Here is a 72,089-nt window from a genome sequence, read left to right as displayed (position 1 = left end):
TTCTTAGGAGTGGACAGGGGGTCGACCCCAAGTTTATGGACTATGAACTCGAGATCTACCCCCGGCACTTCGTACGGGCTCCAAGCAAACACATCCACATTCTATATTAGGACCAGCGACATTTCTACTCTTTCCCGATCATCCATGCTTTCTCCAATATGGAAGTACTTGTCTGCGTCCGGCAATACCTTCACCTTGACCATCTTCTCGGCACATGCGTCATCCTTCTCCTGTGAATTCTGTAATTGCTATAAGGGGATTCCCGACGAAGGGCAACTACGCTCGGCCTACTCCTTCTGGTCGGGCTACTCCTTCTTGCAATTGACTACGACGACCAAGCATTGCCTGGCTGCCCACTGGCTCCCTCTCACCACAATGATACCATGGTTGGTAGGAAACTTCACCTTCAGGTGCAGAATGGACGGGACAGCCCCCATCGCGTGGATCCACGGCCTTCCTAGTATAGCAGTGTATAGAGAGAACGAGGCAAACACTATAAACTTCACCACCACCTCCTTGCCTTCCATATTGACGGGCAGGGATATCTGCCCCTCGGGAACCACCACTTTACCATCGAACCCAACTAACAGTGGGAATCTGAGCCTTGGTCTACATACTCCCGTGATCACGAACGATCTTGGCGGGCTTGGGATTCCCGCGAACATGAACATTCCCTTCGTCGACGAGATTCCCATGAATGGGATCGTTCGTGGCAACGGTCGGATCTAGATTAATTAGACCCTATCCCTTGATGATTATCCACGGAATTAGACCTTCTCTCCCGGTTATCCCGGTCCCTTCTACGTTGCATATTCTCCGCATTCCAGTTCCAAATCTCTCACCAACCTACGCAACCGTTCAAGCTTTTTGTCTCTATTATCGTGCTATCTGTGCCTTGACGCTACTGATGCAGTTCGCTGCGTTTGGAAAGATCTCTCACCGAGATTGGACCTCTCTTCATCCCATTCACGATTCCTATCTTCGAGTCGTATATGCCTCCGTTCTCGCCAAGAAGACCCCGTAGAAGATCCCGTCGACCTGCTTTCCGTACCACTTACGGAATGTCTCCTAGCCATCCCCTCGTGCGAGTCTCGTCGGAACCATGGCTTCGTAAGAGTTTCCTACAGACGGTGCCAATTATGCGCACCGAAAGCGAGACCACTGGGCTGGGCTGGGACTCACTTTGGCTGACAACTTATTTGTGTGGTGGGCTTGGGCTTCCTACACTGGGTTGTTCTCAACACTGAGACCCAATAAGGTCACTTTCCTCTCTTATCCTGCCTGAAACGCTCTCCCCTCTTTACTGTCTGTTTCTCACCTTCTCTCTCTCTCTCTCTTTCTTTCTCTTTCTACTTGACTTCTTTTCCTCAACCTTCAACAACCTCCCCTCGTCCCTGCATTCCTCCTATTTATAGCTCAAACTTTGTGGAGTGGCTGTGATTATTTTCAGGTTTAGTGACCCAAGCGGTCCAATGCTATCACTCATAAGTGGGTGGTTAGGTGGTAGTGGGAGGCGGTGCAAGTGGCCTGAGAACTTGTTTTTCCCATTCTGCGGGTATCCTCGGCGGAGGTGCTGTTTGAGGAGCCACCGAACATGCAACGGACAGGGCGCCTGTTGGTTGTTCATATATGCTCGGAGAACGGAAGCCTATTGGTTGTTCATATATGCTTGGAGGACGGGATAGACGATTCGCCGAGAAACTCTGAAGTGCTATATTATGGGCCCGCGGGCCATTCACCCATATTGGGTCCCCAGGCCCAGATGGGTTCTTGCGTAGAGTGCCGTACAGTCATGTCATCAATCAATTGTCTAAATTCAAGTTTTAGTAGTTTAAAATAATGCATAAAAAGATTAGTTTATAGATCAAGTGGTAAATTACATTCGATTGGCATGAAACTTGGCATGCATATGTAATCCAATGGTTGGATTTTCAAAATATGAAATCAATAATAAGTTATTGGATGATGTAACATTTTTTAGAGTTACGTCAGATATAACTTGAACCTAACCCTATATTTCTTAATTCAATGTAAATTTTGATAAATCTACTGTCTGATTACATTTTCTTCATAGATTTTTCATGCTTATAAAGTTTTAAGGTGATCAAAAATTAATATGCATGTCATCAATTAATTATCTAAATTCAAATTTTTGTAGTTTAAAATAACGCAAAAAAGTTGAGTTAAAAGTTCAAATGGTAAATTGTATCCAATTGTCATGCATTTTAAGAACATATACAACTTGAAATCCAATGGTTGGATTTGCAAAATATAAATTGAATAATAAGTTATTGGGATAGTGTCAGTAAAGTTCAGAAGATTCTGATATCTTGTGGTCCTTTTTTACCTGATAGACCCACTCTCTATCCTCCTTTACTTTTATTTTACTTTTCCAATTCCAAACTTCAATTATGTTTAAAATCAAAAGGAATTTTCAATAACTTCTCCGCATTTTTGTATTGTTTGGACAGTAAACAATGATATTTAACTTTTACATATTTACTTTTTCAAATACATTTTGTAATAAATTCTTTATCTTGTCTTTATCTCATTTAGATATTATTTCTTCTTTCATTATTTATTCTTTTTTTAACAACTATATTTTTCAATGAGAAGTGTTAAGCCCATAACATTTTTCGCAATACTTTCACAACAAAATTTATGTGGAAAGTTATTACTAGTTCTAATTTAAACCTACCATTGAAATTATCTTTTTACTCACCAATATTAACTAATAATAATATGTTACTTAAAATTTATTATAAAAATATTGTGATAGTATTTCTCAATTAAGATTCTTTATTTTTTATATTATTTTTTCTTTCTTTCATGTTCATGTTCATCCATACGTTTTTTTTTCTTCTTCTTGTTTTTCTCCTCCACACACGTGTCCAGTGTCCTATATCTATCCCCCCTTCTTTTATTTTCTTTTTCTCTCTTATTCAAACTGTCAAATACTATATATGCTAAATCTTAGCATAAAAAATTCAAAAAGCATACTTCATCAAAACTCTTAAATCCTATTAATTTTGCAATCTAACTACAATGTTCACTGCTAACTTAGTCAAATGTTGCGGCTGAACACAAAAAAAAAAAAAAAAAAAAAAAAAAAAAAAAAAAGGCAAAACGCAAACTTGAGGAAACGTGGACACGTAAACGCACAATCCAAACGCCCTCTATCTCTAGTAGCCCATTGGAGCGAGATTCTAAAACAAACAAAAAAAAAAAAAAAAAATTGTTTAATAAAACATGTTTCCCTTCTCTCTCACATTTTCGCACCTATCTCCTCTTTTTTCCCTCATTTTTTTTTTTTCTGGTTCTCTCTTTCTCCCACGCCTATGCCTCTGCCTCCTCTCCTTTGTTTTTTTTTTTCTTCATTCTCCCTCAACCTAAGCCACTCTTCCCTTCCCTCAACCCATGCCGCCAAACCCATCTCTATTCTCTGTTCTTTGTTCTCTCTTCATGGGTCTGCGTGGATCGAAGGAGTCGTGGGTCGGAGTGTGGGTTTTTGGTTTGGAGCGTGAATCGAAGGGTGGATCGAAGCCTGGGTCTGATTGTTCGTGGGTCGAAGCGTGGATCAAAGGAGTTGTAGTCCAATTTGGTTGATTTGGTTTGTGGGTTTTGCTATAGTATCCTGAAAGGAAAGCCAACTGATAAAGGCGAAAATGCACTTTTCGTCCCTATATTTTGGGTCAATTCTCATTTTGGTCCCAAAATTGATTTCTTTGCAAATTTCATCCCTAAAAAAAGAAAATCGTTTTTAAAATGGTCCCTGCCGTCAACCCACTCATGGAAACCTACTACGTGGCAAATGGAATGCTCTTCTTGCTGACGTGGCACTGACGTGACCATTAAAATATTATTAAAAAAATTATTTGGCATTTTTTAAATGCCACGTTAGTGCTACATCAGTTTTCTCAATTTTAATTTTAATATTATTAAAAATAAAAACCAGATTTCTCCATTTTAATTTTATTTAAAAAAAATGAAAAAAAACAAAAAAAAATTTACTTTTTCAAGCCGTAAAGATTGAAGCTTAAGCTCCATCTTGTTCTCATCTCTCACTCTCTCATCTCTCAAGAGCTAAACAGCATGACCACTCAAAAATCAAAATCAAGATCAAGAGAACCCATAACCCTTTAAATTGAAGACCCACAAAACCCATCTCACAATCAAACCGTATCTGGTTTGATCATGGGATTTCTTGGAATTTTTGATGATGTTGGTGTTGGTTTTGAGGATGGAGTTTGTGGGGGTTGAGTTTCATAGATTGATGCGGGTAAGGATCGTGATGGAGATGATGTTGATGTTGGTGATGATTTGGTGGGTTTGATTGAAGAATGTGAGCAGTGAGGGCTTGGAGAAGTGGGTCTGGTGAAGAAGAGTGCCGTCGCTCGGTGGTTTTGGTGAACTCGGATCGGTGGGCGTTGTGAACACGNAAAAAAAAAAAAAAAAAAAAATTGTTTAATAAAACATGTTTCCCTTCTCTCTCACATTTTCGCACCTATCTCCTCTTTTTTCCCTCAATTTTTTTTTTCTGGTTCTCTCTTTCTCCCACGCCTATGCCTCTGCCTCCTCTCCTTTGTTTTTTTTTTTCTTCATTCTCCCTCAACCTAAGCCACTCTTCCCTTCCCTCAACCCATGCCGCCAAACCCATCTCTATTCTCTGTTCTTTGTTCTCTCTTCATGGGTCTGCGTGGATCGAAGGAGTCGTGGGTCGGAGTGTGGGTTTTTGGTTTGGAGCGTGAATCGAAGGGTGGATCGAAGCCTGGGTCTGATTGTTCGTGGGTCGAAGCGTGGATCAAAGGAGTTGTAGTCCAATTTGGTTGATTTGGTTTGTGGGTTTTGCTATAGTATCCTGAAAGGAAAGCCAACTGATAAAGGCGAAAATGCACTTTTCGTCCCTATATTTTGGGTCAATTCTCATTTTGGTCCCAAAATTGATTTCTTTGCAAATTTCATCCCTAAAAAAAGAAATCGTTTTTAAAATGGTCCATGCCGTCAACCCACTCATGGAAACCTACTACGTGGCAAATGGAATGCTCTTCTTGCTGACGTGGCACTGACGTGACCATTAAAATATTATTAAAAAAATTATTTGGCATTTTTTAAATGCCACGTCAGTGCTACATCAGTTTTCTCAATTTTAATTTTAATATTATTAAAAATAAAAACCAGATTTCTCCATTTTAATTTTATTTAAAAAAAATGAAAAAAAACAAAAAAAAATTTACTTTTTCAAGCCGTAAAGATTGAAGCTTAAGCTCCATCTTGTTCTCATCTCTCACTCTCTCATCTCTCAAGAGCTAAACAGCATGACCACTCAAAAATCAAAATCAAGATCAAGAGAACCCATAACCCTTTAAATTGAAGACCCACAAAACCCATCTCACAATCAAACCGTATCTGGTTTGATCATGGGATTTCTTGGAATTTTTGATGATGTTGGTGTTGGTTTTGAGGATGGAGTTTGTGGGGGTTGAGTTTCATAGATTGATGCGGGTAAGGATCGTGATGGAGATGATGTTGATGTTGGTGATGATTTGGTGGGTTTGATTGAAGAATGTGAGCAGTGAGGGCTTGGAGAAGTGGGTCTGGTGAAGAAGAGTGCCGTCGCTCGGTGGTTTTGGTGAACTCGGATCGGTGGGCGTTGTGAACACGGTTCGGTGGTTGGGTCTGCTGATTCGAATCAGTTTGGGTTGTGATCTGGCCTGATCTTAGCCATGCCCAAAACCCTTACCTCCACCCCTGCCGTTCACCAACACCGCCACCCTACGCAGTGGCTCTCAAACCCATATGATTGGGTTGACGAGGGAGATGGTGGGTTTCTATTCTTTTTTTCCTGGGATTGAATATTCTGGGTTGTTGTTGGGATTGAATATTCAGGATTCATGATCAAGATGAATTTGGAATAGGAATTTGATAATTTGAATGTGAAATTTACGAGTTTATGGGTTTGTTGCATTTATTTTTTGTTTTCCTGGCAGTGATGGAGATTGGATTTGGTTGCTGGAGATTGGATTTGTTTGCTGGGTTTGTTTCTTGGATTTGGGAAGAACAAACTGTTATGTTCTTACGAAAAATTAATGAAAAGTTTAAAAAAAAAAAAATGATTAAGTTAGATTTTAGCTGTTTTGAAAATTTTTAATTTATTTTTTGTTTAAATTTTCTGACATGGCTTTTAAAAAAAAAAATTAAAATGCTGATGTGGCATTTAAAAAATGCCAAATAATCTTTTTTAATAATATTTTAATGGCCACGTCAGCGCCACGTCAGCAAAAACGGCATTCCGTCTTCCATGCCCAAAACCCTTACCTCCACCCCTGCCGTTCACCAACACCGCCACCCTACGCAGTGGCTCTCAAACCCATATGATTGGGTTGACGAGGGAGATGGTGGGTTTCTATTCTTTTTTTCCTGGGATTGAATATTCTGGGTTGTTGTTGGGATTGAATATTCAGGATTCATGATCAAGATGAATTTGGAATAGGAATTTGATAATTTGAATGTGAAATTTACGAGTTTATGGGTTTGTTGCATTTATTTTTTGTTTTCCTGGCAGTGATGGAGATTGGATTTGGTTGCTGGAGATTGGATTTGTTTGCTGGGTTTGTTTCTTGGATTTGGGAAGAACAAACTGTTATGTTCTTACGAAAAATTAATGAAAAGTTTAAAAAAAAAAAAATGATTAAGTTAGATTTTAGCTGTTTTGAAAATTTTTAATTTATTTTTTGTTTAAATTTTCTGACATGGCTTTTAAAAAAAAAAATAAAATGCTGATGTGGCATTTAAAAAATGCCAAATAATCTTTTTTAATAATATTTTAATGGCCACGTCAGCGCCACGTCAGCAAAAACGGCATTCCGTCTGCCACGTAGTAGGTTTCCTTGAGTGGGTTGACGGCAGGGACCATTTTAAAAACAATTTTCTTTCTTTAGGGATAAAATTTGCAAAGAAATCAATTTTGGAACCAAAATACGAATTAACCCAAAATGTAGGGACGAAAAGTGCATTTTCGCCACTGATAAAAGAGTGTTGGTGTTGAATTACATTACCCTCTTGAGTCTTGATCATTCTATGTTCTGTTAAGGTCTTCGAACTGAATATTTTATTGCTGTGGGGGCTGACTAGTGTAATGTGTCTTTTATATGTTTATACCCCAAATCATTTGCTCATTGGAATTAATGGGCCATGGGTACCAGTTCTAGTTTTTTCCTTAACTAGTATGTACATTCAAATATAATGATTGGGTGTGTGTGTGTATATATATATATTCTCAATTTTTTATATATCTTTTTTAATTTTTCATATTGTTTTGGCTCACGTTTGACATGTTAAGATATACTCTATAGGAGTCTTAGCAAACAGTCGTAGGTTTGCACTTCATGTGTTTGATGAAATGCTTATACAAATGTACTTCAATTTTGTATGTACTAACAAGATCTCTGTCTGACTCTTGACTTATTTGTAGGAGTTCAGGTAATCTTATTAGAGTCACCGTGTTATTTTGTTTTGTCCTATATATAAAGATGCAAAGGCTCTGCATGTTAATGTTTCTATATTATGCCAAAGAAAGAGCTGGGCTAAGATAAAAATTCAACATGATTGAACTCATGCAAGGAATTCTTATTATTTGTTTTCACAAAGAATTTCATAAGCCTACAGATAATACATGCCCAACATTCACTTTGAGTTTTGGATTTTTTATATATCATGTGTTCATGCGGATTAATAAATTTACTGTTCAGTGCTGACTTATTTGCTTATCTTTCAGGACTTATTGTTTCAGTGATGTAGCAGATGTGAGAGGTATGATTGACTAGATATTAAAACATCATGATTGTGAGATGGCCAAGACTTTTGGATTTTAGAGGTAAACATTAACATTTTCTTGAACATGGCTTTAACTCAAGGTAGTTATTTCGTGTCTTTTGAAACTGTTAAATTTTACAATTGGATTGTAAAATATTTTTTTTCATATTTCAACTCTTATTGGAGATTTGCGTTATGGGGATGCCTTAAGACTGCTGTATATGGTAGAGGAAGCATCCAAAGGGTAGGCACTTTGAATATTTCTTTATTGTCTCCATTGGCTATTAATACTAGGTTACTACACAGTTCTTTATAGTTTATATATTGTATGTTTAGAAGCATCCAAAGGATAGACACTTGGAATATTTCTTTATTGTCTCCATTGGCTATTAATATTGGGTGACATGCACAATTTTTTTCATCTGTAGAATTCAGACAGTTTGCCTTCCATGTATTGGTAACAAAATATAGCTTAATATAACTTCTGAAAACACATAAGTAATTTTAAAGCTTAAAGGAAGTCTCAATGACCTGCAAGATGAAGTTGTGTCTTATAGGATGGTAGTGTTGTCATATTTGGTTCATCACAAGTATTCTATACAAGCAAAAGTAAGTTTGCAATAATATTGGTTAATAAGGTGGGTCAGAGGGTCTGAATTATAATATATGAAATCAAGTCAAACAAAGAAACTAAATTAACTTGCATTGTGTACATAACTAATAAAAAATTCGTCTCTTCCCAAAAAAAAATAAAAAATAAAAAAACTAATAAAAAATTCAAACAGAACAACAAATCATGCGTAGTCTTAAAACACAGAACAAATGATAAGAGTTTTTCTAGACTCAAACATGCATAGTCCTAAAAATTCATTGAAGTGAGATATTATGACGGAGAGAGGAGAGAGAGAGATAGAGTTATTGTATTTATAAATAGAGATTGGTGAAAAAAGGGGGATTGAGACTTGGGAGGGGATCAATGAGGATATTCCAAGACCAGAGGCTGCTTTGTGGCTTTGGCTTTTGCTGGGTAGTGCTGCTACTTTCTTTCTTTCTTTCTTTCTTGTTTTTTTTTTTTTATTTTGGTTTTCTTTATTTGTTTTTTTCAGCAATTGAATTTGTTTGAATGAAAAGGTTCAAAAGAGAGAAAGTGGCTGTTAGAAACTTTCGCTAATAAGAGTACTTTGGTTTTGTGCTTAGTGGAAAATATGAAAAGATATATAGGTGCAAGTGCAACTGGGATCATTCTCAAAAATTAGATTACTATCACTTAATTTTTTTTGCTATTGATGAGCTATGGGCCTATAAGAAATAAAACAGACAAAATTCCTTGTGGGATATAGGTGCAAGTGCAACTAGGTTCATTCTCAAAAAGAGAGGCAAATAGATTATAGAGTCATAGAGTCCCACAAGCCCTACACTTTCGGGACTGGCTTCCATTGTAGTAACTTTAAGTCTTTAACACAAAATGAAAAAATGACTACTTGCAATTCAAATGGGTGTGATGATTGGGGGGCCTGACCATGTGTAGGGGTAGTGGTAGTCATGCTCATAATTGAGTAGTTACACACAGTCCACATAACCTAAATTTAAATTCTTCAATTAATTTAATTTATGGTTAATCACCCATGACACACACACACACACACACACACACACACACACACACACGCATGTAGCCTTATTACTTGATATGTGCATGCACATCTTATTACAATCTATGATTCATTTTTCTAAAAATTTATTTGTAGTGTACTAGTGCCCTAAAGCAAAAAGAGAAGGGCAAGTGGATTAAGACGAAAGCTTGTGCAACTGACTTTAGTATATAGTAAGTACTCTACATTGAATATTTGTAAACTTGTTTAATGAAATTAATGATGCTTGATATTTTGGTGGGTTGTTGAATTGAAGCAAGCGATATGAATAAACTTGTAATGAATAGACATTGTATTTTATTTTCTATGTCAATCTATAGTTGCAAAAAATGGCTAAAAAGGACAAAGACACTCATAATAAAATAACAAAATATGAGATGGAAAGAGCACATAAAATCAAGCAAAACCAAGAGAGAATAAATGCTTTGGGATTGAAGCAACTGTCAACTTCTTGGCCTAAATGTGCACGTGTGGAAAGAAAGAGAGTAAGTGTTCCTATTTTGTTATTATTGCTATAGGCTTTATTGCTTTAAGTACTTCTTGTTTTTTTTTGGTGCAAAACAGTAGTCGCATTTTTGGGAACATGCAAACCATATTGGCTTTTTTATTTGGGGGTTGAGTCTTATTGTAAGTATGTGGGTTGCCATTTAGGAAAAATTATGTGTGTAGTACTAATAATTGTTTTTGTTTTCTGGGTACAAAACAGTTAATAAAGTTATTGTTGTTGTTTATGATATATTATTATATGATTAGATTTGATATGGTAATATGCATATATATTTATTGAAGCATTGATACAAATACAAATTCACTTTAATTGTTTCATTTTAACTCATGTTTAATGCTTTTTTTTTTTTTAACGGATGGTACTAGCAGAGATGAAGAGGACAACTCAAACAATAACAACAAGGCCGAAAATAGCTTGGAGGGTAACTCAGAGGAAGACTAATATAGATCTTGTCATAATTCTAGTTGTTTTAGTTTAAAACAATGTTTAATTTCAGGATTTTTTTTTTTGGGTATATTCTATATTTTAAAGTTTGAACTTATATGAATTTTTATCTTCCGATAGATCATTTTTTGGTAATTATTGTACTATTGTATCAACTTTTAGTAATTATTATACTATTGTAATATGATAGTTTAAAAAAAAATGATATAAAAAAATTAAAATAAAATAATAAAATAATAAAATATTTCAAAAATTATATAAAATATTATCACTAATGACATAAAAGTTTGGTCATAAATAACTTTATAGTGACGACAAAAGTCCCTTGCAATTTATAGAATAGCAACGCCTCTTAACCCCTTGCAAAAACATTTTAAATGACAGTTTAATGTCATCACTATTATTCTTAACTAATTGCAAAGGGTTAAAATCCCTCACAAATAAATTTTAGCGATGTCATTATTTGTCTCATCGTTAATTTGAAATTTGCAAATAATTAATTGCGAGAGTATAAAGTTCTTCACAAATAGTTGTTTAACGACGACTATTTTCCCTTGCTAAAAATAAGTTGCAAGTGGTTAAAATCTCTCACAAATAAATTTTAGTGACGTCATTATTTGTCTTTAAAAAAGTATGTTGTCAATTTTAAATTCGTAAATAACTAATTACGAGGGCATAAAGGTCCTCACAAATAGTTGTTAACGACGACTACTTTCCCTCACTAAAAATAAGTGGTCAACTTTTCTTGTTGTTTGGTAATATATTTGTGAAGGCGGATTTGTTTCGTAACAACAGTAAATTGCCCTCGTAAATTATCTATTTGCGAAGGCATAGTCGCAAAATCTCTTTCAACAACAAAAGCAAATACGACGGCCTTCGAGGGCCATATACCCTCGCTAATAACCTTTTGCGATGATATTTGAATTTTTGTGAGGGCATTTTAGCCTCGCTAGTAGACTCTTTTCTTGTAGTGATAATTGGAGCATGATCTGAAGAAGGGGCGACTAAATGCTGAACACCAGCTTTCGAGAAAAGGCATTGCCACTCTTGGTTGCACACAGTTTTGTCCAGCCTTTCTTTAATATTGGCAAGACCTTCACGTTTATTAGACCACGTGAATCGAGAGCCGATAAAACCAAGATCAATTGCCTCGGTACCATGAACAAAATTGCTAAAACTTCTAGTTGAAGCTTCACCAAGGTATCTACTTCCTCTTTTATCCCCATTACTATCGACACAATTAAAATCCCTCATTACCAACCAGGGGCCTACAAAGGCACTGACCAAATCCTCCAAACACTTCCAAAATCTTGCCCTACCATTTACATGAGGAGGGCCATAAATCAAAAGAAAGAGCCAAGGTAAGGAAGGAGGATCAGAATAGACCAGAGATGCAATAACATTTTTGTCAGAGTACACAATCTCTAAATCCACACTAGCTTTCCAAAAAATGGCTAGACCTCCAGATTTCCCAACAGGATCCACACAAAACTTATCTACAAAACCAATACTTGATCAAATTCTTTCAATCCTACGCGACTTAGTTTTGGATTTAGCAATAAAAACTACATCAGGATTTTCTTTCCTAATGAGAGCCTTGAGGGCTCTAACTGTCGAGGCCCTACCAGCACCCCTGCAGTTCCACACCAGGGTCCTTATACCCAATCCAAGCGCAACAACAAATATAAAACCCAATCTCAAATAAAAAGGACTATCAATTCCAAACAATTGCTTTGCCAAACCAAAAGCCAAATAAAACCAAACCTCGAAGAATCCAGCAATTATGGTAGCGAGACCCACCATCCAGAAAATCACATGCTATGAGGAGGAAATAGAGACCCACAAGACAGCGATACCCCCAAATCTGCCAAGATCTTCGCACACTAGCAAAACTAACCAAACGCAGAGAGTAGGATGCGATTTGGGCCTTTTCTAATTCAGTTCGATCCTTGAATCACGATCTCAGCGAACCCACCAACAATCGGAAATTTTAGCCTCGCACAAGAGGCAAACCAGCCCATAAGGCTTTTGGCATTTGGAGATTTGTCAATTAAGTTACAAAACTTTTGGCATTTTAATAATTAATTAGTGCTAAACAATGCAAGCTAAATTTAAAAGTGAGTAAGTTAAAATGTTAAACAACAAAAAATAGTTTGTTAAATTAAATTTTGTCTATAAATATAGCTAAGCCAATGTTGATGTTTATTAACATTATGACATTTTATATGGAAATCAAATTTTTTAGCACATATATTATATAGCTCAAGTAAAGAAAGAGCAAATTACTCTAACTATTAATTAAGGCTAGGGTTGTCCAACCCACCCGTGGACCCGACCCACCTGCCTAAAACCGAGCCAACCCAAAAACTGCCAAATTTGAATCCTATGACAGTCAATAGCGGTTTCCAACCTCTAAAACCTGATTCCGGTGGGTTGGTTGGCGAGTCGTTGCATCAAAACTCAATTTTATCAGAGTCAACAGATCTCCACCATCGAAAGGCTACTGTTCTCCACCATATGACGAATTCCTTTACTAGATCTTGCTAGAATGTGAATGAATTATGTGACTAAGAATTATGAGATCCATCGAAATCTTGTGTAGATCTAGCAAGATCTCACAAAATCCAAAGGATTTCAACTAGATCCAACCAGATTTCGCCCAAATCCACCAAATTTTAAGCAAGATCTCAAACTTGACTCCCATCGAGATTGACCACCATCTAATGCAAATCCAATCTGACCCAACTCCTTCACCGATCAACAACAAGTCTGGAAAATCTCCACCTAATTTGGTTGGGTCAATTGCTAGTTGGGCACAAACCCGACCAGGACCAACTCATGAACACCTCTAACTAGGGTTATGAAGGATACCTGCCCAACCCACCTCCGACTGGCTCGACCTACGCTATCACCTTAGGTGAGCAGTTTGGGTTGACGAGTTGTGTCAACCTGCCACAACTCGTCTTGACCAGTTCATATATATATATATATATATAAGCTCATGGTCAGAAATAGGACTTGTCTCAGCCTAATAATCAAAAAACTCTAAACAGTGAAACCATCAACTCACCTACCACCCACTCCATTTATTCACTTCAGCAGTATTCTCTCAATCTCACTTTGTCAACCTTTCTCAAGTCTTTTCTTTTTATTCCTTCAATTTTCACCTTCCATCAATTGCACATACCATTCTAGGCAACCATAAAAGGTAGTTCCTTTTATGTCTTGTCTTGTTTAATGTTTGCGTTTATTTTTTTATGGAGCATGCTGTTTGTCTTTTTGATTTAGTTCCCATATCAATGTACATGTGCTATATATTGGGTCTACATCTACAAAAAATTTTGTATGCACGAGTTATGTATTTGAATATAGTTTATTATTATATGGTAGTCTGAGTGTTGCTAATAAAAAATTATAGTATGTGATTTTTTTTTTTTTAATAAAAGAACAATGTTATTGTTGACCCGCCCATCTTGTCAAGTTGAAACTGCCAAGATTTTCAACTGATTCACTAGATTTAAACTTTGGTGAGTTGACGGCGGATTAAAATTTTCTCAACTCGCTAATGGCAGATTAGATAAAAATATTATTCTTTACCCGCTCAATCTGACCCATGCACATCCCTCCTTTAACTAACACTCAATAATTCAAAATTTCACTTCAAAATTTAAATATATATATATATATAAAAAAAAAAAACACTTATAAGGGAGAGTGAATGCGATTCTAACACAAAAACATATTGCAAACTCCACTCACAAGTTTTCTATTTAATACTCTAAAACTTGAATTAAAATGAAATTATTAAGGAATTAAAAAAAAAAGAAAAAAAAAAGAAGGGAAAAACAAAAAGCTTAGTCATTTCATTTATGCCGCAATTTATGTGGTAAAATGTAAGTGGTTGTTATTATTTTCACTTGAATTTATTGGTTTTTCTCTATCACTCACAGCCTGTGACGTTAAAATTGTAGCAAACCATCATTCAAAAATTAAAAAATCATAGTTATCTTATGTAATAAATTGTAATTAATTATTTGTTACTTTCATTTAGATCCATCACTTGAGTCCAAATCTTCTGTCCCACTTTTCTTGCTCCACTCTATACTCCACCAATAAATACTTGCCACGTGATATTATTAATTAATAACTGTAGGATTAATAAGTCAATAATGATAATATTTAATTAATTAGGTGAACATGTGGTAAGTATTTATTGGTGGAGTATAGAGTGGAGCAGAAAAAGTGGGACAGAAGATTTGGACTCCACTTTTTATCCATCATTCATAATATGCCACCGCCTGAACAATTTCAACAAAAATTGCGACAAAAATTGCGGTACTTTTTTGTGTTCCTACAATTTTTGCATAAAAATTGTAGTCCTAGATTTTCTCTAATACAAAGAAAGTAGTTTGTAATTTTTTTTTTTTTTTTTTAATATATTTCAGCTCCGGAGCCGAGTTTGATTGTTTCCTTTGTTTTTTCCTGGGATGGGTCAGAAACGGAGGATTATTAAGGTCAAACATGTTTTTAAAAAACAAAAAAACAAAATTATGACATGGCGAAATCTGATTGGTTGAGTAGGCGTGGAAAGTCTTAGAATTTCCCACAAGGACATAAACCACGTGTACTCTCCAAACTACAAAACCCCTCGAAATCAGCTTCGTATGTTTTTATGTATTAAAACTCAAAAAAAGTTTCTCCGTAAACAAATCCTAGAGAGAGTCTTCTTTCATTCCCAAACCATTTTCTAAGATCTTCGAATAACACCGGCGAGTTCTCAATCACCGAGTCGACTCAGGCGAGTTCACCCCCCCTTTTCTCTCTACTTTCAATTTTTTGATGTTCAATTTCCGAGATCTCCAATTATTTGATTCATAATTCTGGATCTATTGCATGCAATTTTCAATTTCACGATCTGGGTCTTAGGGTTTTGTTTTTATTCATGAATTTCTTCTCAGATCTGATACGTCTGGTTAGATTTTGGAGATTTAGGGTTTCTGAATTAGCTTCATTTGAATGTTTTTATGCTCAATTTTGTTGTTTTTTTGGTTTTTGGGTTATATTCTAGTGTTTAAATGTGTGTGTGTTTTTTTTTTTCTTGATGAATTCATTTGTAATTCAAATTGTGCTTGATTTGAATATTTGTTTTTTCTGCTTTGGATTTGTTTGGTTCTGTGGGAAGATCGTGAAAATTTGCTTGATTGGAGAAAAGAAATTAGTTTTGGGAGCAAATTGGTATTGTATACATCATATGCTGTCTAATTGTGTGTTCCCGTGATGGGGTTTCGTTGTGAGCGAGGTTAAAGTAGGTCTTATAGACGAGGTGGTATTTAGTGTTTTTGTAGAATCACATTCACACCCATAACATGTTATGAGTGTGATGCTCTGCATGCATTTGAAATATTAGGTTTTTTTTTCCTGAGCTAGAGTTGGGTGTAAAGTGCAGATCAAGGCGGTGTTGAAACTCGTTAAGGAATATAATCACGAGTTTGTACGTCCCTATAAGGTGTATTGCCTCTAGTCACATAGGAATGTATGAGGTTTTACTTAAGTTGATTGCCAGAATTATGTGAGTATTGAGTGTTAGTGGTAGTAGGTTGAGGAGTTTAAGGTTTGGGGGTCAGATTGTTTTAAACTATTTGAAGCGGATGCACGCTGTGGATCTTGTTTTCTTTTGTGCAGTATAGGGTTATTTTTAAAAATATAATAGGAACCATCTTCTGGGCTGATCTGAATTCAATAATAAATTATTACTTTGGAGACACTGTTACTTTTGATACAATATAGAATGAATTGTTACTGAGTCCCCTTTGCTCCGTTTACAGAGTGGAACCATCATGTCCAGTGATGTTTCTTCTTGTTGATATTATTTTCTTAGTTTCTCACGTGGATTTTTTTGGGGAAGATTTGCTTTTATTGGACTTTGAAAAAAAAATGGAAATGATACAATGCCTTCTCGTATGAATCTTTCCTGCCTGCTTAGTTTGAGTTGAGTTTTTGAATATTTATTTCTGCTTGTTTGAAATGTTGAGCATTCCACAGTTGAATGTATGCATCAAATTTTAGAAAGTAATACTAGTATCTCCAAGAATTAATAGTAAATGTGTAAAGAATGGTGATAAACCTCTAAAATGAAGTTATCAAGATTGATTGTGTGGTATTACATGTTTTAAAGTTGCCAAAACTCTTGGCAATGAGCACTAGCTCAAATGGCAGTTCATTCTCTCGGGTGGAGGGTGAGATCGTGTGTAACTTACCTTTTTAAAAAAAGTTGCCAAATATGAGCAGCAATGCCATAATACAAGCTCTAGCTCAAATGACACTTTCTTCCCTTGTAAAAGCAAGGTGAAGTTTGAGGTCATGGGTTAAAGACTCATTAGGTGATTGTGTAACCTTACCAATTGAATAATAATAATAATAATGCTTTGGAAATCTTTTATATTACATAATTTGCAGTTCTATTTGTGAGATATTGAAATTTTTCTCTAAATTTTTTTTGAATGGCTATTGCAGAAATGGCTTTGGGTGGAACAGCTCCCCCAAGGGGAAGTGCAGCAGCTACTGCAAGCATGCGTAGGAGGAGGACGACAAGTGGTGGTGCCTCTGGAGGGCCAGCCGGGACTATGCTCCAGTTTTACACGGATGATGCCCCAGGACTCAAGATCTCACCCAATGTTGTTCTTGTCATGAGCATTGGCTTCATAGCCTTTGTTGCCATTCTTCATGTGATGGGTAAGCTGTACTTCGTGCGTAGAGAGGCTTAGAAGAGTACTTACAAGAGGATACTGTCCAAAGTGGTGAATTTTTGGTTTTGAATGAATTTATTTTGGGTTTCAAAAGAATAAGCAAATTTTTAAATTATGAAAGATAGACTTTAATTTGTAGACTCTTAATGGTTTAAACAGCTGTAGTTTATCTTTGTTTCTGTTAATTAGAGAGAGGTTGCAGCAGGTTGTTACGTTTCTCTGCACTTTTTCTTGTTTTAGCACTTATTACTTTAAGATTCTCTTGTCTTTAAGAATGAGAATATAGTCATTGGAATTTGAAAAGCATTGCTGCCGTTGGAATGTGTGTGTGTGCGCGCAGAGTTTAGGGCCATAGTTGGGGAGATGAGCATTATGACTTATGAGTCTATTTCTTACTGGACAATTGCATGATCTTAGATAAAAGCTGAAGCACATCTTCCAGTTGTGTTTGAATATTTGATCTTTAATGGCCGGCGTTAAGTTACCTGGAAAACTACTCTGGCTACCAGCAAGCATGATCTCATTTCTGCCTTTTATGTGTGTCTTTCATGTAGGCATACTACTTGAACCTCATGGAAATGTCCCTTCTACTGACCATGTATATCAATTGAAGCACTGAGTCATTTTATGTGAAGCCTTTGACCTAACTCTCAAAAGTAATCCCAATACCCATTAGAATATGATCAAATGTGATTTCATGTATAATACTACTGCTGTTATGATATTTGAAGAATATGCTCCCTACTTTAAGTAGTCGTGAATGGTTGATTGCTAGATTTCCTTCTTTTGTTAACCTCATTATTATCCCATCAAAAATAAATAAATAATAAAAACCTCACTATTATGTCAAATGGGCTTTAAGGGAGAGCTACCTTGTGGGGTGATTGTTCTGCAATCTCTCTTTACTAGAAGACTTCGAAGATAAAATTTTCTGAATTAAAAACATAACAGATGAGCGGAATTAGATACAATACCAACGTTTTTCTTTTACAATTTGTGTTTTTTTCTTTTTTCTTTTTCGGTTTTTTGTTTCCCATGTGTTTGAGATTCCATTAAAAAGAAGGAAAAAAAAAATCTAAACGCAACAGAAAGAATTGAGAAACTTTCTTTTTTGTTTCAGAAAAGAAAGAAAAGAAACGAAACGAAATGGTCTTTTAAGGGTAAACTACATATGTTAATTTGGTCTTTATTTTTTTAATTGTGTCAATTTAGTCCCTAACATTTAAGTGTCATGTCATTTTGATCCTTGATCCTTGCCGTTATCCATCGCATAAAAAAGTTTGATATATCTAACAGAATAATATAAAATTTATTTACTAGCCTCATCAACTACCAATTGTACAACCACTTCATATAAAAGGTAAATAAAATAAATAAATAAAAACTAAAATACCTAACACTCTCTCGTTAGAATCTCTACCTCACCCTCATTATCACTCTCACACTCCCTAACTCTCTCGGCGAAAACTGAAGTTGCAGACTACAAGGTCGAGCCGCAAGAGTCAGTGGTGAGGTCTTTCTCTCCTATCTATGGCTGAAGGTTTGGTTCCCCATACAGTGGAAATTAGATATGGGTTTTGTAGCAGAGAACAGCGTAAATTTTACTGCGATTTGGTGAAACCCTAAGATTGAAAATTAGATCTGGGCCTTGTAGAAGAGAAGAACGCAGATTTCACTGCAATCCTGTGACCACCGCAATGTCAAAGAAATAGAAGGGTCTGTCTACAGATTTTTAACACAAACAAATAAAATAAAATAAAGAGAGTGAAAAGTTCAATCCAAAATAGTCTACTATCACCGTAACATCAAATTTTGATTATTGTTTTTTATGTACGGCACCGAAATTTGTAAAACAATCCAAAATCTTAATTTTTGGCTCTGGGGGAAACATTAATTATTTTCACTGTGTTGAATATGCTAGAGATTAATGGGAATGGCGAGTTTGGGTTGTGAATTTTGATGGCTTCATCACAGTCAGCAATGCTACCAGGTTGTCAAAAAAATTTTTATAGGACGTGGCTGTACAATTGGTAGATGATGTGACAGATAATTTTTTTTTATTATTCTATTTGACATGTCATGCTTTTTCATCCAAAAGATAACGCAAAAAACAAAATAACACGACAGTAAAAAGTTAGGAACTAAATTGACACAATTAAATGTTAGGGACCAAACGGCAAAAAACAAAATAACACGACACTAAAAAGTTAGGAACTAAATTGACACAATTAAATGTTAGGGACCAAACGGCAAAAAACAAAATAACACGACACTAAAAAGTTAGGAACTAAATTGACACAATTAAATGTTAGGGACCAAATTGACATATTGTGTAAAAAATAGGGACTTTTTATATAGTTTACCCTTTCTTTTTAATGTATTGGAATTAATGTATTGGAAATTTATGAAGGAATGAATGACAAAGAGAGCTATCTCAAAAAGAAAAAGAAAAAACACACGAGAAATAATTTATTGACAATTAAGCTTTGTATTTTTAACTTTTTTTGAAAAAATGAATTGTAAAAATGAATTTTCGTTTTTATCTGAATTCCTATATGGAAATGAAAAACATCTCCCAACACTAGGAATGGTAATCTATAGCGAAATTTAATTCCTCAAAATCTTTTCGTCCAAACAAGTTAAACAGGAGGTTGGTTCGTATGGCTTTGATTAATCCATCATCAATTCGCGAGTTGATTTCATTGGGGAAAAAAAAAATATATATATATAATTCAAAAGGGAATCCGAAAATCGTGTGTGCCTTTGAGATAGGAAATATTGACCCGTAACGCCCAAGTAACAAAGGCAAAGTACAAGGGGTTTCTTGGAAAGGACCAATAGCTCCAAATCTACCACAGCTGAGCGGCTACCAATGCTTACGATGACTCAGTCAACAAAAATCCAAATTGGAAGGCCCAATTTACAGCCCAAGACTGCAAAAGGGTCCAACACATCATAATTGATCCCAAGAAGGTAAGATTTGGTATAAAGGAGAGAGAAGACCCGAAATGTGGCTGTCTACTAAACCTTTTGGGGTGATATATTTGCAAGGAAAAAACCCTCACACCAAAACGGTTAAGGGCAAGTTAGCCACAATGTGCATGTTAATTGTTAAGTACATGTACACACATATTTGAACTAATTGCCACAAACAAGTTCGCCTCCATAAGCATTCATTATCCTTAACCACTCATTTTTTATTTACAAAGTCAACCTATGAATTTGGCCATAACCTATCTTCCATATTCTATCATATTCACATTTAAAATAAAGAAACACTTTTCTTCCATTAACTACCAAAATACAAATCATTATCTAAGGGCTTTTGAATTCAACATGGATGAAGAGGCACTAAGAGTGTGTTTGTTTGGGTGTGAAATGAAGCGGATAGAAAACTTTGAAGAGAAAATGGGAAGAAAATATTTTTTGGAATGTGTTTGGTTGGGTGGAGAGAATAAAAATAAATTGTGAGGCCTGGGTATTTTCTCTCCAGGCCAACCAAAAAGTTCTCTCCCCAAAATGGGGAAAAAATTGAAGAGAGAAAATGAGGCTGTTTAATGGATGAAAATGTCCATGTGTACTTGCACATGGGCAATTCATCTAGTTCATTTCTTCTTCTTCTTCTTTTTTGTGCTTTCCTGGGCACATTGCCTCTTCCTTATTCTTTTTTTTTTTCTTGGACATTGCTTCTTCTTTTTTTCTTTTTTTTTTTTTTATTTCCTAGGCTATGGGTGTGATAGTTGTTTTGTTTTTTTTTTTTTTTTAACTAGACATGATTTTTTTTTTTGTGACATGATTTTTATTTTTTAACAAATTAGGTGATTACCTTTTTTTTTTTCGCTTTTTTGTATTAATTGGCCATCATTTTTTAAAAATGGTATATGAGTAAATTTATACAAAATCAATTTTTTCATCCCTCCACTTTTTCACTCTCAACCAAACAAAATGAGAGAAATCAAAATATTTTATATTCTCTCACCATTTTCTATCCTTCCACTTTTCCACCCTTCCAACCACTTCCAAACCACAAACCCTAAAGGAAAAACAACCTCTAAGTTTTCTTACAAAAAGGAGATCTAATTAGCTTAGTGGCATCATCTCAATTCTCAACCATAACCAATAAGTTGGACAGTTGTATCCTTATATATTTAACAACATTCTATTGCCAAAAACCCAAGAAAAAACTTAAAATTCATGATCCTCGCGACATGCACAGTCGGTTCTCTATCTCTCCCACTAATCTCCCTTTTCCATGGGTTCTCCCTTGAAGTACAATGCTCATTTTGCTTATTATCATGTGTTTAACTATTTGGACTTTGGGCTTTAAAGTTTGTGCACAGGCTAGTAGCGGTAGAATAGGACCAAAGGCCCATTAGTGCTAAGCTCGGTTGTCCACCTCTTTTTACTGCCCAAACTAGTGGTTATCTACATTGTTGTGAGTATAAAAAGTTTCCAGGATACTCTCACCCTCAAGGGAAAAAAAAGATATCTACAAAAAGTTTCAATTACAATTAGTAACTTAAAAATAGTTGATACATCCTTACAAATTTTCTTTCATTAGTATGTAACTTGAAAATAATTCCAATATTCAAAATTTTGCCATTTGCACATGTTAAGTGAGAGTTGAAATATCAAGAGGGATTTTATAATATCTATAAGTAATCGGAATGTTTAAAAGAAACAAACATCTCTGAGCATACATCGTCAACACCCAATAGCATTAAGCAACAAAATTAACAACTAATATTAGAAAACTTGGGTCTAAATATTAATTTTTTACTTATTAATAGCCACTCACCAAGTTTTATTTTTTCGTAAAATTGTGTATAGAATTTCAAGTTTCAAACTTTCGATCATAAAAGTTCTACAAAATGAAAAAAAAAATTGTAACAATAAATAGATTCACTTTTGCTCTGATAATAATTCTACGCGATTACTCTTCTTTTTTTTCTTTTTCTTTTTTCTTTTTTAACTCTGTTAGAAAATAATACTAAAACAACATAACGAGTACTAAAAAATTAAAACAAAAAATTCTTCTACTTTCTCTTCCGAGCTAAAGAGAACAATTACTGTGACATAAAAGTAAAAATCTACTCTCTTAAATTTGTACGTTTGAGTGTATTCTAATGTCCGACATACCTGGCAGATGTTCCATTAAAGAGCGCATCAAAGCTCAGCTGCCGACCATTCAAGAAGAATCAGCACACGGTTGTTACTCTCAGTCTCACGAAATTGAAGATTGGCTATCAGAAACATTATTGAGTCCAACAGCAACAAGAACTGAACGAATAGCAGCGACAACCCCACAACATTNGAGTTACGTTATTTTATAATGAAAAAAAAAAAAATATATATATATATATATAATGAATTGTTGTTCAAGGTGTTTCGGAGTTACATTATTTTATAATGAAAAAATATATATATTATTAATAAAAAAATCTATATAAACTATTAAAGGTTTTAAAGAAGTTATAGGGACTAAGTTTGAGCATTTCTACTGTTGAAAAAGTGAACCCACACAAATTATAAGTACATATTTCAACAATATGTAATCTTTAAGCCCAAATAATGATAATAATAATAATAATAATAAGTTCAATCATTTATAAAATATAATAAGAGTAATAATATGAAAAAAGAAAATTGATGTTAATATTAGTTTTTTTTTTTTTTATTAAAAAGGTAAAATACTTTTATTAAAAGAATAACTAAATACATGTAAAGGAGGGTCTGGGGCTCTCATAGACTTAACAGCTAGCCTAGCTCAACGAATAGCAGCGACAACCCCACAACATTCATTCAAGATTCCCAAGAAAACGATGCTGGGAAAAACCAGAACACAGAAAAAGTCCTACCACCCACTCGGCGTGAGGAGCAGCACCACCATCAACTCCATGGCCATCTCTGACTCTGTGTACAACCACCATAATCAATCACATTTGGTTCGATATTCCTCAGACAGACCCTTAACGCAGTGTGATTCCTCTGAAGGCTGTCCTTTGTGTGTTTGGAGCGTGGGGTCTCTCATGGCTGTTTTGCCAGATTCTCCATCACCCATTTGCAGTGGTTACTCCAGCCCACGAGACTCAAGAAACCAGGTATTCTTGCAAGAAAAAAGAAAAAAAAAAAAAAAAAGAGTAAGAGTCAAGTGACTGTTTGACCTTGTGGGAAAGTTTCATTTTCTTTGATTGATTTCTCTGTTTCTTGTTTTGTATATGTATGGATTCTTTAAAAAATTGATCAAATATGCCTACAGTATTGCTTTGATGAACCGTTTTCAATCTTGCTACATTGATTTCTTGACATTTTCTTATTTAAAATTTCTCTCTTTTTTTTTTTTTTTTTAATGAATTATTGATTAGAAAATGCATGCCTTGCCTCGTGCTTTTGAGCTCTTTCATATATCCAGTGCTCTCTCTCTCTCTCTCTCACACACACACACAGACATTTTTTTTGGATTAAGCTTGATGATGAGAATCTGTTTTAATTCTCAGAGCTCTGACGTTGTGTCCTTTGATAGCAAGAGAGTTACTACTAGTACTGAAATAGATAAATGGATGGATAATAGCCGAACTCATCTTCAACGCCCCAACTTGGTGAAAGGTTATACTCTCTCTCTCTCTCTCTCTCTCTCTCTCTCTCTCTCTCTCTCTCTCTGTTTTGTCTTTAACTTGTTCTTCTTCCGTGCATCAAAATATTGTAAACTCCTTCATTTTCTTGTTTGATGCAAAAAAAAAAAAAAAAAAAATAGCAGTTGAAAGTGTTGTTAATATAAGAAACTTTTTTTACAGCCGGTGATCATGAACTTTCCAACCAGACTTTACCTCCAGTGGAAGAGGAGAGTGAAGTTCCTGAAGAGCTGAGCAATGTAGCATGTGGTAATAGCATACATGGAGCCTCTGAGGCTGATAACCTGAACAATATTGAACAGAAAAGTTTGCTGACTCGCCTGAAACCTTACCATGCATTTTTAGATGATGTCAAGAGGCACAAGATTGATGCTGAGATAGAGGCATGGAAGAAAGCTAAATACCTCAAACTCATGAGCAAGTAAGAAAACACATCCTCTCTTATTCAAATATTTAACAGAGACTTTAATTAAGCATGTTTTGGCAGGCTGGAAAGGAAGGAAGAAGATATAAATGATTGGGAATTCGAGAAGACCAAGAAGGCCAAGGAAGAGATGAAGCAATTTGAGGTGTGGAAAAATATTTGTTTAATGTACTTTCTTGATAAGCACTTTAAATTTTGACATGATTTGAGTGCTATTACATAAAAATAAATAAATAGTGAAAGCCTAAGCCCGAATATGGCTAATGGGATTTATTATTTGTTTTAAGGGTTGTGTACAACACCTCACTCACATGTGAGTACACCTCTCAAATGTGGAACTCAACTTTATGTAAGAGGGGCATCGTATGTAACTATACACAAAGAGATCGCCTCATAAGGGCATCCGCATCAGGCATTGTAAATGCCATATGTAGAGGCTATTTAGCATTTTTCCCTCAAAAACCCCCCACATCAGGAATGCTATAAACCAAGTATTGTAAAATTTTTTACAATACTGCTACAGTGCAATTCTACCTTTAAAATTGCACTGTAGCAGTATTCTAAACAAAAAAATAGTATTTTATTCTCTCAGACACTTCTCTCTCTCTCTCTCTCTCTCTCTCTCTCTCTCTCTCTCATTTTTCTATACATTCTCGGCGTGGTCACGTTCTGTTCTCTCCTCTCCTCAAACCCGCAACCCTCGTGTGGTGGTGGTAGCGACAGAGGTAGGCGTGGTCTACGTCGGCGATTGATGGTGGCGGCGTGGCGACATGGCGCGGTGGAGATCGGTGTGGCGGCGCGGTTGAGGTGGAGATTGGCAAGGTGGGTTTGGGTGGGTTCCAATGGGGTTTTTTTTTGTGGTTGTCTGGGTTTGTGGAGATCGGCGTGTCTGGGTTTGTGGAGTTTGTGGAGATCGGCACGTCTGGGTTTGTGGAGATCGGGTGGGTCGTGACTGGGTTGGTTTGGATTCGGATTGGTTAGTTTAGGTTGGTTTGGTGGAAGTGTGGTGATTAATGATGGTGGAGCCGTGGAGATGGGGGTTGCCGTGGGTGGTGAATGTGTAGGTTTACTGGTATGGGTTTGGGTTTGCTGTCATGGGTGTGGGTTTGGGTTTGCCGTGGTGATTGATGATGGTGTGGGTCTGGGTTTGCCGTCATGGGGCTTTTTTTTTTTTTTTTTGTGGTGGTGTTGATGGTCGAAAAGGGTGGTGTTGAANCAAAAAAAAAAAAAAAAAACTAGGTACATTGTATAGTGTTCAGGATTCTTAGAATTGTATTTAATGAAGAGATTTTGTTATTAACTTTTATTTCACTGGCAAAATGTCAAGCTTTTGGATACATGGAAGAACTTGTCTGTTTAACTCTCAAGGGAAGGTAAGATAATGAAACTAAACAATATCCACTGCCTAGCAAAATAACCAACAAAGGTAAATGATTGTTGTCTTTGAAGCAAAAGTTGGAAGGATGGTATTCACACTATAATGATGTGACAAAACTAGAGCCAAATTAATCAATGTGAATGGAGTGTTTGATGTTATTTGATGCGGCTAATGCTACTAGAATCACCGTTGGATCTAAAGTTTTAAGTGTAATTGTCATACAATTTCTAGATGTATTGAATGTGAACTAACATAGCTTCTAAGCTTGAGCAATAGTATACTTTTGGAGGCTTGGATCTTGTCAGAAAATTTTGAAACTGCTGTCATCTTCTCAATCGTAGATCGTCTTGCCTTTGCCGTCTTCTTGTTTGCCACTTCCTTGGCTCTGCTTATTTTCTTTTCTGTCTTCTTCAATGCTGGGCACGTTTTCTCTCCAGTTTGCTCTGCCAGAAAAGAATAACTAAGATGAGATTTTTAATAAAAAAGATTGTGACTTTTCCTCTGCTCTGCACTCTGCAGATCCAGAATCCAAATGGTGCCGTGGTTTACTGGTTTTGTACTCTGCAGATCCAGAATGCAAATAGTGCCGTGGTTTACTGGTTTTGTCGAAGGAGGCTTATGGTCCTATCTAATAAGACGTGGCTGTGGGTGGACGAGTCTTTTTGACTCTTATGTCTTATCTTCGGCTGAGGCCGTGGGCCTTAGAGTTTTGTCTTTTACACTTTTTTTTTTTTTTTAAAGGTAATTGGATCGGTTTTTGTCTTTTGCATCTTTTGTTTCTGTTTTTGTTTTTTTAGGTATAGGATCGGTTTTAGCTGGGCTTTCAATTTTGGCTGGGTTGTAGGTGGAGTTGTACTTCCGTCTGAGCTTTTAATCATGCGTTTTTATATTTGTGCAGGTTGAGAATTTGAGATTGATAGATTCTTGTTATTGTTTAGTAAAGAGCTACAATAGTAATTTTATATATACATCAGGTTATATTACTTTATATTTGAAAGTTAATTTGTTATTTCAGTCATTATAAATATATTATTGATTGTGTTTATTTTATTTTAAATATTGTTTTATTAGAAATTTCTTAAAAAGAAGAGAGAAACATTAATTGAGTCTCAAAAAGGATGAATGATAAATTAGATAAAATATCACAATGAATAAAAAATTCACCAAAAGAGTTAGAAGATAATGAAAAGGAGATGTTAGAAGGACTTGAATACAAATTTTAATTAGTCAATTTACATCTCAAAATGTAAGAAAAATAGATTTTAAATAAATATATTATAATATAAAATATTAAATAAATTTATTTAATTAATACATAAATTAAAAAATGCCCAATTTTAATTCTCGCCTAAAGCCAAAAATCTCTAGGGCCGCTTTGGTTACTTAAATGTTTTGTCTTTTGTTAGAGCATGCAGCATCCCAAAATTCTAATTCTATTCTATTTTACCATCTTTTTTTTTTTTTTTTTTGATAAACTATACAATGTACCTAGTTGTTTTAACTGGTTATATTTACATAACAATTCTCTGACAAGCCCCTATGTACACGAGGCCTCTCCTATTTTTCAATAAAAAATTATTACATATCAAAAAAATTGACAAGCATGCTGGGGAGAATCAATGGGCAGCATCAGATACCCAGCTAGAAACCATACTCTCATCCACAGATTTTGGACCCCCACAGGATCTTGAGACTGATTCAAATAGTTTTTCAATCTCTGGGGCACATCTTATGAAAGCTCGGTTCCAAAAGTTGTATCTTTGATTCTGAAAAAATAAAAATAAAAATTGACCAACTCAGAATAAAATTTGATATTCAAGATGGAATGCATACAGAGAAACTAAAAAAAAAAAGATCATAACCTTAATTAATTCGATGAAATTAATCAGAAGGCCCCATGGATGAGGTCGATTAACAATCAGGCGTTCTAACAATACTCTTGTAATTTGCTCCTGGATTATTTCCTGCCCAGGGAAAAGGAAATCAGCAATCAAGTTAAGCAGCAGAATAATCCATGTAATCATTATAAAAATCATATATCATCATATACTAAAACCAGTTGAAGGATAAACCTAGTAATTTACAGACTATTTCTTTTAAATCTGAAAAACCCAGGATCTAACAATAGAATAACCTCACCATGATAACCTATAAATAAAATGTTAATGACAGGCATTTAATACAAATTTCATCAAGTAGTTATAACCCCACCATGATAGACTATAAACAAAATGTTATGGTCAAACTTTGTACAAATGTTGTCAGTTAGTACAGCAGGAGTAACAATACTATCTGAGACTCGATTACAATTTAAAAAAGAAAAAAGAAAAAAGAAAAAAAGTTGTTCCTATTGCCCCTCAACCAAGCTGTACGTAGACTGCCAACTTCAACATCAATTAAAATGTACCAATTAACATTGACAAAAAAACATTTTGTACCTGGTTTGATTCGGCAAACAAGTAAAGAAGGATGAAAGAGAAGTAATGTGTATGGGTGTTTGGATAGCGCAATTGGTTAGCAACTGCATTGAGAAAGAGGTAGCGCCCTTCAGTATCTAAGTCCCCTATTAGAGTCTGGAAGATGTCCAAGGCAGCACCAACCAAGAACAAAGCCAAGGGGACAGTTTTTGGCTGCAGCTGCTGGATGGCCTGTAAAAAATAACACGAAGATAAGCATCATACAAAAACTTTTTTAAAACAGAGCACAGAGAAAGAGAATCTCACAGCATCCTATTTTAATTTCAAATTGATCTCAAGCCCAAACATATGCCAAAAATATAGTTTCATTTACATAAGAAAATATGGTTTGAGTTTTTTTCAAGAAGTTTCAAAAACAAATGCAAGTGACATAAAGAAAAGATAATGGTGATTAATGAATTGATAACTGACCTATCAACATTAACAGGTTAAGAATGGAAAAAGTAAAAATCACTTTATGCATGTAAAGAAACTGGGGAAGTCAATCTACCAACAAAAATGGTGGTCCTCAAGATTTTGAGAAATAGACAAATATAAGTAAGAAAAAAATGAATACCTGCATTCCAACATAGAGCACAAGGGAGTTGATTAAGGGTACATTGTAACGGGTACCAGCAGAGGCAGCCTCACTTGGTGGAAGGAGGAGCTTCTGCTTGAGTTCAGTCAGAAAGGACCCAGGTTGCCTAGTCTGTAGAACATTCGAAAAACAAAACAAAGATAAAATATATACATATATATATATATATATATTAAAAACTAAAAAAAAAACTAAAACTAAAACAAAAAGGATCACAAGAATGAAACACTAAAGAATTAACTCCAAATTAGTAATTAAAGTAAGCCATGCCTGCTTCAAGTGAAACATTGTTTCTCCATGACTCTTTTTTTCCTGGTATTGTAAGGCCAAAACAAAAAATAGCAGAGAGCCAAATACCTTGAGATACTCATCTACATCAGCCTTCATCTGCTTTGCTTTAAGAGCTGCATCAACCTCAGATAGAATGCGCGGGGATTGACTGCTTTCTGGAAGTAAATCAATCTGCAAATGGAAGAAAACCAATTCCCTTTAGGATTAGTCTCTTAATCAGACAGTTTACAATACAAGATCTATTGAGATACCTTCAAATTGGGAGTTGATGGATCAGGCAGCCTCATATTACGAGGAAATGCACTAAGGATAATGTTTCGCATTTGTATGCAGCTTGGAGGTATCACATCACAGAAGGTAAAATGGTAATCACACAGGAACTCAGGGAAATCATGAAGCAGCACTAACAGTACCCTAAGTGTGCCTTTATACAGAAAATGAACCTGTGCATATTGAAGAAAACAGAAACAAAAGATAATTATCATATGTAGGTCACAGTTGCATGAACACCGAAACCGAGATAAAGAGGCAAACCGGCATTCCAAGTTCAGCACTCCTCAAAAAGGGCTCCATGAATTGGAACAAATCTACCAGCAAGCGCTGGATAAAGGGCCAACCCTTCTGACCATTTGCAGTGAGCATTTTTGGCATGAAACTCCGGTGACTCACCAACTCAAGCCAAGCAAAGCTGGAGAACCACTTCAACCAAATTAGTGATGCGATTGTAAAATTGAAGCAATATTAGATTTATTTACACATCAAGTTTTCCCAAATCCAATACATGCATGCCAAAACCATGATTAATAGAAACCACATAAAGCATAATGAACCCTCAAATAAATCTATTCCAGCACAAATCATCCGGTTCCTAGACTAAATCTTAAGACATTTTCCAATTCAATGGATCTCTCAACTCTCAAGCCATCCTGGTGAAAACTGCCCAGCATTTTTTTTCCAACTAGAAAGCTTATTAGAGCAAAGAGGAAATCAACTGAACATAACTTGTCTGATTGACAAGCTTGAATAATAATATCATATGCAAGATTTTTCTTTTTAAATTATTCTATTCAAGATGTTTTAATCTACTAACTCTTACAATTAAACAGTTCTTTCTCACAGATTAGCAAAGAAATTATTAGTGAGCTCTCAAGAAACAACCAAGAAGTCAGCATAACAACTAAAAGAAAACACCATTCACAACCATCCAAATTGATATTTATTACAGTATCAAAGCTCACATGCTCATAATGTTTACTTTAAAAATCCTACCATTGACTGTTATTTTGTTAAAAATGTTAACCTGAATGAGGGAACTTTGAGGGGCTGCAAAGCATGAAATGCATTTGCAAATGTTGCCAAAACCTGCAACATACAGCACCAACATTAGTGTGAATCATAGAGAACAATGCAAAAGCGAATGATAACTATCCACACCTGAAAGTTTGCACCATCAGCAATAGGTTCCAGGGATCCCAGGTCCAGCAGCCAGTTAATGAACAGTCTAAAATATGGTCTCGGATTAAAAGAAGCTTTCTTTTCCTCCGCATCTTTCTGGATGAATCTTACTGTCACCGCCAGAATCTGTCAAATACCATTTATACCATACAGACCATCATTTTAGTATTTAAATTTTTGTACCGCCAGAAATTTTACTATTTAAATTTTTGTATGGATTTTGGACTAACCTTAGACAAAAGAAAGACTTTATTTGATCCCTGCTCCATAAGTAATCATATTAATAAAATATTATTCATCAAATTATAAAATATTAAAAATCAATCAAAACATTAGATTCCAAAAATAAAAATACCATATGGTATATTTAGAATTCATAAACACCTACCTTCAGGATTGAAAAGACAAGTTTTGCGTAGATATCAACTGCAAGGAAGGACAGGTTCTGCACTTGAGACGATTGCAATGTTCCTGAATTTATCACCTCAGAGGACAGACAATGTGCGACAGAAAGCTCCTGATATGAGAAAAGGCATTAAGTATGAATATCTGAATATCAGGTTAAAAGATAGCTTTAAGGAGAAAAACTTACCGTCAGGAGGCGGAAAAAGCGATCTGTCATATCATCCCCTTCAGCAGTCCATTCTGATGCAACTGTAAGATGTAATTGGTAAAGGCTGCATCATTTGCACCAGGTAGTTCACATATCCGGTACCAATCCGCAAACAGCATAGAGACCTACAGCATAATAACACCAGTATAAATGCTATGATAAAAGCAAAAACGCATATAATACAGTATGTTTCTCCTTTTATTTTTTACATTTTTCTATTCAGTGTCACCTACATTTTAAACTCCAAAATACAATTATGAGTATCAATATCCAATCAAAATAAATCAAACCTAACAGGCAACAGAAGAATATCATATGCCTACCCTTTTTTTGTTTTGGTGTTGGGGGGGGGGTTGTGGTTACTTCCTGTTTTATGAAGCATGAACACAAGACACCGACAAAGCACAGTATACCACTATGCAAATTAGATGAGACACAGAATCTAAACAAAGACAGCATACAGCATATAAGGAAGAGGTAATTGTTATTATGGAGTGGAAGAATACTTGGAAAACTCCTGCCCCTTTGCTTGGTGTGTGGCTCTAGACTAGAGAGGATTTTGACAGGATAATCTAACGAAGAGGGGATTGTGGGATTGTTATTAGGGAGTGCAGCTTTATTTGTAAAACACAGTAGATATGACATCAATCATTTACTCCTACATTCTGAGATGGCTTGGGATTTGTGAGATATGATATTATGTTTATTTGGAGTTTCTTGAGTGATGCTGTTTTCAGTTCAATATCTTTAAATGAGTTGGGCAGGGCAGTATGGGAGGAGAGGTAGTGGAGGAATTTGGGTTGTGGTTCTGTTGTGTCTTATGTGGTATGCATCAAGAGAATGGAATGCAATGAGTTTTGGGGGCTGAAGATTAGTTTGTTGAAGTTGAAAATTGAAATACTTTTGTGGTGCATTTGGATAGCAGGATTTCAACATGTATATTTGGATTTGGGTGATTAAAATCCAACTACTTAGTTTGGATAATTTAAATATGTCAAGGATTTGGATTTGGCCAAATCCACCAACTATTTTAAACCTTGATATCCTTGGATTTAAAATAACATCTAACCCCATGAAAGTTAAAATCAAATCCATTGGTTTAAAATCCAAATCTAAATCCAAATTCAAATATCCAAACACAACCTTGAAGTCTTTATATGAGGACTTTGCCCCCATTGCCTTTTTTTCAAATGAGGGGCTCCAAAAATTTTATGGACTCCATGAATTTTAGCTAATGTCATTGTGTTTTTTTCTTTCTTTGTATTCCTTTTTTATATTTTTGTGCTTCCGTTGTATACATTCTGTACTTGGGTAGTACCCTTGGTTTTTTACAATTGAAAGTACTTACTTATCAAAAGAAGAAAGTATTGTGTCAAGGTAATGTCCAATGCACCCAATATATTCTTCTTAATTTTCATTCAAATCAGCAATTCTGGTCAAATGCATGTAATCTACACAATCTTCTACCAGATCTTTAAAACCTAGGAATTGAACATCAAGGTACCTGCTCACGAAAACCAGCCGGATCTGGTTCAACAGACTCTGCATTATTATAGTCTTCTCTGCTTGCTGTAGAGTACCCAGGAGCCTATTTCAGTAGAAAGAAAATACTTTAGGATCAGGAAATAAACAAAACTATAACTAAAAGTAACTGTTGGACTGTGACATCTGCAATGACCTTTTTGTCTTTTAATTGTCTCGCCTTATCCTCCTTTCCGACATTTACACTAGATAGAGCAGCCACACTACCAGCAGGATTCTTCACGATCTCAACCAGCTGTTGTAATGACTCTGGAGATCCAGGCTTTTGAGCAACCTGCAAATTAGAATTGGTAAGAAACTGTGCGACACGTCATGATGAAAGACTGTGTTACACAAAATGAATGAAGATAAACCTTTGCCAAAGCATCAACAAGATTGTGAAGTTCAGAAATAACTTTAGATTCTTCAACGACTAAAGTTTGTAAAAGGGAAATCGCAAACTCGGTTGCAGTTTCTGCATATTCATGCAATTGGTCAGTCAACTATAGTACCCAGTACAGATTATGTAAAATGAAGTTCCTTATACATACTATTCCTGCCCCCATCAATAAGTTTTGCCATGTGAACGTTGTACTCTGCAAGATTTAACAATTCACTGCGANTAACCAGATAAGAAAAAAATAAAACATGAAACTACTAGCCCAGAGTATAATGGTAACCACGCAACAATCTAAAGTAGGTCACCAGCTCCTTTTTTGACCAGAACATGGGCATAAGTTGCACAAAGGATGCTCAGATAATTAAGTACAATACAAGAAAAAAGGGGGGGGGGGTGGGACACCAAAGACAAAAGAACAAAAAGTACAAACAACAAAGGTTATTTGCAACCTTCTGTGCCACAATCTGGTATTTATCCAATGCATCCCTAGTGGTGAGTGAAGGTTCTGATGTGCCAGTTCCAAGGCGTTCCGTGGTAACCTGTGAAGGTAATGACTGTGAAGAAGCTCCAGACTCCTTGCAAAAAATTTCAAGCACATATCAGTAACAAAGGCTGATACCTCAACATAGAAACTCATCAAGAAAATAAAAACTTCTTACTTTTGCAACATCAGAGGAATCGACTGAATGTAAGTCAGAGGCTGAGGTAGTTGGAGGAAATGAAGCAGTTGCAGAATCATTTTCAGAACTAATGTGGCTAGCACCATCAGCAACTCCAATGTGAAGTGAGGAAGCACTATATAATTTCAGAAAGAATTCCAAGCATATTAGCAAACAAAAATAAATAAAAACAATAAATTTTTATTTTTATTAAAAAAAAAAATCCAGTGAACATGATATAGATAAAACACCTAAGATGCAGAGCTGAATTAGATTCTGTCGACTCATCCTGTGGCCGAGAGACTGCTTCAAATCCTGGCTACCAGGGCCAGATGAGTAGCCAGGATTTAATTGTCCAGATGCTGAGCCATATGCACCAGGCAAACCTGTACCGCCAGCAGTAGCAGGACCGGATGGCATAGCATGTGAACTCTGGGTAGATTGGTTTTGCCAGGGAAGCCGAACAAAGTCCTAAACAGTGCAAGGGAATGCCCCAAAAAAAAAAAAAAAAAAAAAAAAACTGTAAGGACTATGTCTCTAAGCATCATATGAAACCTCATGCAAAAAGTCAAGTGCCTACCTCATAAACCCGTTGTTGAGAAAGGGATAGGTGACCAGGTTTAGGCCGGAGGGCCTCTGGTACAACACCCATAGAACCTTGTGTATACATGTTTGCATCAAAAAATGTGGGACCAACACCCTCTCTATGCTTCCTTCTCAAAGCAAGTTGTTGACCTATTTCCCCATCAATGGTTTGTATCGCCTACAATAATCAAAGCACCACAGAAAAACCATAAATTGAAATTTTACATTGTTTAAAAAATAGAATAATCAAAGTACAATCAGTTCATCATCCGTTGTCCAATCCAACGGAAAGCAAAGCCCTAAAAAATTAATGCTGAATTAATTTTGAAGACAGTAAGCACTGAAATTGCATTATGCAGCTCAAAAATAAGTAAAGCCACATTGCTTCCAACTATGGCACAATCTTGAGTTTTATTAATTGGGAAGCCACATGCCAACATCCAATGAAGATGGTTCTGACCCTCTTTGAAGATCAAAGAATGTTTTTTAATCATGTCTAATCTAAAATTTCCTAGGAATTTCTAAGACCTTTAAATAACTCTTTAAAAAAATAAAAACCAAGCCTTGAGTGTAATCTTGGATCTTAACAATTTAACATAGGTCACTAGGTTTATTTTGGACCTCCTAATCCTAGTATAAAAAGAACAGAAGCATCTTTCAGGATGTGCTTCATTATATTTAAAGAAATCACACCTGTGATTATGAGATATTAAGCATCTGAGAAGGTTAACTCATTGCCCCAAATGTCCTTATCAGCACCCCCTTTTTATAGGAAAAAATAATTTTATTAAAGAAAGCCTAATAAAGGTGGTAAATGGACATAAAGAAGCCTAAAAAATTATGTACAGAAAGGCAATGAATATATAAACATCACAATGGAATTTCAATTCATAAAGCCCCATGCACAATACCAATCAGATAAGGAGCTAGTGAAAGTCACTAACAATTGAATCCCTATTCTTTCCTCATCTTAAAATAAACACCAATTGCATTCCCTTCATATAGTCTACATCAAACATAATAGAACAAAGTTCCAAATATCCATCTTATGAATCACCATCCAAACAAAAGGTCAACAACCTTTTCTAATAATACCTATGAATCCCAAAGATCTAAAAACAAAGCTCCACAAATCTAATGCAGCTGTGCAATGTAGCAAAAAAAAGTCTTCCCACTACATTGGCACATGAAACACCAGCCTACTAACGTATAGCCCTCTTAATGAAGTTCTTACATGTGAGTGCCTTCCCCCCTGCCACTGCCAAAAAAGAGACCCTCTATGGGGGCCTTAACACCCGAACTTCCTTTCCAAAGGAAGAGCACAGTACTTGAGCCCCTTAGAGAGGCATAGAAAGAGCAAACATTGAATTCCCCATTCCTTTTCAACCTCCACCTCATTCGATCAAACCCTCTCTAAGAGGGATATCAAAATCAAAAAGATGGAGAAATGAAGCCACCAACCTGAACTCCCAATCATCAAAGTCGCAGAGGAATCTTACATCGCTCCTCCTCTCCCCTGAAATCTATCTCACTAACAAAGACTCCATTGAAACTTCTCTATCTATGGAACAATCATACATGACAGGAAAAGCCACCCTCCTCAAAGGCTGATCTCCACACCAATGGTCATACCAGAACCGGATCCAATGACCAATGCCTGTGTCAACTTGAGTGTACTCCTTTTTTTTATTATTAAGTAACTTGAGTGTACTCTTAACAACCTATCCCATCCCATCACATCCTATTTTATGCTCTTCCACACCACATCTACGAGGGCCTTGAAAAGGTTTCATACTCCATAAGCGTGTTTCCTCCACCCTAAATGAAATTCCCAGTTAAGTTTAGAAGTGTGCTTGACTGACATGGGTGTATGTTGGTTGACAAACCTTTTCAATAAGATCTTGCGTAAACAAAATGTCAAGTGAGTTGAGGAGATATACTCTAATACTTATTTACAAAAACAAGGGAGATATTCAAAACTTTACAAGTTAACATGGAATGTATCTTACGAGTCACACTATCAAACTTTGGGAGGGAACAATTGAATATAGGTTAAGACATGAAACAACAATATTAAAGAATCAAATTGATTTTATGCCAAAGAGGTCTATCAAGGAAGTTATTTTCTTACATAGACGCCTAATGGAAAAATATAGACAAATTTGGAAAAATTTGTAACTACTGTAAGAGGTTATGTGGAGGGACATAGAAAAGAAATGAGTTCCTCTAAAATCTATTAAGTTTATTATGGATATGTATGACAAAATTGTAACTACTGTAAGAACAAGTAGAGGCGTGACAATTGTGTTTCCTATCACAGTAGGTTTGTATTAAGGATCAACATTAAGTCCATATCTCATTGCACTAGAGATGGATGAGATCACCAGATGAACTCAATATGAAATTACTTGGTGTATGCTCTTTACAGATGATATAGTTTTGGAGTATGAAACTAAGTGTGGAGTTGATGTTAAGCTACAAATTTGGAAAGATGTTTTAGAGTCCAAAGGCTTTGGGCCAACTACAATTAAAACAGAATACATGGAATGTAAATTAAGTAATAGAAACAAAATTGAAGAGGTTGCAAGACTTGATGGTCAAGAGAAACCAAAAGTAAGAGCTCTCGATATCTTCTATCAATAATTCACAAGGGTAGAGAGATTGAAGAGAATGTGAATTATAGCGTAAAAACACGGTGAATGAAGTAGGGGAATGCATTGAGCCTATTGTGTATCGTAGATTATCTATTATTTTCAAGGAAAACTTTTACAAAACCACTATAACACCAACTATACTCTACGGTACTGAAGGTTGAGTTGTTTAGAGGCAACATGTTGATAAAAATCAATGTAGCTAAGAGAATGTTAAGATAGATAAATGAAATACAAGAAAAGATAGGATTTGAAATGATGAAATTTGCTTAAAGATAGGAGCAGCCCTATTTATGAAAATAAGGAGGGCTGCTTGAGATGGTTTGGTCATATGCAAGAAGAGCAATTAATGCACCAAAAAGGAAGAGTGAACCGATCCAAGTCAAGGGAATCAAAAAAAGTATAGGAAGACCTAAAATAACATTATAAACGGTCTCAATTAAGAAGGTAAAAGAGAGAACTAATTCAGATAGAATAGAATTGAGAAAAGAATACAGGTGGTTGACCCTATTTAGTCTGTTCAAGATCCATAGCCAACCCTAAATTTTGCATAAGACTTGGCTGCTGTTGTAATATGCAACTAGAGACAAGCTTTCAGATGCACAAGGTCTTGGATTAAAAAAAAAAAAAAAAAAACCTCCAGCATGCGTATGTAATGCATAGGTGATAATTAAACATGCAAACATCCCAAGTCAACTTTAACTTTCGCCAATTATTCCAAACCTTGGGCATAATTTTTTAAAGGTCCCATCTCCTTTTCCTTAATTGTTTTGTCCAATTATATAAGACATGGCCAAATATTTTCAAGGCAATAACAAGAAGTTATTGTCTTAATCCAAGATACATTCATCAAAGGGAAACTTCCATAACAACTTATGTTCCAAATTTTATTTACGTATTTTAGTTGACAAACACAACACAAAAATTTAGACGCTTCCTATATTGTCTAAATTGCCACCAAGTATAAAACACCCAGTGTAGAAAAAGTCAGGAAAATGCTTTAATAGATGATGATGAACCTTGTATATGCCATAAACTAAAATACACACCACACGCAAGCATAAAATGCACAATCATCAGAGCTAACCTTGTCTGTGGCAGCCTGTTCAATAAGTGCACAGCCAAGATCAAGGTTGTCATTGGTAACAATCTGTACAGCTTGTTCCATAATTTCATTTGCAATACCCCTATTCTGAAGCGAACTCCTCAGTTGACTTGATAGTGCAACCCGTAAGGGTTCCTAGCAGAAGCCACCAACCAAAGTTAACACCAGAAAATAAAAGCAGACATTTTAAAAGATTTTATAACAATCCAAAACCAAAAAGGATAAAGAAATTGTGAAAGTATAGTGATAGATATTACCTTGCATGTTACATGAGCTAGACTTCCAGCCAGACTCGCAACCATCAAGTGTGCTGCATTGAATATGCGTGTCTCATCTGATTCCATGGCATAATCCTACCATCGTATTTGAATAAAGTAAGTAACAATTATATATAACAACAGCAACTAGAGAGATATTGTGACATTGGCTTCAGCAATCCCAACTAAACATGGGAAAATGTAGGGATAGTTCTGTTGTTCAAACATTGCTAAAGAAAGAGGTTTATGCAAGTCTTTTATTCAATTCAAAACAAAACATTTCCCCCCACAACCGTCAAAGCTTGTCCTCATAAAAGCACTTGAATCACAACAGGGATATATATAAACTATAGACGTCTAACTTTGGTATAAATGAACTTCAAGGCTGATTTAGGAGTTGGTCACATGGTGCTTTTTTTTAAAGTGGAAGCTTTGGAGATGCAACTGAAAACATATTGCCTTATATTATTACTTGGATGGTCTTATTGGGTCTCAGTTAAAGTAATTCCATTGTAGTGTTCATAGAATCTCTTTCACTTGCTATATATAAAACACAACTTTAGTACAATTAAAAATAAAAATGGGAAAAGTTAAATATATTGAACCAGTTACCCATAAGTAAACAGAGATTATAGATGGCAGTGCCTGTAGCTTGAATGCATGAAAATCACACTCAAAAAATGTTCCTAAATGAGAGTGCCTACTAAGAAAGCGGGATCATACTACAACAAGATAAGGAAGTGCATGCAAAGAAAAAAAAAAGATGAGCACAGTTGAAACACATGAACTAGAATGGGTAAGTGCAAAAAAAGATATGACTTGATCGCACTGAAGAAGGAAGCTCTGCATGGAAAACCAAGTAATGCATGCCTTATATGGAGAAATTATTTTCAAGTTCAGGGTAGATCAAGAAGGAGATGAACATAGGACACGGCTGTTAGAAAAAAAGAATAGATTGAAGGGAGTTTACGGCGCTGCGTAAAGCCAAAGAACAAAAGGATTACATAGTTAGTACCAAAAAAAAGGTTTCATTAAGCTGCATTGACAAACCTTTAAAACAAGTTCCTTTGTTGTTTGAGTAGCTATAGATACACTGCGCTGAACAATACCAGATACTATCTCCTTAATAGCTCTATCCATTGCCATCGGAACCATGCTGTGATGTATGAGAGCAATGAGTATTCAGCAATGTACTTAAAAAGCAGTAAAAGAATTTTCAGCTTCAAACCTCTGAAAATGCAGGTGTAAGCCCGAACCACTGAGCTTCTGGTTGATAATAACATGATTTCCAATGTTGGGTATTTGTGCCGGAATCTGCAAAGAGCAGAAGGAGCAGACCATTAGTGTGTTCTACTAAAATATGATCAATTGCTACTGAACTGAAGGAAGCAAACACAACCACCTGACTAATGGAAAAAGGTGACTGGGATGGAGTGGCTTGTAAGAGTCCCTGAGCAGAAGGGAGTTGATCAGCCAATCCCAAACCTGATAGCTTTTCATCCTCCATCAACGTACCGGAAGGTAGATGAAGAGAAGCATACTGAACAAACCAAATTAGTTAGAACTTCAAAATATAGAAACAGGGCAAACAAAGATGAGATGCACAAGAAAAAGGGGGTCAATCAACATGTTCGTATCTTTTGACAAGTAGATTAAAAACACCTTAAGAATAGTGGTTGTTTAGTAAATCATTGGTCCATGTCATTTCTTTCAAGATCAAGCAATTAATTTTGATGATTCATATATTTTTTGGCTATAAAATAAAAAAGTGTGCCTAGGCACACATGCTTCTTCAAAAAGAAGCCAAAATAACGTGCCTAAAGCGCACTTCATAAATGAGCTTTATTTTTTTGCCAAGCAAAGCACTGAGACCTTGGGGTTTCATGCTTTAAGCGCACTTTTAACAACACTGACAGATGTTCAACATTTCTAACCAAACAAACCTGAGATAGTAAATGTGTGTGGCCACCAGAATTAGACGGACTAGCAACCTCAAGTGGTAGCTCAACTTGATTCACTGGAGATACTATTCCTGATTTGATTTCAGAAACTAACTGTGGTTGGGATGCTCCAACATCTTTATTAGAAAAATCCGGATTCCCTTCAATTTCCCTTTTGCGATCTTTGAGAAGAGAAGTCGGTGTAACATCCTTCATATCAACACCTAGATTCTTGAATAGGACCTAAAATGACAAAAGGATATAAGTGGCTAAGAGAGCCAAAATTATATTAGGCATGCATCAACAATGAAACAATTGTATGTGACTATGTGTACCTCTATGTCAAACTTGAGGTTCATTTTTAAGTTAGGCATTGAATATATCTCAGCAAGTAACCCAAGAATGCCCATAGTCCAGGGATTGGGGGGTTGGTATGCAAGACTGCTTTGGCAGGGTTCCAGAACCTGCAGCAAAAAGTAGATGGTTAAGATCACAGCACCCAAGTTCAGAGCCTTTAAAATTGGCAATCATCAGCACAACCTACCTTAGAAGTAAACGGAATTACTGCAATCATCAATCCCTTCTCATATGCCTGTCACCACCAACCCAAGAGGGGGGAAAAGTCAAAATTCAAATAATAACATATAATTAAACTCAAGAAGAAGGAATATATCCCTTTATCACCTCTATAATCAAAGATTTAGGATCTATTTCACGAGCCCTTAAGACTTGATTCCTCCCAATTGTTAACTTCCCAAGCCAACTACCTAAGTTTTTCAGCAATGAACGCTCTTCCGAACTAGACTTTATAAGCTCTGATCCTAAAAGAACCTGAAAAAATAAAATAAAAGAAGCCAAATTATTACAATGATCTCTACTTCTATACACAAAAATAAAATAGTTATAAGACACAAACCTTGCAGTTCTCATAAGTGGCTTGAACAATCTCTTTATTCAAAGCCTTTGAATTGATCTTGTCCAGAAACTTCAAATACAAGTCATGAAAATTTGGCTCGATACTTGCTCTGCCAAAAATTAGGTATTACGTGACGTCATAAGAAAAGCATATGAAGATGACAACAAAGGCAGCTGCTAGGTATACCAACATGTGTGTGTGGATGCGCACACATGCGTGCATGCACATGGGAGATCATAAAAATCCAGTTCAACGCATGTTCCATTGAAAGTTAGGGGGTGTTGAGAAAGAACCAGACAATGATAAAGACCAATACAACAAACTACACTATGGAGTAAAGAAAGTTACAAGTTCATGCAAATATGTTTCATAACATGTTCTTTTATAAATGCAAACACAAATACAAGATTAAGTCATAAAGTTTCTAACCTTTTCATAACCATATATTGCGCAAACCAGGGGTAGTACTGCTCTTTCAAAATTTCAGTTAATTCTTTTGCTTTAGCTTCGATATTAGTAGCTGAAATGTTATTAATAATAAAAGATATTTTGTCTTGAATCTCTGATGCTGGAGCCTGTAAACAGAACATAGACACTTATAAGATAAAGACAGATATGAACAAATAGCAAGACAACCCATAAAATATTAAGGTAATTTGTCCAATATGCAAATTCCATTGTTCCCGTGATTTTGATTGGGTTGATTGAAAGACAGTTATTCTCATATAATAATTTTGAAATAATATATACACCACAATGTTTTTTTATTGGTAACTTACACAAGCACCAAGTGGACTCTTGAACCCACAACCTCACCCTTTATCCCATTAACCCTTTATCCCATTATTATGGGAGGAAGTGCTGCTTGATGTTATATAGAGTGCCCCAAACTAATGACTCAAACTCCCAATATCAATCTTTGGGACTCAGTACTGGCTCAGATTGGAATTCCCCTAAAACAGAACCAACTCACCCGGAGCAAACACAGGAAGTTGTAAAACATAGCTAACAGCAAGATACAACCTCAAATCAGATCTCACAAACATCACCCAAATCAGAAAGCACCATCTTCTTTGTTGATTTTAAGAATTGAAACGCTTAAACATTCGTAGGTCAGGCAGCATAGATGCCACAGCCAAACAAACCTGACCCCTATTGACTATTAGAAAGTGTTCCAAGGATTATGGTTCTTGGGTATCTAACTATTTAATCCAATAAAAGCAAAAATCTAAGGCCTGAAATGAAAATGTAGGGTTAGGGATAAGGTGCGGAGCCACTAACTAGAAGGCTTGGCTTGCTAAATTGCTCAACAAGATCAGATAAGAACACGTGTGGCAAAATAAATAAAGAAAATGACAAGCCTAATGAAAAAATACCATCAACATTTAGAGTTGCACAAATTATTGGAACACAAAATTTATGATTATTTTAAAGAAAAGAGAAAAGATATATGAGCAATGGCACTGACAAAATTTCACCCAAAAAAAGGTCAAGAATCAGCTTTATGCCTGCAAGACCCCACAGTAAATATTTCTTAGGTGAATAGAAAAAGAACCACTATTCAACCTGAAGTCACTATAAAAGAACTAAGGAAAAATGTGAAAGTGTAGGATGGTCTAGGTACTTGAACAATTAGTATTCGTCCTAAATTTGCAAGGAGTTATTCACAAATATTCCTCCGCAGAAAGAAAGTAAGAAAAGTAGTTCTGTTCAGGTCATCAAAAAACTCCATTAATACTAAACTAAACAACAAGAATATCATATCATATCATACATACATACATACATATATATATATAGCCAATGTTGAGAGAAAATCCAATTAGATTCCAAAATTGAAGTTGAATTTTGTCCCATGTGTCAAATCAATACTTAATTTTGGTGCAAGTACTTATCACTCATTACAACCATATTAAATGTCACACCAATTTCAATAAGTATTATTTCTTTTTAAATATAATAAATCTATAGCATATTGAACTTTTAGTTTTAAACTCTTTATTTATTTTAAGACAACTAGACAAATCCTCCTCTCTTTTTTTTCTTCTTTAAAGAACTTTATCATTTGAAAAAGGGAGTATTATTTTGAATTTGAATTGAGTAAGATAATTCAATAATAAAGTTTTTTCTAAAACTATAACAAAAAAACTTAAATCATAATTTATTGCATCACAATAACAAAAATTAAGTTCATAAATAAAATCATTTTTTTCCTAGAATAAAATACATAAGCATGAAAAATTTGCATTTCGTACTAAAGAACATAACCAAAAAATGTTTGAATAGGAAAAGAACCACTATTAAGAGTCCGTTTGTTTTGGTGGTAAATGATTTCAGGAAATCATTACCACCTGACCCCACTGTTTGGAAGCCAAGGAAAATAAAATTTTCCGGAAAATAGGTTTTAGTTGACCATTATTTACTCCTTTGACCCGGAAATGGTTTTACACTCTCATTTTCACTTCAAACCATTTCCAGGTCACACACAAAAGAGAAAGCCAGAGAAACTTCGAAGAAAGAAGAGACCACGCCAAGACCACGCCAAGAAAGAAGAGACCACCTCGCCGAGAAACACCGTTCCACCACTCAATGGTGCCTCCGATCCAGCCACCACACCGAGAAACCCAGAGAGCTCAGCCTTCGCACCGTGCCTCCAATCCAACCACCACACCGATCCAGCTCACTCCGGGTCATGCCAAGCTCAGCCACCACACCAATCCAGCACAAACGCACACCCACGGTGAGTTTTCCTTCTCCAGTTCACCGTGCCTCTGATCCACATCCCAATCCGATCGCATTATATATATATATATATTTTTTATATTATTTTTATTTGAGGTGGCTTTTTTTCAAAAATTAAATTGCTGACGTGGCATTTTGAAATATTATTTTTATCTGATGTAGCTTTTTTTAATATTATTTTAATAGACACGTCAGCATTTACTGTTGGACCGTTTGCCACGTATGATATTTCTGTTAAATGAGTAACGGCAGGGACAAAAATGGAAGCGTTTTTCAGGATAGGGACTAAAAGCGGTAAAAATAAAATTTAGGGACTAAAATGGAAATCGCCTGAAAATGTAGGGACTAAAATGTGCTTTTCGCCAAAAACTTAAATCATAATTTATTGCATCACAATAACAAAAATTAAGTTCATAAGTAAAATCATTTTTTTCCTAGAATAAAATACATAAGCATGAAAAATTTGCATTTCCTATTGAAGAACATAACCAAAAAATGTTTGAATAGGAAAAGACCGCTATTAAGAGTCCGTTTGTTTTGGTGGTAAATGATTTCAGGAAATCATTACCACCTGACCCCACTGTTTGGAAGCCAAGGAAAATAAAATTTTCTGGAAAATAGGTTTTAATTGACCATTATTTACTCCTTTGACCCGGAAATGGTTTTACACTCTCATTTTCACTTCAAACCATTTCCGGGTCACACACAAAAGAGAAAGCCAAAGAAACTTCGAAGAAAGAAGAGACCACGCCAAGACCACGCCAAGAAAGAAGAGACCACCTCGCCGAGAAACACCGTTCCACCACTCGACGGTGCCTCCGATCCAGCCACCACACCGAGAAACCTAGAGAGCTCAGCCTTCGCACCGTGCCTCCGATCCAGCCACCACACCGATCCAGCTCACTCCGGGTCACGCCAAGCTCAGCCACCACACCAAGCTTATCCATTTTTTATTTAAACTATGTATTATTGATGATTGGGTTTAGGATGATCAATGTTTTTGCTGTGCTTTTGGTGAGAATTTGGCTAGTTGGGTATGAAACTATGTATGAAATTTTGGAGCTTGAAATTTTGCTGTGCTTTATTTAAACTGTGTATGAAATTTTGCTGTGCTTTATTTAAATTGTGTATGAATTTGGCTAGTTAGAGTGATCAATGTTTTTGTTGTGCTTTATTTAAACTTTGTATGGAGGTATTGTGATGATATCAATGTGCAGTTATCAATGTGATGGTATTGTGATAGTGTAAATATTGAGAATGAGCCAAATAATGGGGACAGTGCTGAGTTTGTTGCAGACAATGTGGAGGAAGATGTGGTCGAAAAAGGGAAGAATACAGTCGAGTCATCCACCACTGGGTCAGGAATTTCCAAGTCCCGCAAAAGAGGGCGTGCACCTTCTAATGCTAATGATAGTGTGCTGACTGATCTGTCTGATCAGCTAAAGGAAATAGTTGTGGCTCTGAAAGAAATCAACTGGGGCCCGGTGGATTACACAGCTCTTTACAATGAGGTCATGGCTATGATGGCGGATGGGTATAGCGAAGAAATGCTCGCAACTGCGTTTGACCATCTGTGTGAAAATGAGAAGGCAGCATGGGGATTTCTAGCCAAGAATGCTAGACTGCAAAAGCTGTGATTGAATAGTTTTTTTTTCTCACAACTTTGACTTGTCTGTTTCATGTAGACTGTGATGGTAGCTTTAGGAATTCACTTTTGTTGTAGTACTAGTATTGACCTACCATTGTATTATATATGTAGTATTTTGTATTATTGGGACAACATAATTGCCCAAATTATGTATTTGTACTATTCAGATACCACGAGTAGGTATCATTTTTGTACACCATGGAGGTGTAATGACAATGGTGAACGATTAATGTGACTGTTTTTATATTAATATTATGAGTATATTTAAATGATTATTTTTTATGTTGAAGTGGATGATTATTTTTGTACTGTTACAAATATGTCTAGGCAATGCAGGTGCTTGAATTTGGATGATTAATGTTGATGTTGAAGTGGATGATTAGTTTTGTACTGTTACAGGTTTGTCTAGGTAATGCAGGAGCAGAAATTTGTAAGGCATTTCATTTTTTCCGTAAAATGATCCACAAACCAAACATGGGAATTAATTTTCCGTAAAAAACGAATTTCATTTTTCGTAAAATGTTTGACCGAACCAAACACCGAAATTGATTTTCCGTAAAACGATTTCCGAGACAGCCAAACAACCTGAATACATTTTCCTTTTCCGGAAAATAGCATTTCTGGAAAATATGTATTTTCCGAAAAACGTTTTACACGAACCAAACGCAGCCTAAGACTGAACTCACTATAAAGGAACTAAAAAAATGTGAACAAGCATAGGATGGTCTAGGTGCTAGACCAATTAGTATTTGTCCTCAATTTGCAAAAACTTATTCACAAATATCCCTCCCATAGAAAGAAACTAAAATAAGTAGTTCCGTTTAGGTCAACAAGAGAACTCCACAATACTAAACTAAACATGAAATATCTGGAGTGCCAAAAATCACATACATCATATCAAAATATAAGTTCATATCAGCCACCCAGCCCAACTTTGTACATGCAAAATTAACTTAATCTGATTGAAGAATATAGGGACTTGGTGAAATACATAAATATAAATTAGATGTTATGATAATGGACACAAAACAGAAAATACTTCATTGCTAAGATAAAGATATCAATACCAGATGACAAGAGACTCTGAACACAAAATTTTCATAGAACATAAAATGGTTTATAAAAAATAAATGTAGAAAACAAAAGTGCCATTGTGTATGTAATATCAAATGCTGAATAAGTCACAAATCAAGATCTTCAACTCTTCCTAACATGCATCCAAATTGCACCACGTGTCAACATCATAGACCACATACTAAAAATTGGGTCATACACACCATGCTTAGCTCATTTAGCTCAACATAACTATTACAATCATATGACATGCTATCGTAATTTTGTCATGTGACACACTATAAATACATTAAAGTTATTAATATAGTTTTCTTTAAGTGAAACTCTATTGCCACTTTCAAGAAGTTCAAAAATATTACTCTTACTAAATTCTATTACCAAAATTTTGTTGAGTATTTTTTTTTTTTTTTTCCCTCCCATAGAAAGAAACTAAAATAAGTAGTTCCGTTTAGGTCAACAAGAGAACTCCACAATACTAAACTAAACATGAAATATCTGGAGTGCCAAAAATCACATACATCATATCAAAATATAAGTTCATATCAGCCACCCAGCCCAACTTTGTACATGCAAAATTAACTTAATCTGATTGAAGAATATAGGGACTTGGTGAAATACATAAATATAAATTAGATGTTATGATAATGGACACAAAACAGAAAATACTTCATTGCTAAGATAAAGATATCAATACCAGATGACATAGAGACTCTAAACACAAAATTTTCATTGAACATAAAATGGTTTATAAAAAATAAATGTAGAAAACAAGAGTGCCATTGTGTATGTAATATCAAATGCTAAATAAGTCACAAATCAAGATCTTCAACTCTTCCTAACATGCATCCAAATTGCACCACGTGTCAACATCATAGACCACATACTAAAAATTGGGTCATACACACCATGCTTAGCTCATTTAGCTGAACATAACTATTACAAATCATATGACATGCTATCGTAATTTTGTCATGTGACACACTATAAATACATTAAAGTTATTAATATAGTTTTCTTTAAGTGAAACTCTATTGCCACTTTCAAGAAGTTCAAAAATATTACTCTTACTAAATTCTATTACCAAAATTTTGTAGAGTAATTTTTTTTTTTTTTTAAGTTTCATTATTCATTTTAAATTATTTTAATCATTTAATGTAGTTTTCTTTTTCAATAAAAATGTGCTTCCCTCCATGACTTTAAAAAATAGATATATTTAGGTTACTGTTCAATGGATCTCTTGCGGGTTTTTTTGTTAGTTCTCGTGTATTTGCCAAGGGGATCCTTTGTCTCCACTTTTATTCCTATAGGTTATGGAAGTGTTGAGTAGATTGTTGAAGAGAACGGAAAATGGTGGTTTTCTTTGTGGTTTTCAAGCGGGGTCACATAGACAAGGGAGCGTGCATAGCTCTCATCTTCTTTTTGCTAACAATACCATTTTGTTCTGTGATGCTTCTGGGGAACAGTTATTATACATTCAGATGGTGCTAATCTTCTTTGAAGCTATGACGGGACTGAAAGTTAATGTAGGTAAGAGTGAGATTGTTCCTATTGGTGATGTTGGGAATTTAAATGCTTTGGCTTGTACCCTTTGTTGCAAGGTGGGTACTCTCCCTATGAGATATCTGGGCATGCCTCTCGGGGCCCATTATAAGGATTCGTCAACATGGAATCCTATTATAGAAAAGATGGAGAATAGGCCATCTGGTTGGAAAAGACTTTATTTGGCTGGGCATGCCTCTCGGGGCCCATTATAAGGATTCGTCAACATGGAATCCTATCATAGAAAAGATGGAGAATAGGCCATCTAGTTGGAAAAGACTTTATTTGTCAACATGCGGCAAGCTTACTTTGTTAAAAAGTACTCTCTCAAGCCTTCCCACCTACTTTTTATCTTTGTTTAGTATTACCATCCTTCAGGCTGTGGCAGCTAGAATAGAAAGGATTCAAAGGAATTCCCTTTGGGGAGCCTCAGAGGATGTTTTTAAATATCCTTTGGTTGCTTGGGATAAGGTCTGTTTGCTAGTTGAGAGTTGTGGTTTGGGGATCCGGGGGATTGGATTGTTTAACAAGGCCTTGCATGGGAAGTGGTTGTGGCGTTTTGGGAAAGAAAGTAACAGACTATGGTGTCAGGTTAAAGCAGCCAAATATGGTGAGGCGAGAGGAGGCTGGTGTGCTAGAGGGGTAAGAGGTTCTCATGGGTGTGGGACGTGGAGGAGTATTAAGGAAGGAACAGAGAAGTTCTTTAGTCAAATTCTGTATAATGTGGGGGAGGGTTGCCGTGTTAGTTTTTGGCATGATCCATGGAGTGGGCTTATTCCTTTGAAGGAACTATTTCTTGCTATGTTTGCTTGCTCTCTTTCTAAAGAAGCATGGGTCTCTGACTTGGTAGTATCTGCTTCAAAAGGAGGTAGTGGGAGCTAGAATTTACTTTTCCGTCATGGTCCTCAGGATTGGGAAGCAGACATTATTTATTCCTTTTTTGAGCTTATTTATTCCTCTATGCCGAGGGGTGAGGGAGATGATCACTTGGTCTAGAGATTAACTACGTCTGGTGTGTTTGATGTGCACTCTTTTTATAAACTGTTATGGGAGTGCATTTGGTGTGCAAAGGTGCCTAAATGGGTGTCTTTCTTCTTATGGACAGCAACTAATGATGGAATACTCACCATTGATAATCTTGTGAAGAGAGGTCAGTCTCTGGTTAATAGGTGTTGTTTATGCTGCTACAATGGCGAATCAGTGGATCATCTTCTTCTTGACTGTAAGTTTTCTCACGCCTTATGGTGTGAAGCTTTTGTAGTGTTTGGAATCCAATGGGTAATGCCAAGGTCAACCAGCTCTTTTTACTTTATCTGGAGAAATTGGTTTGGAAAGCATCTTTCAACCATTTGGAATATGATCCCGGCATGTTTAATGTGGTTAGTTTGGCAGGAACACAATACCCACATTTTTGAAGACAAGGAGAGAACATTAGATCATCTAAAATCTCTCCTCTTTAGTACTCTATTTCATTATGCTCGTATTTAGGGGTGTACGAATTGTATTTCTTTATCTAAATTCTTAGTCTCTATTTCCTTTAGTTCTTGATTATATTGTATTTGTTTCTCGTTCAGAGCGTTCACCATCATGAACATGATGTTCAATTTTTTCAATAAAAGTCTTATTACCTATAAAAATAAAAAATAAAAATAGAAGATATATATAAATTATTATTATATATACATATATATATGAAGTCTTTTCCTTAATTTACATATGATTTTTAACTAACCCGTGCACCACACAGATATACAGCTAGTATTTTAGTGAAAGTTATTGAATGTGGAAGTGAGTACCTCTATCTAGTATTTTAGTGAAAGTTATTGAATGTGGAAGTGAGTACCTCTATTGGAGTTTCTCTTTTCTCAGCTGCAGCAACAAGTGTTTCAATGTTCAGTGCAGACCCAAACCCTGTAAATTACATTGCATAAGCATGACTATAGTGTTGGAGCATTTAACAAATACATGCAGACCAGTTGAGAGTTGAAACTTCTGTAAAACAAAAGGCATAATTTTAGGTCAAAGAAAATTACTGGCAGATGTAACTGATCGAGAAGGACGGACAAAACCAGGGGAAGAAGACAGCAATGCTGGAGCACTGACAGCAATCTGTGGCTGCAACTTTAGCAATAAAATGAGCAATGCCAGGAAGAGGATAAAAAATGACACCACAAGGAGAGAGAGCGGAGGGGGGAGTTACCTTCTGAATACTGGAGGCATCAGCTGAATGAACAGCTGAAGATTGCCCTACAGAAGGTAAGAGTGGTTTCACATCATTAGATGTTGCTAATTGTATTTCTTTATCTAAATTCTTAGTCTCTATTTCCTTTAGTTCTTGATTATATTGTATTTGTTTCTCGTTCAGAGCGTTCACCATCATGAACATGATGTTCAATTTTTTCAATAAAAGTCTTATTACCTATAAAAATAAAAAATAAAAATAGAAGATATATATAAATTATTATTATATATACATATATATATGAAGTCTTTTCCTTAATTTACATATGATTTTTAACTAACCCGTGCACCACACAGATATACAGCTAGTATTTTAGTGAAAGTTATTGAATGTGGAAGTGAGTACCTCTATCTAGTATTTTAGTGAAAGTTATTGAATGTGGAAGTGAGTACCTCTATTGGAGTTTCTCTTTTCTCAGCTGCAGCAACAAGTGTTTCAATGTTCAGTGCAGACCCAAACCCTGTAAATTACATTGCATAAGCATGACTATAGTGTTGGAGCATTTAACAAATACATGAAGACCAGTTGAGAGTTGAAACTTCTGTAAAACAAAAGGCATAATTTTAGGTCAAAGAAAATTACTGGCAGATGTAACTGATCGAGAAGGACGGACAAAACCAGGGGAAGAAGACAGCAATGCTGGAGCACTGACAGCAATCTGTGGCTGCAACTTTAGCAATAAAATGAGCAATGCCAGGAAGAGGATAAAAAATGACACCACAAGGAGAGAGAGCGGAGGGGGGAGTTACCTTCTGAATACTGGAGGCATCAGCTGAATGAACAGCTGAAGATTGCCCTACAGAAGGTAAGAGTGGTTTCACATCATTAGATGTTGCTGCAACAGTTTTATGACGATCCTCAAGACTTTCATGTCTCAGTTGAATCTGTATTGGAGATGAAAGCTGCTGCCCAGACTGTATGATGCTAGAGCCATTTAACTGCACCAATGTCCCAGCATATAAAAATAAAATAAAAAGACATTATTCAGAAAATATATATACATATATAGCTCAGCTAAAGGGCCAAACAAATTTCATTCTCAAAAGACTTTACTGTGGATTATGCATTCTGGAGTATGAATTTTTTTTTATTCATTAAAAATGCATCCTCAAACAATCCATTCTCCAACTTGTATGGGATTTTCACAATTTCCAAAAGTAATTTTATGCACTACGGAAACCTACTCTTCATGAGTTTTGCTTTGGTGAGTTCAAATACATGACAGAAGTCAAGAGATAAACTTCAGAATTTACCTCCAAATTCCCTGAGGAAGACTGAGTGGAACCATGGTGATTAACAACAGAACCATGGCCGCCTCCATCTGTGTCTGAATGGCCTGATGAAATCCTGGCAAGAGCCTGTTCGATGAAAGCAACAAGTTCTGAATGAGTACCACGCAGATGAGATATCTGTAAGATATGATTACAATACTGTGGCCACTCAATCAGACGATCCACAAACTGCTCCAGAGCTAGAGTCCCAAACACAAACATCTGCATAAGATAAAAGTTAAAATAACCACTATTAATAGCATATAACCACCAATAAAAGAAAATGCACTCAATGAGAGATGATACAAACTTTTGAATCTGCAGGTTTGCGTAGTGCATCTAACACACCACGCAGAGCAATCCCCAGTGTGAGATGACTTACAAGCTGGTGCTTGATCACAGAGCCTGAAATATGGTTAAGAACCATGGCAACAAAAGAAAATCAAAACTTTTTTTCTGATAAGTAAGAAAAATTTTATTGAAAAGAGACTACTTCATGCAAAACAGCGTAAAGTAGCCTAAAGAAACAACTACAATGAAATAGAGACTCTAGGAACAAAGTCTCTATTTGTGAGTCCCCAAGCTCAAGACCAATCAAACAAAGTCTCAACAAAATGAGCTAGAAGCTGGTCCTATTTTGTTCACGCCAAAGAATCTACATCAAACAAAGTGAAACCAAATTCCAATATCCGACAAATATTTTCCCAACCAATTCCTCCAACCAAACAAAAGATCTCTCACACTCCCTGGCATGACCAATGAGATGCCAAAAGATCTAAATACAAAACACCACAAATGAGAAGCCACTGTGCAATGAATCAAAAAGTGATCCACCCCCTCCCCACTACACCGACAAATAAAACATCTATCTACTATAGTATATCCTCTCCTCCCAAACTTTATATATTGTTAGATTCCCCCATGCTGCCATCCAAACAAAAAGAGACACTCTCTAAGGGGCCTTCAACCCCAAACACCCTTCCAAGGAAAAGTGGCAAGAGAGAGGATCCCCTCATAGTAACATAAAAAGAACAATTTTTTTTTTTTGATAAGTAAGAATGATATATATACGAAAGGCTACTCAATACATGAAGAGTATAGAGCAAACCTAGAAAATACAAGAAAAGAAAAAAAGAGAAAAACATAAAAGAAAACCAAACAACAAAAGAATTACAAAAGAGAAAAGGAGCAAAGAAAAGAAGGGAGGGAATCACTAGACGTGAGTCCCCAAGCTCGAGACCAATCAAAAAGAGTTCCACTAAAAGAAGCAAGCATCTGATCACTGGAGCTATCCAAATCCTCGAAAGTCCTCCAATTCCGTTCCTTCCAAATACACCATAGGATGCACAACAGGACTAAGTTCCAAATCTGAGACAAATGCCTCCCCAGCCAAAGAGCAAGTCTGGAATCGATTTAGGTATAACCCAAGACAAACCAAAAGTTCTAAAGACAAAGCTCCATAACCGATAAGCCATCTCACAATGAAGAAATGGGTGGTCAACCGTCTCTCCACAATGACGACACATAATGCACCAATCCACAAAAACCAATCTCCTTAATCTCAAGCTATCTCCCGTTAGGATCTTATTCCAAGCTACACACCAAACAAAAAAAGAAACTCGCCTAGGGGCCTTTGCTCTCCAAATAGCTTTCCAAAGAGAGACAATTGAGGGAGAATCCCTTAATTTGTTGTAAAACGACCAGATGTCAAAAACTCCATTAGACTTCAATTTCCATCTCATCCGGTCTCCAACATCCATAGGAGGAGTATTGGCTCCCAATATACGAAGAAAATGCAGCCCTTCCTCCATCTCCGAATCATTAAAATCTCTAATAAAACGAACATTCCAAATTCTTCTCTCCTCCGCCCCCTGCCTCAGCAAAGAAGCTTCAACAAAAACCTCCTTATCAATGGCAATACCATACAGCCTTGGAAAAGCCAATTGAAAGGGTTGATCCCCATACCACCTATCTTGCCAAAACCTCACTCTATTCCCCAACCCAACAAGAAGCTGACAATTTTTGCTGAAATCCTCCCATCCCATGCGAATACTTCTCCACAAACCGCACCCATGAACTCCCCTCCCCAGCTTTGAGGTCCATCCCCCCCAAACTTCCCCATGTTTTGAAGCTACCACCCTCCTCCATAACCGATCCTCTTCCTTCCCAAACCGCCACAACCATTTTCCCAATAAGGCCTTATTAAAGGTAGTTAGTTTCCTTATCCCCAAGCCACCATTGGCTATAGGCGCACAAACTTTATCCCATCCTACCAAATGAATCTTGCTATCACCCCAAAGAAAAACCCTTTGCAACTTTTCAATTTTATTAGCCACATAAGTAGGAATTGTGAATAACAAAAGAAAATAAGTCGAAAGACTAGTTAGTGTACTCAAACTCCCCATTTTTCCTCAACCTCCAAAAGAAAATCAAAACTTAAGGATATGTAATGGCTCTAACAGTATACAAGGACAATGTCTGTTAAAATACTGAAAGCCAAAGCATTTATATCAGTGTAACTTATATCAGGCAAAAAATGGCATTTTTATAAAGTCAATGCATGAATCTCCTGAAGACATGCAACAAAACATGATGTACATAATCACATAAATCTCAAATTTCATAAACGCACACATTCAACATTGTCAGCATTAAAAGCCACTATTGAAGGAATATAATTGACCAGAGGTATGTGTCAAGGTAATTTTCATATACATTTTATTGCAACGAGACTACTCATGTACAAGGGACACAATTAAGTCTAAAGAATTACAGATGAACAATATTATCTACAAAAAGCAACGACTCTAGGAAGTCGTTGTTCGTTGATGGAGATGCTGGGTAACTCTCATAATGTATTAAATTCCAACAGTATCGTTAATTTTCTTATCATAAGGCTAAAGAAAAAATTATTTCAGAAAACAAAATCGGATACTTTCACTGTTGTTTTACTAAAGCAGTTCATTTTTTTTTTTTTTTTTTTTTGATAATGTAAGGAACCTTTCAAAAGAAGAGACCCTAGGACTAGCTTCTAGATAGTAAAACCTATAAACAACTAACCCCACCTACCAGAACTAGTACACAAAAGGATTGTTTTATTCATAAGACCCTTTACTGGGAACAAGACCCTAGAAATAAACGTACTTAGTTCAATATACCCAATCAAAGGATAAATGAAACTGGACTAAGTAGCACAACTCCAGCTGTTTAAATATGGTTAAACGAAGGGAACATATAAAATCAGAGTATATTGAGTATTAAACCCCATCATGGTTGAGTTAAAAGTCATTTGCAAATTTTGTAAGAAAACTCACCAAACAGAACCGCAGCAATTTTGAGCTGCCTTTCCGGATACTTGGGGAAGAATCGATACTCCTCAAACAGATTTGCAATCATGCACTCAAAAATTAATTGTTCCCTGTCAGTCAGTGCAGAAGAACCTTGAATTGTTATTTTGAAATAAGAAACCATATAAAAGTTCAGCGTAAAAAAATGGTTGCAAAAGCAGATTTGAGTGAAAAGCTCCTTTCGGTAGGTTTTAATTATTCAGGCAAATAATGAATTGGCAAACTAGAAAGATAAAACAACCCACTTCAGACCATTTCCATTTTGGTTTTCCAAAAGACTAAAAAATGGAAAGACATTTAAATACAGGGTGAAAGATGCCTTCACATATGAGAAATGATAGCCATTACACAGTACAACAGAAGTAGAACAAGAAAGACAAAGCATTCAAAACCTGAAAGGGTTTTAAAAACACATTTTTTTTTTTTTTTTTTGGATATTTGCAATGGGGAAGGAGGGATACAAGCCCTAGGCATTTCCATTGAAAACGCCAGAAGGTGCCAGTTGAGCTACAAGGCTATATTGGCTTTCAAAAACACAAGAATATTATTAGATACCAAGCAACTGGAGGAAAGGCTTTAACAGGCATTAACCTTTTCACAGAAGATTCCTTGAATCGAGCAAGCATTTGGACCATTGCATCAATGGTCAACTGGCCAGAAAACATTTGCTGGAAATAAGAGTTTGCTTCAGCCTCAATATCATCTGAATATCCATCAGATGTCGAAGAATCAGTAGCCCCACCATTCTGCAACCTGGGATTAGGATCCATAACTGGTGCATGCAGCTTTTCCATTTCCTCAGCAAGCTGGCTGGAGGTAATCAAGCTGGCGTGAGCTTTAAGGACCTGTGGTGAAAAACACAGACAACAAGGTTCCAGACAATCAAGAATGAGAATGCATGTGGATGGACAGATTAACCAAGTTGTAGAAAGAACCTTCATAAAGGTAGAACTAGTCTCCAAATAAAGATTCGAGACAGCACCAGAATCATGGAATGCTTTGGTGGAAAAGTCCTGGGATCCACCAAATTGAATCTCCTTTAAGAACTTGAGGCATTCCTGAAAGGATAAACTCGCGTCAAACCATGTTTTGTATACATCTCAAGAAAATTTTTAATGATAACAATAAAATACTTCATCCCAAAATAAAGTGTCTTGATTTACTTTAGGGATGTCCCAAAAAGAGCGTCCATTTTCAAATTTTAAAGCATTTATTTCTACATCCTCCCATGTGGCCCTTACAACAACAATAATCACGCTTTAGTATCAAAATTTTTGGGGTGAGTTATCAACCCTCAACAAACTAGTCAAGGTCGGCCAAATGTATTCTTTCCGTTATTCTATTCTATCCAAATACATAACTCTTTATTACTTAATTAATTGACATTTCCTTTTTACTATTTCTATTAATATAATTTTTTTGGTTAAAACTAAGGTATAATACTTAAGTACTGTTCCTTAGGTTCCCCTTTTAAGATTCTGCCATGTAGATTTTTTCTCACGGGATAGAAATGTATTTTTCACTTAAATAGCCACATGGCCGAATTTTAAAAGGGGAACCTAAGAAACAGCACCCAAGGTACTGTACCTAAGTTTTGTCTTCTTCTTTTTTGTCTTCCTTCATCCCCTCAACTTGACCCAACTGACTTTTTCTTACAAATACATTAATTGCTCTCCTCTAAATATGACCAATCATCTCAACAGACAATCCCACATCTTTTCATCAACAAAGATCACCCCTATCTTTAAGCAAATTTTATTTCATAACACTCTCATTTGAGCCACATTCATTTTATGAATGTTACTTTTTAATAGTCCAACAGTTAGCATCATAGAGCACAGCTCATCTTATAGCAATCATTTCATAAAAAATTTCTTTAACATAAAATGTCTTCTACAATTACACCATACTCTTGATGACTTCATCCAGCATGTTTTTATCCTATGGTTGATATCTCTTCCATCTCTCCATTTTTATAAATTATTGATCCAAGATATTGAAAATTCTCACTCATTGGCATTTCTTGACCACCAAGTCTTACAGCCACTTCATATTTGTTTCTACTTTTACTAAACTTACATTCAACATACTCTTTAGAGCCCTACTCAATTGAAAGTCTTATTCTACGGTGTCTTGCCAAATTTCTAACTTGGCATTTAACACAATGTCCAGTTTCATCCACCAATGCTATGTATGCAAAATAATACACAAACCCAAAAAATTCTTATTGAATTGATTCAGTGTATTCATCCATCACTAGTACAAGGTTGGTATGGACTTGATGTTAATCTTTGATACAAGCCTCTAGAGATAGGAAACTCACTTGTGATGCTTCTACTTAATCTCACCCTAATTACAGTTTTGTCATGCATATCCTAATCTACTTTATAGGAACTCATTATTTTCCAAAACCCACTATATAAACCTCTCCAAAGACCCTATCTTTCTCTAGGTTAATAAAACCATATGAAGATCTTTACAGCACACCATATACTTTCCATAGAGTCAGTTTAATTAAAAGCACTCTATCTAATTTACCCACTTATTTCTAACTTTATTTCCTATTTCTCTGGGGCTAACCGAATTAAGAAACTTCAGAGGAATTTCTTATGGGGTGGCATTGGTGATCAACCAAAATTCCATTTGGTTAAATGGGCTACTGTCTGCACTCCCATTGCTTCGAGTGGTTTGGAGATAAGAAATGTAAGACTTTTTAATGAAGCTTTGTTTGGAAAGTGGCTACGGAGATTTGGGATGGAGAGGGCTGCCCTTTGGAGGCAAGTGATAGTGGTGAAATATGGTTGTGGATGGGGTAGCTGGTATTCTAGGCCTACTAATGGTCCATATGGTGTTAGCTTGTGGAAAAAAATTACTCGGGGATGGCCTTCTTTCTAATTAGTCGGTGAAATTTTGGCAAGTCCGTTGGTGTGGTGAAACATCTCTTGCAGTCAGCTATCTTGAATTGTTTAGATTTTGCCGAGATCAAGAGGTTAGTGTGGCTGAGATTATGAAGTTTGATAACGGAATCCTGTTTTGGGATGTAAGTTTCTTTAAGGGTGTGCATGCTCGGGAACTAGAGGCACTGGCCGGTTTCATGGATACCATATATGGTGCATCGATGAGAGGATTTGGTAAGGATAAGATGTGCTGGAAATCTGATAAAGAGAAGGGCTTCATGGTTAGGGAATATTACAATCTCTTAGAGGGCTCTAATAACTATTGCTTTCCTTAGAAAAACATTTGGAAATAAAAGATTCCTTCTCGAGTAGCTTTCTTTGTTTGGACTGTTGCTTTAGGGAAATGCTTAACGATTGACAATTTACGAAAAAGGAAGGTTTGGATATTGGATTGGTGCTATATGTGCAAGTGTAATGATGAATTAGTTGATCATCTTTTTCTTCATTGTCCAGTTGCAAAGGATATGCGGGCTATGGTGTTCAATCTGTTTGGAGTGAGCTAGGTTATGCCACAATTTGTAGTAGGGCTTCTAGCATGTTGGCAAAGCAGTTTTCGTCGTCATCGAAATGGGTATATATGGTTGATGGTTCCCAATTGCTTATTGTGGTGCCTTTGGAGGGAGTGAAATAGTCAATGCTTTGAAGATAAGGAGAGATCCACATCAAACTTGAAACTATTTTCCCCTAGAACTTTAATGGACTAGTTGGCGGCTTTGCAGAACCAATCTTCTTTATCCTTTCTTGATTACTTAGATTCTTGTAATTTTTGTTCTTGATTGTTTGACCCCTTGTGCACTCCCTGTGTACTAGGGTGTTCCCCTTTTTTTGATATCAATGAACTTTTTACTTATGCAAAAAAAAAAAAAGCATTTAAGTAAGAAAATAGCTCCCATGGTAGATCACCTTGGCAAAAAACCAAATTTATTCCCCATTATTGTTGTTTCATGTTTTAACCTATATTCGAAATTTTTGTTTCATAGTGTGACTCATAATTTGTTTTTTCGTTTTTTGCTATTTAAATAAAGGGAGGGGGAGGTGGGGTCACCCCAAACATCAAGCACCACAAAAAGTGTAGATACCACTGGGTTATCAACTCAAACCCTAGTGTGACACTTTTTTCTTTTTTTTGATAAGTAATAAGAATAATATTAATCAAGATGAAAAAACAAAGAAAGCAAAATCAAGGTGTTCATGATGGTGAACAAAAAAAAAAAAAAAAAAGAGCAACAAACAACAAGGAGAAAAAACTTATGGGGCAACTCTACAAGATGGAAGAAACTCAATGATAGAAGAACAATTTGAGGAGCCCCAGCACCTAGACCAATCAAAAAGAGTCTTCTGGCATAGAGCTTGTAACTGAACCAGTGATTTCTCATTAGCCTCAAAAGAGCGCTGATTTCTTTCCGTCCAAACAATCCACATCAAACAGTCAGAAACCATATTCTCATAAGTAAGTTTCCATGGCAATTTGTATAGCTTTGAATCGCCCCTTTGTTCTTTTAAATAGTTATTAGAGTATTCTCCTCCACTCACTAGGCATTTTGTTAACACTTAAAATCGACAAAGGTTTGTCTACCAACATAAACCCATATCACCAATGCACTTCCAAAGTTCACTTCCAAAGTTCACTACTTCAATGGGAATTTCAGCCAGTTCCACAAATTTTTTTCCATTTTCATCCTCCCCAATGCATCATTACCTATGGTTTCTATTCTCAACAGGGCTACTCAATTTGCACCAATACAACTGTTTTATTGCTTCCATTGAAAAGTTTGTCAAATACCTTTTCACTCTCTTTACTATGTCCTCATTTGCTAACATCTTTTAATCTTCATCTTTACTACATCAAGTCTCTTATTTTCATTCCCCTTATCTTACCAAGTTTATAAACATTATTTTCTCCATCATTTGTCCCCAACTTGCTATAGCCAATGACCTTTAGGTCAACTCGCACTTCCTGGTGTTTCCAACAAAGGCACCTAGGGTTCAACTCCCCCCTCCCCCACTTATGATGCATAAAAAGATAATTCATCATAAGCTTGACATTTTTGCTTCCCTCTTAGTCACTTTATAATTCTCATAAGAAACATTGTCTCTGCATCTAAATACTCTTCTATAGCTCTCTCTTTAATCTAGTTGCTGCTTGAACATCCTTATTCCACCACCAAGTCCCCTTAGTCGGTTACCCACATCCTTTGGATTCTCGATGTACATCTTTAGCCACTCTTTTAATACAATTAGTCATTTCATTCCACATCTTATCATCATCTTTGTCTAAATCCCACTTGCCTTCTTTGATCATTTTATTTTTTCACACATCTTGTTTCTCACCCTTTAAATCCGTCCTAATCCTTGGGTTTCTTTGTCTAACGCCTTCTTTTCCAACTTTTAATACAAATATCTAGAACCACCAATCTATGCTATGTGATTACACTCTCTCCTAGTACCACCTTGCAACCATTATAACATCTACCATCTACTTTTCAAGTAAGGATGAAATCTATTTGACTAACGTAGTAACATTTGTCCTTCAAAAATCCCACTTTTAAAGGTAATTGAGTGTGATTCCCTCTTCATGATGTTCAATAATATCAAATCATACACAACCGCAAGGTTTAGAATGGCAGCTACCCATACCTATTCAAAAATTTAAGCAATTACTTTTTGGCACACCTTTAAATGAGATTGAAGGGCATTTAAGTAAAGAGTCATATATGCTGATATTTACTAAAAATAGTGCCATTTGAAAGCAATACACTTTTTTTTTGGGACAGAGGAAGTATATAATGCACCATAAATTAGAATTCCCATAGTTATCAACGCTATTTAAAGGCGGAGGATGCAGGGCCAACTAGATATTACCTCAAAGAAAATATCTTTATATGTATTTAAATTATGAATTAGCCACTTCTCAAGGTCTACAAGTTCTTTCCGTGAAGCAAGAGCTGCCAATCTGATGGCATAAGGAGAAGGAATCGCGTCCAATACTAATGATATAATCTGCAAAATGAATAAGAATCTGAGTACAGAAAAAGGAGAAATAAATTATTCTAGTAATACAAAAGAATTAGACAAACAAGAGGGTACATCTGGAAAATGTTCCAGCAATGAAAAATAAAGAAAATGGAAAATTAACAAAATTGGATGCTAATTTCAAATCTTTTGAGATCTTCAGAACGACAGTCAACACTCAACAGTCTTGTATAACATGCACATTGTTTAGATTTTGAGTTCAAAATGGCAAAAAAACAAAAACAAAAAAACAAAAACAAAAACAAACAAACAAACAAAAACAAAAAACCAGGAAAGGTGATCAAACTCTATATGCTCACTCAAAATTTACCTTTAGCTCCTGGCAGACATCCAATATTCTAGTCATACTGTCTGGATCACAGCTGACAGAATCTACAAATCCCCGCAACACAAAATTAGGGTTGACACGCCAGAGGTGATGAATCATTCCATTACCCATGCCATTTTTAACTATATTGGGAAAAACAGTAAACGAGACTTCATACTGGAGGAGGTTATATGCAGTCTGAAATAACACACGCAAAATTTATTAACCAAGAAAGAATATATGGAACAATTATGCAAAGCAACAATAAAAAAAAAAATTATTTAAAAAAATAATAAATAAATCAAAGAGAGTACATTAAAGCACGCCATCCCAAGAAGTAAGACTTCAGGACAGTGTTTAATAGGATAATCAAGCATTGAGCGAACAGAAGTGGCATGACCCCTCTCAGCTAGTTGACACAGTACATTCAAAAGGTCAAGACACAACCATGCATGATTAGCATGTCCAATTGGAAGCGTATGTCCATTCACTGCATCGATATAGGCCTGCAACAAACATTGGTCATTCAAAAGAATAAAAAAGAGATAACATGAGGAAAGAAGGAACGACTGGTTATATATAGCACCATACCAGCTGCCTTACAGAATGGGCAAACGTAAATACTTCTGGTGGTGCTGATACAGCATATTTAAGAAAAGATAGCTGACCCTCAGTATTCTTCCAAACAGACCCACAAATGGCATGGAGAGGGAATGGCTCCTGCACAGCTCAATCCAAAGATTTAGAACTAATATGTTCCACATTAAATTCATATATTAATCTTAAGATATATTTAATGTGCATGTAGATTTACACATGTAATAAAAATATACCTGGCATGCACGTCTATATACAGACATGAAAAAAGAGAACGCCTCGTGATTAGGAATGTAGAACCCCTCATGGTCCATATTTTCAATAACTCGAATCCAGTTGGTAGCAGGAGCCTGTAATCCAGCACGCATACTTAGATACAAAGGAGACAATTGCAAAGCAATTGTTACAATATAAAAAATAAAAAATAAAAAATTTACAAAATTGCAGCAAGAAGAAGAATAAGTAAACTCACAAGTTCCTTGATTGTGTCTATAAGAACATCAATATTCCAGGAGTTTAACAAAGGCAGATCAGACAAAGTACTGCAGCCAACAGCCAAGCTAAACGTTGAAAAGGTGTTCTGATTGTCCTCAAGACCAGCTTGGGTACAGGCAATTGTGCCAAGTATTTTAGAAAGGGTAACCTCAGACAGTGGCAAGAAAAGAGATAAAATCTCTTTGCACTGTGATGCATTAACTGTGCAACCATAACCTAGTTCCTTCATAATATCTCCCATGCTCATTTCTTTCTCCATTTCTGCTAAAATAGAATCAAAATCATCTTCTCCGCAGTCATTGAACAGATTCATATTCCTGTAACAAAAAACAACTACTGTTATTAGACAGCTAATATCTTTCAACACCACAAAAACAGGACAGGACAGCTTTGTAATCAACAGCACAACCAATATAGAAGAAATACAATGAAGAAAAATCATAACCTCAGAAAATCAGCCTCACGTAGTTCATCTGAAAGTAATGGAGTTAAAACAAATGGGGTGACATCATTAAACTGCACTAGAGATAACATTTGCATAAAGGAATCCATGTGCTTTGAAAGGCCCTCAGACCGCTGGAGGAGCATAACAATATTCTTTATTTGATCAGTACAGCCGACCGAAACAGGATTGGTGCACAATTCCTTCATCTGAGCCATACAAAAACTTTGGCCTAAAAAGCATCAAAAAGTCCATGTCAAATGGCGCAATATATGCACATAACAATAAGTGCAAAAGGAAACTAATCATGCAAGAATAAATTTTTGAAATCAAGATTGTACTTCCACTTAAAAATTGAAACGTACCACAATTCCTGGTATCAAGATTTTCAGAATCTGATAAAGCTAGACCAATACCAATTTTTTCCGATACAGACAGGTGTAATACATTAGAGAAATTCTCCAGGGTTCCCTCATTGATCTCTGTATTTCTTAGCGACTCACAAAACACTGTGCTGAAATTTGGTTTGCCCAAGAGGAATTTAAATATTGATGCAACAGCCAATTCCAGCTGCATGTTCTTCGAGTCTGTGTTGTAAAATTTCAAGTGATCTATGCACGTCTGGAGAAGCACAATGCTTCCCTCAATTCCATATTCAACAAACTGCCAAGCAGAAATAAACTATATCAGCATGCAATCCATTGAAAATTTGAAATGCAAAGAGTCAAGAGATCATACAACTCAAAAAACATAATATTCCAATGCATTTGGATCTGCTTCATCAACATCTCTTCTGACCAAGCAAACTATAATCGCTTTCAATTTTTGAAGTAAAACTATAAGAAATTCAATATTTACATGTTTGACTTAAAGTCTTGCATGCCATCAACTTCAGAAACCCTTGGTGTGTAAGAGACAAATATTTAATGATTACCAGCAAATTTGTTAAGTATTTTTCTTCATGTCTAACATGAATGCATATTTTAGGGATGAGAAATAGGACCTAGAAAATGATATTTTTTCGGTTCTACATTTGTCTCTGAAATATCATCTAAGATATCATTGAACCCCAACTTACTCTTCTTAGTTTCCACACTTCCAAACTCTTCCTCATTCCATTTCTTTAATTCCATTTTTAGTGCTTCAAGTTTATTTGCCAATCTATAGCTCAGGAACCCTTGAAACTGGTGAGACTCCCACCACGTTTTCATCATCTCCAAAATCGCCATCACCTTTAACCACCTAATCTCAAACCTGAATGTTTTTCTACCCCTCTAGAACCTGGGTTATATTTCAGGGAAGGACAATTTAACCTATATATAATTACTAGCTTCCTTAGGCATCAAAATAGAGCTATGGTTATAGCCTTGTCAAAAATTTATTTAGCACCAGAACTTCATAATATAAAGCATGCATGGAGAGACAAATTGGATCACATTATCACCTTCTGCTTACCAATTCAATAGATAAAATCCACTAGCACAACATTAAAAGGGAATGGAGTAACTGGAAATGTTTTTCGTAATATTTGATTAAGCAAGAATTCAACTCACACAAGCATGTATTTTACACTCTTTTTACCTATAATGGATCTTTAATGCTCCATAGCCTCTTTTTTATATTCTTAGGAAAAGCCAAAGTTGTCTTTTTCATGAAAAGCAGACTAGGAAACAAACAGCTATCACAACATCTGCTTGTTCAGTGCTAGCAACTACCATATTTCGAAAACTGATCATCGTCATATTCTTTCTTTGACTAGTGTAGTCTCTTGTTGTGGAGCATATTTCATTTAATATCAGTATAGTAAACAAAAGCAGGTTGATTCAAAGAATTGTATCCAAGTTCAATCAAAATCCAATCAGAATTTTGATAAAACATAGCTATGCATACTCAAATCGCCTTTTCTTATTACATTGATATTTCAAAACTAAGAAAAGCAAACTCATTCGAGGACTCATTTGGAGTACCTCGTAGTCAAAAACATTCTAACTCAAAACCTATATTAATACAATACAAGCAAATTGCATCGATAGTGACTATCAGCCCAAGTATGTATAAGTTACATTTCCGTAAAATACTCTACCCTATTTGTCAATCACTTTATAGCGTCCCTAAACTTGATTCATCTTATCTCTCTTTATTTTCTTTTCATTTCCTATCGTTCATTATCAAGGACTGAGTCTGAATGTTATGGTAAGAAGTAGTAGCAATTCCTTTTTTTTCTTTTACTTAAAAAAAAAAAAAAAAATTACTCTCCCTTCTAAAGTTTGAGAATATCATTAGTATTTTAGAAACTATAGAACCAAGAAAAGCATTCACACAGCTATCTCACACTGAACTTGCTTGATTTTTGAAAGGTTGCTAAGTCTTCTCCATCCTTTTTGCTAGCATGGCATTCAATGTGTAGTTCATCGGTTTGCAAAACAATTTGGAGTATCGCACTGTGTCACTCATTAAAATAATGTCCATTCCTTGCTGTGATGTCCAGGTGTCCAATATGACCTCCAATTAGGAACAGATTATTAACTTGATTTGCTATGCAATTACAAAATTAAATGGTAGCTACATATAAACTTTACAGTTTGATTAATCTACTCATTTTGTTCAGATGAGTTTTAATTTCCTAAATCACCAATAAGATATACAACTAAAACCTCATAATTGTAGTTCTATATCCTCAAATAGAGGTTTTGAACTCCGCTGATGGATTTAGATGAACTTCAAATATACATCCTTCAGTCTCTTCCAAACCAATGAATTGCAACTTCAGGTTTTCCATTTTCAACACAATTCTTAATCCAAAAGTTACGTGAGAGTTTCACATTTTAAAGTGTAGTACATACGTAAACATACAACATACGCCTATACTTCAGCAATCAAAAGTCCGTCTTAGAGGAAATATTTACTCCATACGAGAGTCATAATTATTAAACAACAAGCTGTGCGTGCAAGTTGTCCCAACCATCCCAACTCCACAAAAGAGAACGGTATTTTTTTACCTTCTAAACTTTCAATTCTAGCAAAATGATTAAAGTATTAAACACAACTTACCTAAACCTCGATAATAAAGAATCTTGGAACAAAAATAACAAAGCAATTCAGTGCATTTGATAACCAAGAACATCCATCTACAAAAATTATCCATCCTTACGTTACGTCTCTCGCTTGTCTCTGCGAAATAATGGGACGATAGTCTATTACATTATTGACTAGAGGTAGGGGTTACACAAAAGAAAGAATTGCTTCTTGTACTTTCTTTATAACTTTATAAAGAATAATAAGTAAAAATAACATAATATATAAGTAAAAGTCGATTATCTATTCAATCCTATCGTATTAAATTGATTGCCGAGCACTTAAGAATTTCATGAGTCTGTATACACACATACAAAGAAAGTATCCACTCAACAAATTTGTAAACACCCATCCAAACATGCCCTTTAATCTATTTCCCCCTTCACCAGTCAATGAAGTCAACCCACTCTCAAGAAATCTAATCCAATGTTTAATCAACTACTTTTCCCCTAACCAAAAGACGAGCCGAACCTTCACCGGCCATTAAATTGAATTTAGGCAAAACCTTGAGCACGATAACCGAAAGAACCATGGCGAAATCCATTTCAAAATCAAAAAATAAATCATTACAATTCCAGGGTTGAGAGAAAACAACGCAGATGAAACAAATTAGCGAGCAGTAAAACCTATACTTTTTCACACATTCGAATATACATAAATATATTTTCACATCTAGAGAGAGAGAGAGAGAGAGAGAGAAAAGAAAGACCTGTCGGAGCTCGCGAAGAACAGAGTCGGCGTTGGATTCGTCGATGCTCTGGAGAAGGAAGCGAATCTGGTTCGCCGTCGTTGACGAAAACTTCAGCATAGTGACCAAATGATCTTCAATTTCTAGGGTTTAGGGTTTGCGCACAGAGAGAGAGACAGAGAGATTTGGTGTGGGGGATTGGGAGATTTGGGGAGATCGGAGAGTGTTGGAGAGAAAAATGGAAGCGGAGAGCGAGGTGGGTTTTTATAGCGTTCTGAGAGAGAGTGGTGTGGCGTGTTGAGAAGAGAGTAAAGTTTGTGTTGTTTGTGTGTGAACTGGAAAAGGGAATGAGCGAGAGACTTGGCAGCGCGAGAGCGTTGGCAGAGAGAGCGGCTTTTTTTTTCTGTGTGATGGGAGTAGTGTTTTGCTTTTTGGGGATTAGTCTCGTTTAAATACATTTTACAAATGCCCTTGTCGCTTGTGGTGGGGCCAGGCCATTGGCCACTCCCTACTATGGATTGGGTCTTTCTGTAGGTTTGGGTTTTCTATTTTCTAGGGTGATTGGATAAGATTTGAAAGGAAAATAAATGAATAAATGAAAATTAAAATTAAAATTAAAATTAATGTTACTACATAATAAACTCGACAACTTTTTTTCACGTATATTGAGTTGATAAGTTTTTACTTGTTTTTATGAGAAATTATAGGGATATTAAAAAGTTCACAGCTTTTGCCATTAACTCGTCACGTGACGAGTTATAAGCGGTAGAAGTTAAATTGTGGATCCATACCTCTGAGCGGTACAGTTACTTGGTAAGGGTTGGTTTGGGAACCAAGGTTGGAAGCTTGGTCACTATTATGATTTCAAAGAAATAAGAACTTTGGTACCAATGTCAAACTTTTTTTTTTGGTAACAAATGGAGATTTGAGAATTCAAATGTTTATCAATTTCAACTTTCAAAATGAAAACCAACAGCAAAAGGCTTGGGAAAAATAGGGATACATCATTAAAGAAAGTTGTTGTATGAGTCAAAGCGAGTCAAATCAAAATCATTAAACGTGTTTTGAAGATGATCACATCCACACTCTTTCTTCTTCTTCTTTTCCTATTGGTAAAAGGCAAATTTTATTCAAAGAAAAATACATACAACATAGCCAAAGTACACCAAGGGTTGTTAAAAATTAGAGGAAAGCACATAAATCCAAAAACAATATAAACAAAAAAAAAAAAAAAAATCTATAAGATTAAGATGCTTAAGGCCCTGTTTGGATGGTGGAAACACTATCACTTATCACTCATCACTTATCACTCAAATCTCACAATTCAAACTCAGTTTCCATAATTGATATCTCTATCTCTATTTTTTCACTCACTCAAATTAAAACTTATTTGGTTTTTTATTTTGTTTTCTATAACTCAAAATTTTGCACAAAGTGGTGGACCCATTTACTATGCTAAGTCATAATGGTCCCTTCTCTATCTTTTTTTTTTTTTTAGGCCTCTTCCATTCCACGCCTCTCTTCCACTTTGGAACGATAACAAGAAGTAGAAACTCAAAACCATAGCTAAAACCCAACACCATATTATGCCCAGTAGAAACTCAACACCATAACTAAAACAAGAATCACAATACCCACATATTTTTCAGTAACGTGAATGAGATAGCAAAAACAAAATCGAGAGAGCACACAAAACCCAACAACCACCAAGGAGTACACCACCATAAACAACCCACAAACACACTAATCTCAACCCACAAACCCAACGCCACCATAAACAACCCATAAACCCACCAAGAGAAAGGATCTGTAAGGAAGAAAAAATAAGAAAAACAAATTATGTAATGAGAATGGCGAAAAGGAAGGGAAAAATAAAAAGAAAAGAAAGAAAGTAGAACTTAGTTGCTTCTCAATGTTAACTGTTAACGAAAAAAAAATGGAGAAGAAAGAAAAAGAAAGAAAAGTGGAGAACGACCGGTGAGAGAGAGAAGTAAAGTCTAACTTAAGCAGGTATAGTGGGTTTTATTTTTTTACAACTTTGCCATTGAACTCTGTTTTCAGTCACTTTAAATCATCTCAAATGTGTTTTCAGTTTTCATCACTATAACTCAGATTTTTAGAACCCATTTGGTACGTGTGTTTAAACAACAATTTTCAGTTTTTTTAGAAATATGTATGGGTGAAAAAGTATGTGAAAATGTGTGTAATGTTGTTTAAAAACTGAAAACATGTGTTTAAAATGATTTACCAAATAGAGTTTTGAGTGATGAAAACATTACTCAAAAATCTATATAACTCAAATTTTTAGAGTTTTGAGTAATGAAAATATTACTCTAAAATCTTCCCAGACAAAGGCTCTTTTGTGGGTCCCACATATTTTGAGTTATGAGTGATGAAAACTGAGTTGTATCATCACTTAGTTTTCACAAAATCCGATAATAAACATTTGATTTAGCCACTAAAGCATGGAGATGACCAATTGCAACTCCAAAATAGTCACATAAAAAGGAAGAAGTAAAAGTATAAGTATGTTTAAAAACAAAATTTCGATGATTATCACTCATGATTACACTTTTTTTTACTCAAATAGCTCCATTCCTCCATCAGGTAACACAAGGCTTTCCGCGAAAGTAGTAGCCATAGTTGGAACATGTTGAATACCATAATTCTTCACACAACAAGTTTCAGGGTCAAGTGAAACAATCACATAGCCACCCTTGACAAAACTTCCAACTAGAAGCTCACCACACATTATGCAACCAAAGGACTCTATAGAATATTTGGTTTGTATAACAAAAAGTTTGTTCCATGATTCTTCCACAAATATATGGCTTTACTATAAGGGTCAGAACTTCGAAAATAAGTGAGACACAATACACCATTGCAGGAACCAACTATATGGGCAGATTCTATGGGAAAATCATTGGTAATTTGATACTTGGAAATCCTATTAAATGTGCGGTCACAAGTAAACTATACAAACTGTGCTACAATAACAAGGATACGTGGCCTTTCCATTAGCATGTTGTATGTGTACAAGATAATCACCATTTTTTTTTTTTGGGTTATTAAGGTGGGTGAAGATGAAATACAGGTTTGTGATTGAGGAATATCATGATTTACAAACGCAACTGAATCTTATAATTGATTTGACTAGTAGCTGTACCAAGATGTTGAGTACAATGTTGTCATGGACATGATTCTTCCTCCTCAAAGTTGACATTTTTTATTTTAGGCGAAGAATGATTATAGATTATGGTCCATTTGGATTTGGGGGGGGGGGGAAGGAGGAGAAGCGGAGAGGAATAGAGTAGAGTTGACTAAAAATATGCTAATTTTGGGTAAAATCTACTATACTCTACTCTATTCTCCCTCCCTCTTCTTCAATTCAAACAAATCATAAAATACACTAACAAACTATTGCAATTATGAAAGTATGACTATCTCAATTCGTAGCCTTTAGAAGGTATTAAAGAGTGAAGTAAAGTCGTGTAAAACTGAAATTGTCATGTGAAAGTATTTATATATGTTAAGGAATTTAAGATACTTGAGTCCTTATGTAAATAAACTTCTATTTTATTACAACTTACAAGCACTACAAGAAATTAGTTTAATAAAAAAATGATTTTTTTTTAATTGTATTAGAAAAGTTATAAAGAAGAAGGAAATTTTAGCACAACTTTGATTTGGATATGGGCATCAAACTTAAAATCATTTTGTTTCTAAAAAAAAAGAAAGAAGAAGTATAATTTTGTTTATAGAGAAAATATAGACGTGTTTTTTGGGACTTTTTTTGCCATTATTATGTTTTCACAAATTTATTCGTTATATAGTTACAAATGAAACATATTAATTGCATAACCTCATTTGGAACTTGAGCACCTAAGAGTCGAGTTCTAATGTGAATAACTCAATTCTCTAAAATTTGAGTTTTACTAAAAACTTAAAAAAAAAAGAAGTTTTTTTTTTCTTCATGAACTTGAAACTCTTGGACTCGAGTTACTCTTGGAACTCAAATTTCATAAAGTAGCCACTAGAGTTCCAAATAAAACTACATAACTAATATATTTTGTGTGAGGCCATGTAAAGAATAAATTTGTGAAAGTAGAATAATAGGCGCAAAAAAAAAAGGTCATACTTTTTGTAAAAAGAGACAAATACTATACATTTATACCAAGGTTAGCCTTTTCACCTCTAGATTTGTTTGTTTGTTTGTTTTTGTTTTTTTTTTTTTTTTTTTTACACATTCGGGAGATTAGTTTAGAAGAAGAATTCATTAATTTTGAAAAAGAAACTACCATCTTTGTGTTTAGAAATAAATTAATAAAATAACCTCTATTTTTTATTTAAAAAGTTAAAATTGTGAAATTTTTTTTAACAAATGGATCAAAATAACTAATTTTAAATTTAGTGGACTAAAAATGACAATTAATCAAAATTATAAAAAAAATTATACAAAAAATGTATTTTTATTTTCCCAAACAGAAACAAAACCGAATCGGGTATTAATTTGACCCGTTTAATAAACAGAGTCGGGTCTTTCTACCCCAGGTTTTCACTGTGTGTGAGGGAGAGAGCGAGCGAGTTCAGAAATTCTGAAGCTGAACGAACAAACTCTGTGTAGCAATGGCGACTGTAGCAGAATCATCGGAAGCGAACCCAATTCCACCAGCACCACCAGCATCACCATCACCATCACCATCATCAAGCGAAGGCAACCTCAACCACAACAACAACAGTGCTAAAACCCTAGACGAAACGACGATGCTTTGGGTTGAGTACGCAGTTCATCAAGCTCAGCTTTACCAGAAAGCCATCAAAGAAGCCCTCGATTCCGCTTTCGAAGTCTCCAGATCTCGCCTCTCCCAAATCCATTCCACTTCCTCCGCTCATTTTAACCAAACTATTGTAAATTTTTCCTCCTCAAGTCTCATTTCCTTTCATTTTGTACTTTGTATTCCCTGTTTGGTTGCCGAGAAAATAGACAGGAAAAGAAAAGAAACGATAATTCTGGAATTTATGATTGAGGATAAGTTGGACACTGTACAATGAAATTTTCGCGCTTTTAGTTTAATTTTTGTATGAATTTTCCTAATATTGGCAAAGACTTTAATTCTTTTAGCCATTGATAATTGTGAAGGTTGAAATACACTGTAAGTTTCTCACAACTCACACATGCATGTATGTATGTATGCAATGTGCGCGCGTATGTGTATAGTTTCTTAATTTTGTGGCATTGTGTGTTTGATGAGAATAAAGAGGAAAGAAAAGGTTATGCATAATGTGTCATTGTTTAGGGTGCGTTTGGATAAGTTGTTGCAAAATTGTGTTTTGGGTTTAAAATGAGCGGTTGTAAAAATTCTATGAGGAGTTGCTGTTGTGAAATAGAGTTTTGGGTTTTAAAATTCACATTTAGGCTCCCAAAACGCCTAACCAAATGGACCCTTAAAACAATATCAATATGTGTGTGTGTGTTTGCCTCTTGAAAATAGGTTTGGAAAATGGAAAATGTATTTGATTTTGTCAGAGTTTTAGGAATAATGGAGAATTAGGCTTTAGTTGGGTATAAGGTTTTGTTCTCTTAGGGGT

The 72,089-nt window shown here is 35.5% G+C and overlaps 4 protein-coding genes and 1 long non-coding RNA gene across 5 annotated transcripts in view; 4 read left to right on the top strand and 1 right to left on the bottom strand.

Annotated features, from left to right (window-relative positions):
- The first annotated feature begins 7,968 nt into the window (after positions 1 to 7,968).
- On the top strand, positions 7,969 to 10,528 carry LOC136061755 (uncharacterized). Its single transcript, XR_010623603.1, has 3 exons — positions 7,969 to 8,056; positions 9,561 to 9,637; positions 10,341 to 10,528. It is a non-coding gene; the product is annotated as an uncharacterized LOC136061755 (long non-coding RNA).
- Positions 10,529 to 15,069: 4,541 nt separating this feature from the next.
- Positions 15,070 to 17,468, top strand: LOC111994397 (protein transport protein Sec61 subunit beta). Its single transcript, XM_024026271.2, has 2 exons — positions 15,070 to 15,214; positions 16,930 to 17,468. Exon 2 carries the CDS (start codon positions 16,932 to 16,934, stop codon positions 17,178 to 17,180), a length of 249 nt encoding a protein of 82 aa, XP_023882039.1. The 5' UTR covers positions 15,070 to 15,214; positions 16,930 to 16,931; the 3' UTR covers positions 17,181 to 17,468.
- A 5,448-nt stretch (positions 17,469 to 22,916) lies between these two features.
- LOC111994393 (uncharacterized) lies at positions 22,917 to 24,472 on the top strand. The gene is made up of 4 exons (XM_065759978.1): positions 22,917 to 23,263; positions 23,660 to 23,768; positions 23,957 to 24,215; positions 24,282 to 24,472. The coding sequence occupies exons 1-4, from the start codon at positions 22,985 to 22,987 to the stop codon at positions 24,415 to 24,417; spliced, it is 783 nt and encodes a 260-aa protein (XP_065616050.1). The 5' UTR covers positions 22,917 to 22,984; the 3' UTR covers positions 24,418 to 24,472.
- A 2,699-nt stretch (positions 24,473 to 27,171) lies between these two features.
- Positions 27,172 to 66,917, bottom strand: LOC111994379 (uncharacterized). The gene is given in 53 exon segments (XM_065759960.1): positions 27,172 to 27,362; positions 27,459 to 27,560; positions 28,035 to 28,244; positions 28,630 to 28,761; positions 29,008 to 29,112; positions 29,193 to 29,384; positions 29,476 to 29,629; positions 30,242 to 30,303; positions 30,376 to 30,522; positions 30,627 to 30,656; positions 30,785 to 30,913; positions 30,989 to 31,029; positions 31,032 to 31,134; positions 32,514 to 32,597; positions 32,688 to 32,825; positions 32,905 to 33,005; positions 33,082 to 33,184; positions 33,305 to 33,505; positions 33,590 to 33,725; positions 33,841 to 33,907; positions 33,910 to 34,060; positions 34,170 to 34,352; positions 37,913 to 38,065; positions 38,188 to 38,283; positions 39,238 to 39,343; positions 39,416 to 39,501; positions 39,590 to 39,727; positions 40,131 to 40,370; positions 40,463 to 40,591; positions 40,672 to 40,719; positions 40,812 to 40,958; positions 41,044 to 41,152; positions 41,473 to 41,618; positions 49,890 to 49,957; positions 50,080 to 50,167; positions 50,247 to 50,465; positions 50,651 to 50,748; positions 50,871 to 50,958; positions 51,038 to 51,226; positions 51,542 to 51,781; positions 51,870 to 51,964; positions 54,874 to 54,977; positions 55,498 to 55,751; positions 55,842 to 55,964; positions 60,726 to 60,863; positions 61,207 to 61,401; positions 61,518 to 61,709; positions 61,795 to 61,923; positions 62,037 to 62,150; positions 62,273 to 62,612; positions 62,741 to 62,969; positions 63,103 to 63,400; positions 66,522 to 66,917. Coding segments are annotated over 53 exon segments (7,419 nt in total). The 5' UTR covers positions 66,621 to 66,917; the 3' UTR covers positions 27,172 to 27,212.
- A 4,116-nt stretch (positions 66,918 to 71,033) lies between these two features.
- LOC136061749 (uncharacterized) overlaps positions 71,034 to 72,089 on the top strand; it is a 1,523-nt gene continuing 467 nt past the window's right edge. The window contains exon 1 of the mRNA XM_065759959.1: positions 71,034 to 71,408. Within this exon, the coding sequence (XP_065616031.1) occupies positions 71,127 to 71,408 (282 nt within the window). The 5' untranslated portion in view covers positions 71,034 to 71,126. The remainder of the gene's footprint in view (positions 71,409 to 72,089) is intronic.

The sequence above is a fragment of the Quercus suber genome, unplaced genomic scaffold, assembly GCF_002906115.3.
Source record: "Quercus suber isolate HL8 unplaced genomic scaffold, Cork oak 2.0 scaffold_348, whole genome shotgun sequence".
Taxonomy (NCBI): Eukaryota; Viridiplantae; Streptophyta; class Magnoliopsida; order Fagales; family Fagaceae; genus Quercus; species Quercus suber.
This window is presented reverse-complemented; position numbering and strand designations above follow the sequence as displayed.

Coding starts and splice junctions, on each gene's coding strand:
- LOC111994393 (XM_065759978.1), top strand. CDS start 22,985: ATGCTGGGAAAAACCAGAACACAGAAAAAGTCCTACCACCCACTCGGC. Junction 23,264..23,659: donor CACGAGACTCAAGAAACCAG/GTATTCTTGCAA, acceptor TTTAATTCTCAG/AGCTCTGACGTTGTGTCCTT. Junction 23,769..23,956: donor ACGCCCCAACTTGGTGAAAG/GTTATACTCTCT, acceptor CTTTTTTTACAG/CCGGTGATCATGAACTTTCC.
- LOC111994397 (XM_024026271.2), top strand. CDS start 16,932: ATGGCTTTGGGTGGAACAGCTCCCCCAAGGGGAAGTGCAGCAGCTACT.